At 41.0% G+C, this 72,089-nt stretch overlaps 1 protein-coding gene, 1 long non-coding RNA gene and 1 pseudogene across 3 annotated transcripts; 2 read left to right on the plus strand and 1 right to left on the minus strand.

Annotated features, from left to right (window-relative positions):
* Positions 1-2,230: 2,230 nt before the first annotated feature.
* LOC309835238 (receptor-interacting serine/threonine-protein kinase 2-like) lies at positions 2,231-20,267 on the minus strand (annotated as a pseudogene). Its single transcript, XR_014298546.1, has 6 exons — positions 20,065-20,267; positions 15,212-15,365; positions 12,429-12,626; positions 4,406-4,565; positions 3,284-3,333; positions 2,231-2,444 (listed from the first exon to the last, which is right to left on the minus strand). The product of XR_014298546.1 is annotated as a receptor-interacting serine/threonine-protein kinase 2-like (transcript).
* Positions 20,268-20,419: 152 nt separating this feature from the next.
* Positions 20,420-33,468, plus strand: LOC309835137. Its single transcript, XR_014297942.1, has 12 exons — positions 20,420-21,001; positions 21,214-21,260; positions 22,195-22,382; positions 24,695-24,860; positions 27,530-27,814; positions 28,598-28,768; positions 29,068-29,531; positions 29,743-29,972; positions 30,223-30,318; positions 30,593-30,675; positions 31,279-31,374; positions 32,550-33,468. It is a non-coding gene; the product is annotated as an uncharacterized lncRNA (long non-coding RNA).
* A 3,075-nt stretch (positions 33,469-36,543) lies between these two features.
* LOC309835549 (UDP-N-acetylglucosamine--peptide N-acetylglucosaminyltransferase 110 kDa subunit-like) lies at positions 36,544-39,704 on the plus strand (the record flags this gene model as incomplete). The annotated part of the gene is made up of 1 exon (XM_082675107.1): positions 36,544-39,704. One exon carries the CDS (start codon positions 36,544-36,546, stop codon positions 39,685-39,687), a length of 3,144 nt encoding a protein of 1,047 aa, XP_082531233.1. The 3' UTR covers positions 39,688-39,704.
* Between the last annotated feature and the right edge of the window lie 32,385 nt (positions 39,705-72,089).

The following is a 72,089-nucleotide window of genomic DNA, read 5'->3' on the forward strand; positions in this document are numbered from 1 at the left end:
TGGAATCTGTCCCTTTTTAGATCTGTAGCATATGGGCTTAGTAACACTTTGTCCCTTCAGTTGACAGATTTACTCACTCAGCTACAGGCCTCACCTGCTTCCATATGGGGAAGCACAAAATGTGTGCATCCTTTAGACAAGCTTACTTCTAAAAGGAGGAGAAAACTGAGAAGGGACTAGATAAGTACGCTTGCTTTTTCTCTAAAACTAACAAATGAGGAGGAGGAGTGCTGAGGGGCAGATAGGACTAGAAATGTTCCTCCCATGCTTTCCTTCTCAGGGATTGAAATGGAATTTCATCTTCACTTTGGAAACATGAAGTATGGGACTTACGCATCTCCTACAGTAGTACAAGATGATCATCTAGTCTGTAATTCGCAAACTTTTGGGTCTCAGAACTCTTCAAAATTATTAAGAGCTTTTGTATATGTTGGTCATATCTATTGATATTTACTACATTAGATTAAAACAGAAAATTTTAACACATCAGAGTATATGAAAACACATTCCATTATCCGTTGGAGCAATGATATCATCATACTTAATTTAGTCTCTGGAAAGATTTTTCCAGAGGATGAGAGTAAAAAGGGAAAATAATACCTTAATATTTATTATTTTGAAAAGTTTTGATTTTGTGAACCACTTAGAAAAGTCTCAGGAACCAACCCCACCTCCAGAGGTCCCTGCACCACAACTTAAGAACAGGTGATATATGAGAATGGAATAGTAGATGTATTTGAGAAACATAACAGAATTGCTAAGTAGAGTTTAGTGCCTAGTTTTAGCCATTAATTTAAAGAGAAACCAATGAATTCCATTTCTGACCAAGATGAAGAAACAAGGACCAATTCACCCTCCTGCCTTAAGCAACCATTAGCCAGACAAAATGCATGAAACAGTGGTTTTCAAGACACTAGATATCAGGCAACAAAGGACAGTGATCTCTAAGTGATAGGAAACAACTGAGGTCAGCCTTATGACAGCCTGACTACCCAAGCTTACTGCCTTGGGAGAGTTTCCAGCTATACGACAGGGTAGAGAAGTAAGGCGGGGCCCAGAGGAAGCTCAGAGTTGAAGAGACAGGGCTGGGAGTTAGGGTAGACGGAGGCAGATAGAGTTTATAGGACAGAGCACCAAAGAGGAGAAGTACACAGACAGAGAACTCCAGAGATCCGCAGAGCGCTCCTCTCAAATATTCAGCAGCACTGATCAATGCAGGATGTAGAAGTAAGCCAAAAGCCATTGTTCTGCAATGAACAATAGGGAAAAACCAGGAAGTTTGTAGAGAAGTACTGCCTAATGGCATGATCTTCAGAAGAGCTAGAGTCTTTAGGGAATGGAGAAGAAACTATAGTTTGGAAGTGGCACTGGGGACAAAGGAGATATGTATTGGGATGGCCAAAAAGTTCATACAGGTTTTTGTAAGATCTTATAGAAGAAGCCAAACAAACTTTTTGGCCAAGCCAATACATACACACATATATGTACATATATACACATACATACACACACACACACACACACACACACACACACACACACACACCCTATTACATGGTTCTGGGAGATAAGAGATAAGATGTTAATCCATTATTATAGCAACTTTTGATTTTTTTAAAATACAATGCTGATGAGCACTAGACATAAGTTTTGAATGGAAAATAGATTTGGTTTTCTTTTTTTAGTTGGAAAGATGATTCCCAGTCTACAGCTTGTCTTTTCATTTTCTATAGCATCTTCTGAAGTATAAAATTTTTCAATTTTTTTGAAGTTCAATTATCAAAGAATTTTTTAAATAGGGCTTGTTTCTGATGTCATATATAAGAGCTCTTTGCTTAACCCAAGATCATGAAGATTTTCTTCTATGTTTACATTTAGGTGATGATTCATTCTACTTCTGAAATAAATCTTAATTCTATCTGATTTTTTGATCTCCAGGATTGGTCTGGAAATTCTACTCTTGCCCTTCTCCAATCAATTTTATACATAGTAGTGAGTGATATCTCCTAAACTTAAATTTAATCATGTTATTTCCCTGAAAACTCACTTTAATGGCTTTCCATTGTACTTGGAATAAATTTCTAACCTTTTTATGATGATAGTCAACAGCCTCTCCTTACCACTTCAATCTCATCTCATAAAATAAAAACAACTTTGAATTAGAAAAAAAAAAACTTTGAGCTTGTCAGCTAACTTTCGTAGTTGTTCAAGGAATATTTTATTTACAGCGTTATTTGTTATTTTTGTAATTCAAAAGGCCCAGATTAAAACTGTACACTAACTTAAGAAAGACCGTCTTTCATCTGGATTTTGTGCCCATCCACTTTCTATTAGAGAGATCATAAGTGCTCGATGAGGTATATCAAATGGCAAACTTTCTTCATTAGTGTCAGGTCGATGTCCTTGTGACACACTATACATAATCTGCAAAGGATTGGTGACTTCTGTCAAAACAAATATATTTCATTCATTAGAAATATATTATGATTTAATATATTAAATACATTCTAAAGCCAACCAAATGAACATGAGGGAATCTTAAAATCTTAGGAATAATTCATTACTTCCCTTTCTGTCAAAGGAATATTTAGATCCCAGCTATTGCCAGACTTGCTGCCTCTTGTGGGAGGAGTTTATATCTTCACCTCTTTAATTCTGGGCTTGGCCATGTGATTTGATTTGGCCAATGGAGTATGAAGAGAGCAGAGTAAAACAGAGCTCAGCAGAGCTGAGCAGAACCTAGCAGAGCCAAGAAGGGCCACAGCAACTAATAACCCAATGTGAATGAAAAATAAATGTTTAGTTTGTAAACTACTGAGATTCTGAGGTTGTTACACAGCAAACTGACCTAAATGAACCTCAAAATAAAGAAAGAGACAATATTATCAGAAAATTTTAAAAGTATTCTTCAGTATTTGCTGGTCTTTAGAAGAAGCACTAGTTAAATTTTCATACAAACGATTTTACAGCTGGAATGAATCTTAGAAATAAGAATTCAAAATTCTTATTTTGCAGATAAAAAAATGAGGACTTAAGAGATTTAGTGGCTTATAATAGAGTTAATTACTATCAGAACAAGAAGAATCTACACATTTTTCTGATCCTTAATCCAGTACTTTCCATCATACAGTGGATTCACAATGACAAATTGTTGTTTTTCTAGTGTGTTTTCCACAAAATGACTGTTAGGCAGATTTAAAATAAGTGATCTTTATTCAGATAGTTCTGAGTATGACTTACCAATATGATGTCACCTAGAATAAGGAAGTCAAAGTACACTTACCTTCAAAAGGCTGTTTTCTAGATAAGACTTCCCATGTGATAACTGCATAGCTCTTTAAGATAAAAATATACATATAGTACTTTATAAACTATTCATAATAAACTAAAATGGTACTGATTTTAAAAGCTGACTGTGAGATACCATTTTTTAAAGTAATAATGTAGTGAAATGCTGCTTAAAGAATCACTATATAGAACCAAGATGATGAATATTCATATACAGTTTTGTTTTGAAAGGGAATTAATTCAATTTGAAAAATTAGGAAATTACTGTAATAAGAACTTGAAGTTATAGGCAAGGATAACTTGTGGATGATTCTTTAACACCTAGATAAGCTATGCCCTTTAATTACATGATTCTATTATTCACACAAAATAAAGAGCAATAAAAAGGGCTGTCTCATGTAGCCCTATTCTATTGACTCTTTTTCTGGTGTAAGTACTGTCTCTTTTGGTAGTGTTAAATGTTAACTGCACTGTTTCCCTCCACCTATCAAGGTCACATATGATAAAAACCCTTGAATATTATAAATTGATAGGACAACAAGATATGCTTTAATAATTTTTAAGGATGTAAAAGTAGCTTAAGGCGAGGCATCAGGACTTCCCTGGTGGCGCAGTGGTTAAGACTCCATGCTCCCAATGCAGGGGGTCCGAGTTTGATCCCTGGTCAGAGAACCAGATCCCACATGCATTCTGCAACTAAGGAGCCTGCATGCTGCAACCCAGGAGCCCATGTGCCGCAACTAAGGAGCCCACCGCCGCAACCAAATAAATAAGTAAATAAATATTAAAAAAAAAAGTAAGGCATCTTTATTTTCACATTTTTAATTTTTAATTTTTTTTTTTGGCTGCACCACACAGCTTGTGGGATCTCAGTTCCCTGACCAGGGACTGAACCTGGGCCATGGCAGTGAAAACCGGGATCCTAATCACTAGGCCACCAGGGAACTCCCAAAGCAAGGCATCTTTAATATGAAAAACATTAACCACTGTCTCTATTTTCACCACACTTATGAGAGAAGCATAAAAATCATACTTTTAAAATGTAGCTTCAAAATTCGGATTGATTAATCTTGTTTTTTAGACAAGGTTAACTCTGAGCAAAAGTAACATGCTGTACCTGTATATATCATGCTTGATATAGTAGCCCTTGATTTTTGTCCAGGTTCATAGTTTTCAGGTGGCATATAGATAATTGTCCCTCCTTCTGGTGCAGATTTACTACTTCGTGATTGTGAGAGGGACATCATGCGCCATTTTGATAAGCCAAGATCTGCAATCTGGAAGGGAAAAGAGTAATTGAATTTTTAAATTTTCTCTTTAAAAAAGTTCAAGAATTGTTTTTGTTTATATTTATTATATTTAGACATGAGATCAGAGTAAATGCTACATATATTAATATTTTATTTCTATAATAGTCTATTAGTTTCTTAACAAATTGGATTCCATAGTGCTGAACCCAACAACTCTAAAAGCAATATAAACTGACTTGAAGTTCAGCATAATATTACAAATTTTAAAAGAGACTAAGTTTTGAAAACTTAAACAGGAGTATTTTTGCCTTTTATTCTGAATGAGTATATACACTTCACTTTTTGTGACAAGTAGCTTTATATCATGTGCTTTCAAAATTTCCTATACCTCACAAAACTGCTCAACTAGTCATATCTAATACGATTGTCACTGGGTATTGTTTACAACTCAGGTTTCTATGTTCTTATTTATAATGTGCTAAAAATAGTATCCTTAAAGTTTGAAATAAGTAAAATTCCAATATAGTGTAACTCATTATTATATGATTTATGCCTACCACTAAAAGAATATCTGTTAACAATAGTATAATTAGCATATAAAACATATTTATGTCCATGACAAGGAGTGCCTAAAGCATTATCACTGACAAACATTCTGTACTTTTGATATGTCCTTTACAGTTTTACTTCACTTGTAAATTTTGTGCAGATACTATCAATACACAATATCTTATAACTAAGTATCTAAAACGTTCCAATTTTTTTTTTAAAAGGGAGACAAAAATGTAAGAACAGAAACAATATTTAGTGAACAAAAGAGTATAGGAAAACTCTGAAGACATTTAATTTAAATCACTTAGACCTTCACACGGCACAATTTAGGAGTCAACAGAGTGGAATGAGCTCTATCCAGCACACCATTTGTGGTTCAATCATTTAACTCTTAAAATGTTCACTAGCTTTAAGAGAAGAAATAAGTTATTTAGTGTTTAGATGAATTTGAGATTAAAAAAAATTATGGCCCCACTCCAAAAAGGGAGGGGGTAGCCTATATGAATCTTTCATACAGTATCATAATAAAAGGGTAAGTCTAAGAAAAATAATTAGAAAAGACCAAGAGGAAACATGGTGCCACTACATGAAGATAAGCTGGATTGATTTCTAAAGGCAATATAATATGTGTTCTGGAACATGGGTTCTAGAGCCTTGATTACTTAGATTTACATTCCACTTCTACCCCTTAATTAGCTGTGCAACCTTGGACAAGTTTTCTAATTTCTCTGTGCCTCAGATTACCCATCTTTAAACTGGGGATAATAACATAACACAGGGTTGTACTGAGGATATTAAACTAGTTATTCTAAGTGAAGCACTCAGAACAGTATCTGACACATAGTAAATGACCCCTGTGTGTTAGTATTATTAATGTCTTGTACATTGGGAATAAGCCTCTAAAGATTGCTCTTATTCATACAATACTAATAAGCACAGTACATAGTTTCAGGGCCTTTAATACACTTTGAGGTGGTATTAAGACTCTGGGGAAGCGAATATCCTACTTACTTCTACTTGCCACTACAAACTCTTATTCCTCCCACTCATTCTCTAAAAGCAAAAAAAGTACTCCAGCTGCACATCTGCTAGGATAATAAGCATTACTATGAGAAGCAAAGTTTACTTCTGTGCCACAGTGAGAAATGTTAAAAAAAAAACAAAAACTGGGATGTGGTCCATCTTATACCTGACCCACAAATTGCAAACTACTGGGCTAAATACTGGTTTGAATACAGTGCTGGAGAAAATGTATTCTGAGCTTGCTTCCTTATGTGCTCCTTTCACTTCACCTAAGGTCTTCATCTATGTTCTTAAATCTCACCTAGAAAACTTAATCAGAATTCCCTTTATCAGCTAATTTAGTTTGGCTTTCACATGGAACCATATTTGTCCCCCTTCTCTATTGCAAACACCATATACCAAAGACACGATTCATTAAATCTGGATCTTCCAGAGAAGAAAAAAAAGTGAAGAATATGATGAGAGGAATACAAGTTCCATGATTTCTTGAGGGTCTTGGTATCATTCAGCAATGAAGACAGAGGATAGGAACTTTTCTATTCTATACAAGATCTTAACATGCATTTCAAAGGTAAAGGTTCTTTTTAGCTAAAAAAGATGATAAAAGCAACAAGAATTTACTGTATTAGCACAGGAAACTATATTTAGTATCTCAAAATAACCTATAAAGGAAAATAATCTGAAAAATATATAAAACTGAATCACTTTGCTGTACACCTGAAACTAACATAATATTGTAAATCAACTATACTTCAATTTAAAAAAAGATTAAAAAACTAGAGGAAATTAAAACACACTATTCATAAAAATCATCCATAATCTTATTACCCTACCAGAATAGCTATTTTCATTTATATAATACTATCCATGTCTGTAAATTTATAAAGTTATCAGTAAGAAGCTATGAGGAATAACTTTAAGTATTCTTAGAAGTTCCACACATGATGGACAGAATAGCTGAGAAATCAAACGTGGTACATATAAACATTTATTTCAAATAAGCCTACCACAGGTTCATTTGTATTTAAGGTGCACTAATTGATACTGACCAGCAGATAAACAAATTGAATGTATTCTTTTTAAAGTAGAAAAGTCCTGGTTGATCTTAATTGGTAGTATATGTTTTTCTTTTAGATACTATGTTTCTGGTTAGCATTCCAGTATAAAAATTTACTTCAAAAAACTGTAGCAAGGTGTGTTTCCATTTAATTTCATTAAGTATTTTAAAAGATTTTTTGCACTTCATTTAAAGGCCCTTCCAAGAAGATAGGTAGATCAGGTAACTGTTATTTTTTCATGAGTCACTGATAAACTTTGACTTTTAAGGGACATTTATAAAATAAAAAGTAGAGACACACAGGATGCATATAAAAGAGTATCATAATTTATAAGAATAGTATTAGAAAGGTCACAGTTTTGTATGTGTTAAAGCTAATAAAAGTTAAAAAAAACACACAAAGCCAAACTATTTTAAATTCTATTTATTTCAAAGAAAGACCATGGCTACCCTACTGATCAATGAAAAAGAGAAAGTAGGGATCATCATCACCTATTACTTTGCTTCTGTTTTCTGTATCAAGAATAGTTTCTGGACTGAGATGAAGAAAATAAAGTCCAAGGAGGTTGAAAAGTTTATAAAGGACAAATCTCAGGTCATTTTACATATACTTCAGGTTTAGTTAGAATACTCGCGAATACCTCCATGGTGATGGAGAGGTATTACAGGATACGAGAAAAGCAAATGTCATTCTGATTTTTAAGAAGGGAAAATAATATTGATTTTGCAAATCTATATATTGGCAGAGACTACCCTTAATCCCAGGTTTAAAAATGTAATGAAAGGGTTACTTTATGAGTAATTGATAAAAGAGCCAGAAAGAACTAATGAAAAATTATATTAGCCCAGTGATCAATTTCAGACCTCATGCGACATATCCCAAGTACTTGGGATGTCTAGCACAACACTGTTGCTCCACAAATACTTAATAAAGGAATGACAGACTTCATTTCCTTTTTTGTCAGTAGGACTACTGTCAAAGAGTAAACGTTAAAACAGTTTGTATATTATAAAACAGTCTGAGGTACTTTAATAATATCCTTGACTATTAAATTATCAGACCTATCGGGTATATATAGAAGATCTGGAATTCATTCATTTGTTCATTCAACAACTACTTATTGAATGCTTCTATACGGCATATGCTAAGCAGGTGGCAGTGAATAAAACAGACTACATTTTAGTCTTTGTGAAGCTTATTATATTATAATTGGGGAAGACGGTCAATAAACATATTAATAAAAAATGTTTTGTAAGATGGTGAAAAATACTATGGAGAAGCATTAATCAAGGTATGAGGATACAGAGGAACTAGGCGGGTTGTCAGGGAAAGCCACTCTGATAATGAGGAAGAAAAGGAAAGGGAGTAAGTCATGAGTATGTAACAAGGAAGAATAAATCTGACTCCATATTGGATCTGTTTCTTTTACTGTAACCTTCGTATTCTATTGCTTTTGCTACAAGTTAAGAATGTTGCCTATAGCCTGAAATATACAAGACAGCCCATTCTCAAGGCTCTGACCTTTAAGGGTATAACACTTTTCTATTCATACAGAGATAAAAAGTTACAGAACAGACAATTACATTTGTCTTGTTGGACGTTTACAGGAACATCAAGATCTCACCTACATGGACTGCTGCAAGAACAAAGGAGTCCAAGAAATTTGCAACAAGCAACCACACCCTCTCCCCTTTTAGTCTGAATTCTAGCTGGGGTAAGGTGGTTCTTTGGGACACTAGTCCACCATCTTCTTGGTCTACCGGCTTTCTGAATAAAGTTGCTATTCCTTGCCCCAACACCTCATCTGTTGATTTACTGGCCCTGTCCTACAGTGAGCAGTATGAACTTGGACTTGGTAACAAGGACACCTGGGAAAGCAGTCAAGCAAGGACTTTTGTAATATTCTAATGGAAAAAAATGGAGAAATATGGGCTGTATAACAGCTCTTTTAGGAGTATTCCAAACAAAATGAATGCTTATTCTCCAAAAGCCCTAATTAATAAAAGGATTGATATTGACTTGAAAGGAGGTTTTCAGACCATGTTGTGTAGCTCTGATTTGAGCTCTGTACTGCTTAATAGTTAATCATGACTTGAAGATACAAAAAAGCAGCTAATTAAATTTGAAGATGACACAAAGCTGGAGGACAAAGTTAAAAATCCTTGGGCTACAGAAAAAACATTCAAAAAGGTCTTAAGAGCTGAAGTTATCACCCAAATCTAACAAGATAAACTTTGATGATGTCCAGAAAATATCCTGTGAAGTACATGACAAGGAGACATGACTTAAGTAACAATACATTAAAAAAAAAGAAAGAAAGAAAACCTCTCAGTGTTTTTTGTTGACACTGAGCCCAACTTGAATGTTGTTATAGGACTGCCCCCCAAAAGACGAATTAGTAAGGAACTATGAATACGAAGTAAAGTATTTAAGGACGATTCTACATTTATCACACCACATCAGGGGTGTAAATGACCAGGACCCTATGAGGCCTTCCTGGGACAGACCTCCCTCCACATATCTACTGCTTTAGCTCCTCTCTAAAGTACCTAGATAATAGTATCTGATGCATATTTCCTGAGTTTTTCAGATGCTAAAACCACCAACAAATGGAAGAAATTAACTACTTGATGATCATGGGCACGTAATCCCCAGACCTTCTAGCACCTAAGGATTGACCACCATCAACCAATCAGAGAATTTGTGCAAGAGCTGACCACATACCCAAGGTGTGTCCCTTCCTCACCTTGCCTTTAAAAATGCTTTGCTGAAACCCTTTGGGTAGTTAGGGTTTTTTCAGCATGAGCTACCTCTTCTCCTTGCTTGGCCCTGCAATAAACCTTTCTCTGCTCCAAACTCTGACATTTTGGTTTGTTTGACCTCACTAATGTATTGGCCACACAAACTTGTGTTAGGTATATATGGGTATTTGGATTAGTTTTGAGGATCAAAATTTAAGAGAGATTTAAACACAGATGCATCTAGATAGCACCTGGGATTAAAACCTATGTAATAAGGAAATTGGCTGAAGAAACTAAAGATGTGTATAAGGGAAAAGTGTACGTGAGAAGTAAGGGGATTATAGCTAACTTCAAATCTCAGAAGCACTGTCAGGTGGAAATAAAATTGGACTTTGAACTCACTTTATCACTAGGACCGATGAGTGGAAGCAACAGAGAAGGAGTTTTGACTGATCGTATAAAAAAATGTCACAGTCATTCAGTTACGGAGCTTAAACACTCTCTTGTCACAGGGTAACTGCCTTGGGAGATGAGGGATTGTTGTAGTGAGGATTCAGAGGACCAGCTGATTAGGGGACTAGAATAGGTCACTTCTACCTGTATGGTTCTATAACTGATGGAATAGATTTGTCTCTTTTTTTTAAGTAGTATTGAGGCAGCAGCTTGCTTCTCTCTTCCTTTTCCTTCCATTTTATTCTAGGCAGAGGGAGTGCCTTCAATAAAGGTTTATTTTTTCACTTAACTTTTCTCACACTTTTTATATTTATTTTTCTATTGTTCCAACTTCCTTATTACTTATTTGAACATTTTTGGATACTTATAATAATCTTCAATTATGTATATTATTTGAAGTGTAGCAAAATACTATGTAAAAATAAAGTGAGTTACATTTAATATTAATTTCTCAGCAACTACCTTTTATTTGCTGTCATCAGTTACATATAGGGTAACTGAAATCACTACTGCTCTGGTGCCTTTAGGTATCTAAATCTTATGCTTTATGCAAAAAATGAATTCAAAACAGATCACAGATTTAAATGTAAAACATAAATCTATGGAACTTTTAGAAGATAACATAGAAGTAAATCTGCAATACCTGTGGCTTCGTGAAGAGTGCTTAGACATGACAGCAAAAGCATGATCATAAAAGAAATAGATTACAACTTCTGCTCTGTGAAAGACCCTGTTAAAAGGATGAAAAGAACAAACTTTGGATTGGCAGAAAATTTTTGCAAACTACATATCTGATTAAGGACTTATATCTAAAAAATATACAGAACTCTTAAAACCCAATAGTATAAAAGCAAAGAATCCAAGTAGAAAATGGTCTTAAGATATGAAGAGATGTTTCACTGAAAAGGATATAGAGATGGCAAATAAATAAATAACAATATTCAACATTATAGGAAAATGAAAATTAAGACCATGGTGCTATATCACTATACATCTATTAGAATGCTAGAATAAAAAACTATGATAATACCAAATGCTGGTGAGGGTGCAGAAAAGCTGGGTCTTTCATACATTGCTGGTGGAATATACGACGGTACAGCCACTGTGGAAAGGAGCTAGGTAGTTTCTTAAAAAGCTAAACATATGCTTACCATATGACCAAGCAGTTACACTCTTGGGCATTCATCTAGGAGGAATGAAAACTTACGTTTGTTCAAAAAGTTGCACAGGACTGTTCATAGGAGCTTTATTGTAATTGCCAAAGACTAAAAATATCTCTCAAAATATCTCTCAACAGCTGAATGGTTAAACAACTTTTGTACACCCATACCATGGAATACTATTCACCAATGAAAAAGGAACCAACTGTTGACACAAGCAACAACTTAAATGGATCTCAAAGGTATTATGCTAAGTGAACAAAGCAGTCTCACAATATCACACACTGTATGATTCCATTCATATAGTATTCTCGAAATGACAAAATTATAGAGATGGAAGACAGGTTAGTGGTTGACAGTAGTTAGGTATGATAGAGGGGAGAAGGTATGACTATAAAAGGGTAGCATAAGTGATATCTTTCTTGTGACGGAGTAGTGCTATATCTTGATTGCTGTGGTGGTTACACAAATTTACACATGATAAAGTGATACAGAACTATATACATGCATTGTACCAATGCCAAATTCCTGGTCCTGAAATAGTACTATAATTATATGTGATGTAACCACTGGCAGAAATTGGGTGAAGGGTACATGGGACTCCTTTGTATTATCTTTGCAACCATCTATGAATCTATAATAATTTCAAAATGAAAAGTTAACAAAGGTATAATCGACAATTTAAATTAAGAACAGAATGACTGTATTTTGAACCATAATTTTACCAATGTCTGTAGTCTAGGAATAACTAACTCACTGCAGCAGGAAGAAGTGGCACTGAATTAGGGGCTATGGAAAAGGCAGAGATATTAAATTGGTAAGATAGAAGAAATAACTAAAAAGTCTTTAAAACTATTAAACACAAGGATGCAGATAAGCTTTTTTTTAAAAAAAAGTAACTACCTTAACGTGAAATTCATTATCCAATAAGATATTCTGAGTCTTCAGGTCATGATGAAGTAGAGGAGGATTCATATTGTGCAGGTAATTTACACCTAGTGCAATTTCATGCAGAATACGAAATCTTAATGGCCAAGGAACATCAGGATATTCATTTTTCCTCATATATGTGGAAAGAAACAAAACTAAAATCAGTGGCCAAATTTATTTCCACTTAGAAAATGAAATATTCCATGAGGAAATATAGTATTAAACTAAATATCTGTATAACTAAATTCAGGGCAAAAAATACTCATTTTGTTATATTATCAATTTGACGTTATTTAACATCCTTGTATCTTACTTTCCTCAATTATTAGAGAAAATAATGACTTTACAGTACTGATATTTCCTTTTAGTTTATACTGGTAATGCAACTACATGGTATGGGGGCTTTCTTCAGTTGAGACAGTTTTAAATTATTTTTTATCTGTATAATACCCAGACATGTATTTATACTCATACCCATCTTCCCATTCTATGGCTTCTTATCAAATAACTTGTGCCCATGAATGTGTACACACACACACACACACACACACACACACACAATTTGTTTCTATTCAAAATTTATATTTTAAATTTCCTATTAATATAAAACCATACTTGATTACGATGATAACCACTGCATCAATTAAAATTATGACCATAATACATTTACTTACTAAGCATTAATACTTCATATTTTTAAATCATATATTTACTTGCATTTCAGCTTGAAAAATTAGCATTTGGGAGTTTTGCTTTTGTGAAGGAGACAAAAATCATCTTCATTTCTAAGTATATATAACATAGAAACATTAAAAATGTAATGTTTTCTATTTCCTGGTACTTACAAGTGACAGTCATCTGAACTTTCTTAAATGTTTTCTGAACATAAAAGTTAATACAGCTTCCCAGGAGAATGAACATACTCAGAAAAATTAGATAATTTGGGAATATCCAACTATGAATCATCAGGGACCATGCCACTGGGTACATTTTACTAAATAATATGAAAAAGTATGCTTCCACTGAGCTCAAAACTGTTCTTAAGAATTTTTTTTCTGCAGATGGGTCAGCTTATAGTTCATTGATTAACTAACTTGGCAGGGGAGTGGCTCAAAATACTTGTCTTTACATAGTATTTTGATTTTTTTCATCAATCTTTTGTGAGGTTGGGGGAACGTGCTTCAAGATAAATCCTGACCCAATAATACAGGACACCAAAAGAAACACAAAACACAAATGTTCAACATTACTTCCTCTTGTATACACAGACTCCCATCCCCTTGAGTAACTGAATCTTTTAATCTTTAAAAAGGTAACTTTTTCTGAAAATTATATAGTTTAAAGAAGTAACAAGGCCTCTCTGCAGTATAGTGCTATATGGAAGCTTTTGATCATGGAGAGGAAGGTAGATGAGTGCTCACTATGTATTTTATGATTCCTTCCAGGAGTCAGCAATCCCCCTGTAGGAGGCTCTAGAATTTCTAATGGGCTCCAAATTTGGGTACCAGAGCATCTACTGTGGTGCTGGGGTATGGGAAGACAACAGTAGAATTTATGCTTATACTCATTTAACAAAAGGAAACTGTGTTTAATTAGTATTTGTATCTTACTTGCTGTGTTGGTTACACAAATCTTATACACTGACACTAGTTACTTTACTCTGCCTTTGTTTCAGATGGTCCTGTCACAAACAGAATGTGTTGTATCCCGAAATAAAGAGGAAGTCACTCCATGAGTGGTGACAGTGGCACCCATTCTCTCTTGTTTGCTTATAGATCACTGTGATGTATCAGAATTTAGGAGTGTTCAGTGACTAGATTTTACAGATTATGTTACTACTCAGTTTTAACTAAAGCACCCCTCACAAAAGAGACCGAGTTCTTTAAAAATATTTCTTGACAGAAACTGCAGGCTAGAGATAATCTTAGTAATATGAGAGCAAGCAAACAACAATAGATGGATACACATATTTTGAGAATGAGGACACCCCCCACAACCGGGCCATATTTGTTTACTGATGGGCTTCACAATTAAAGCCAGATAACTGATACCTTAGGAAAAAGGTACATGGCTCATGCCATTGTCTATTATTGGAAAAGCTCATGTATTTGATACTCAGATTTATTTGGTCTATTAATTCAGAACTTTATGAACTGGTATTATTAACATTTAATTTGAACCCTACATTGTCTTTAACATAAAATGAAATCTGGCTTAAACTAACAATAAATTGTATGGTGTGCAGAGTTTATCTTTTCTCTCTCCTGTTCCTCTCTTACATATATATACATGTGGATATTCGAATTCAATGTAAGCCTCAGGAACAGTAACCTAAGCAAAATAATCTAGGTCACTTAGAATGCAGGGTCTGACTCCACAGTTTTTTTGTGTTTTTTTTTGCGGTACCCGGGCCTTTCACCGTTGCGGCCTCTCCCGTTGCGGAGCACAGGCTCCAGACGCGCAGGCTCAGCGGCCATGGCTCACGGGCCCAGCCGCTCCGCGGCATGTGGGATCCTCCCGGACCGGGGCACGAACCCATGTCCCCTGCATCCGCAGGCGGACTCTCAACCACTGTGCCACCAGGGAAGCCCCACAGTAGTTTTAACAACACAAAAGAAGCCATAAATGGTGAAGTTTTTCATTATTCTTATTTTGATTCATCTATATATCCCTAAATAATCTGATCATTTGTAAAACGAAAGTACTATATAGGTTGAATAACAGAATTATAATGACTGAAAATGTATAATACTTACCCTATGTAGGAGTTCATTTAATGACCCATTTGGCATGTATTCAGTAACTATTCCCCAAAATTCAGGCTCATTGCAAACTCCCAAAATTGGAAGACTGTAACTAAATCTAGCTTTGTGTAAAATTTCAGCTTCTCTTAAGACATCATTTCTTTCACTAAAGAAAGAAAACGTATAATTATTTCAAAGTAAGGAAAAATACACAATTATCAAGCCCATAAATATTAATTAATCCTGGATTTTTTCATTCATTAGCTTTTGACCTCATGTAAATTATGCAGCTTCTCTTAGTTTCTTCGTGTTTAAAGTTGGGATAATATCTACCCTATATATTCCATAGGTCTGTTTAGAGACCAAAATACCTGTATAAGCCACTGACAGAAAAAAGTGCTATATACAGATTATTATTGTACTCTTCTCAGGAAAGGGAAAGAATACCATGTTTAAGTTTATAAAGTCTATATTAGAATGATAGGTGTTGAACTAATTACATTAAGTTTATGTTGTATTAAAATGATCAAATTTGATTAGACTATTATATTAAATTTTATGGTTGCATACCATGTAAAAATTTTCTAAATATCCTGAATATTAAAACACTTAAATGTTGTAGATTTTAATGACTAGATGATAATAGTTGCATAAGGGTCAATAATGCTTAGAAATTATATACTGGAACACAGGAAAAGGACACTGAGAACAGGTAAATGCTTAGAATGGATCCCTGGGCTAACTCTGGATCCTAGGTTCATTTGATTTTTCATTCATAAAACAAATAAATATTGAACATTTATTATGAATAAAGAACTGTGCTCAGTATTATGGAGACTAGTAAGTTTAAAAAAACCAAAAAACAAAACACATAGTCTGTGACCTCAAACTGTCCAGAAATCGTTTTAAGAAAAATAAGTACTCACTGTGGTCTTGATTTACACTTCTCCAATGATTAGTGATGTTGAGCACCTTTTCATATACCTATTGGTCACTTGTATGTCTTTGGATGTGTTAATTATATTGATATTGGTAATTATTCCATGATGATGTATATGTATAGCAAATAATCATGTTTTGCACTTTAAATATATACGATTATATTTGTCATTATTCCTCAATAAAGTTAAAAAATAAGAAAAGCAAAAAAAGAAAACCAAATACTTAAAATATAAGGCAGAATATGATAAGCGCCATCAAAAACAAGTAAATAAGCACGCAAATAAATAAATAAATATAGGGAGCTCAGAGAACTAGTAAATCTGGGCTAAGGGAGTTGCTACAGCCTTTAGAGAGAGATGTCAACAGTACCTTAAGGATGGATAGAATTTCAACCACTGGAAAAAGGGCATCCAAGATATGTGGTCCCTCCCCAAGACGGGAGAGATTTTGCCTTTCTTTTTCATCTGTGTCTCCCCAGGATCTGGAACAGTACCTGGCACACAGAATTTGTCTAATAGATGTGTATCAAATGAACTCAAGGAAGTTAAAGTACAGGCTATATCTGGAAAATGACAAATTGTTTAATATGAATCAGGATGTGTAACAGCGTGTGTAAAGGGAGTGAAGGTGAATAGGGTAGGGTAGGGCCTCATCTCAGAGCCTTAAAGCCAGGTGAGAGCATTTACACTTGATTTGGTAGTCACTGAGTTGTGACTACAGGTTATTGAGCACAGGAGTGACAGGAGTGGAACAAACTTTTAGGATGATTAACTTGGCAGCAAGGTGTAGGATCAGCAGAAGGAGGTAGAGTTTGAAAGCCAGGTATTAGAAGATTATAATACTAGTTAAGATGTGAAGCAATGAGAGTCTGAAACTATAAAGGTTGCAGTGTAAATAGAAAGAAAAACACTAGCTGAATAGAATACCCAGGCTCTGGTGGCTGACTGATTGACCTGATTGACTAAGGGAGGTATATACATATATATATGTGTATATGTGTGTGTATGTATGTGTGTGTGTACGTATGTGTGTGTGTACATATATATGAAGGGAACTGCATTTGTCACCAATTTTTTTCCATGGACGATTTGGTATTGGTAGCAGCAGTAATAGAAAGAGAACTGTCTCTAGGAGAAGCTTATTAGGTAAACAATGATGATTAGTTGGTGCTTAAACCACCCAAACTCTTGATGAATGGCTGCCGAAATAAGAAAAGCAACAGACATTCCAGACCAGACTATGAAGCCTCCTTTAAAAACAAACAATAAGCAAAATAAAGCAAAAACATCTTAGTCATCTATGTTTTGAAGAGGTAATATACTTACATGTTTCAAAATTCAAGAATTACAAGAATGCATAAAAGAGTTTCTCTTCTTCTCCCTGCTCTTCAGCCACTTAATATCCCAACTGTGAGGCAACCCATTTTACCAGTTTGTGAGACCTGCTTTAATTAAATTTATATTTCCTAAGCTGAAACAGGTCTGTATTTGCCTCATGAAATGTAGGTCAACAAGACAGTTATTGAGTAGCACCTTTGCTGGGAAGGTTCCTGGAGAAACCTTCCCTGAGAAAGAATTATAGAGAGGGCATGCTAGGGGATATCTTACTGATACTTAATGTACTAATTCCCCCTCCCATGAAGAGTATGATGCATTCTTCCTTCTCTTGTGATCCTATTATTTGTTGGCCACTTTACTACAGTTGGTTTCATTATCCCTACTTTATATATGAGAGCACGAAGGCTCACATAAATTAATAATTTCTACTGGTCATGCCAACAATAAGTGGCAGATTTGGAGTCAGATTTGAATTGCAATTGTGGGACGCTAAAGCCTTTGTTTTTTCCACTCACTGCTTAATCAGAGAAGGAAAATTCTTGAAGTCAGATTTCAGGAAGAATGAGTGGGAAAACAGAAAAAGCCAACACAGTTTAAAACTAGGTTTTTATATTAAAAAAATAAAAATGTAAAACAGCTTTTACAGACATATTACCAAAATTACCCATAACAAATTTCAGTTACAAAACAGTTACACTGTTTACACAAGGTATTTGAACAACCTATCAGACTCACCTATTCATAAGGCGTTGGGAGATTGCTGGGGAAGGTCCTCTCATGGGCAGAAGTCAGGTTACAGAGAATAATTCACCAATCACTAAAATAAGAACATGTTACAGCACATAAACTTAGTTTTCTTTTGTGATCTCAAAGAACAATGCAAACATTATCCACACCAGAGCCCAAGAAGTACATGTATCTGTTATTCCCACTTCATAAGTGAGGACATAAGACACCCTGTGAGTCAACTGCAGAGCCCAGTCCTATGCTCAGACTACATAAATACAGCTAATGTTAACATTCTAGGAAACAAGTGGAAGAAAAAATGTGATGCAGTAATGCCAGAGTGTTGCACTGGTCCTTATGGCGTCTTTGACGGCAGAATTAATTTCCTACCCGATTTAGTGAAGAATTTTAGATTATGAAATTGTTAATGAGCATGAGAGGGAACTCCCTTCATTTCTTGGCCCCAAATGGCACAAAACTTAGATAAATTAAAATCTTGAGAAGCAGCATCCAAAATGGGAGGATCAATCTCCTTTAAAATACCTAAGGAGTCCATCAGTGCTAGATTTCCACATATTTTAATAGTTGATTCTAAAATACATCTACCCTCTCTAATCAACCACCACCCTTCAAAGTTGACTACATACACATAATTTCCCAGTAATCGCTCCACAGAATTCAAGACCCAGGGTAAATATACCCTGTATATCACTAAATCAGGATTATGGTACACAAGAAGCGGGAACAATTTCTAGAGGTGTCTCAAACTTACTGTGAGATCTAGCCCATCCAAGCCTGATAGCAAGAGAGCAAGTAAAAGCCACAGGCAGATGAAAGTCAATACCATTAGCAGGGCTGAAGCTGAGGAATTTATCTGCTGTTGGATACTGACAGCCTCTAGCTAATCAGGCATCTAGCATGATGTATTTTCACTTTAGATATAGGGGGAGGAGAGGAGAATGTTGCAATCATGGATGTTAACTCACTAAGAATTGAATGCAGGGCCTAGTTAAATTCCTATTGGAAGGAAAATACACAAGACTAGTGACTAGACTCACTGATTAATATATACGGTTGAAAGGTTTTTCTGGAAACAGGAACTAATCTAGCCTTCCCTTGAAATCTGGACATTGCACTAAACTTGGTCCAGGATGGGAGAGACATTCAAAAGTTTGGGTCATTTAACAGCTTTCTGATTTCAGTTTATTGTTAGCAAAAATAATACAAGTTTCCTCTAGAGACAGGCTTCCTTCCCTGTGACGGTAAGAGGAGAAACTAAATTGAGTTTGATATCTAAACTTTCATGCCTACATGTGTAAACCAAAAACAACAAAAAGCCCAAACCAAAACGTCCCAGACTCTACAGCAGTGCTGTTCAATAAAAATATAATGTGAACCACATATACAATTTGAAATTTTCTAATAGCCACTTTTAAAAAAGGTTAATAGCCACCTATGGCTAAGAGCTACCTATTGGGCAGTGCAGCCCTAGAATTCGACTTCAAAAAAGAAAAAAAAAAGGGAAAAACAAAGCAAACAGAACCCAACTTCAATAAAGAGGACGTTTAGAGTTGGGCTGTGATTGCTGATTTTTGGTGTCTGGAGAAAGGAGGCCCAGGAGTAAGAAAAAAAAGGGAGGGCAGTGAAAAGAAGCGTGATTGCTGCATCTCCAGAGAAGCCTGCTCTCCCCACCATGTTAGCCCAAGCGTTGAACGGCTGCCTAGAGGTGACGAGGTGTGCGGCCGATCCCAAGTGGTCACCGTCGCTTGGGCTTCAGAGCCCGCTTGCCGGGGGTTAGAGCCAGTGGGGTGGGGAACGCAGATTTCGGGGCTCCGCGGTGGAGCCGCCAGGGCGCCCTACCTGTCGAGCAGCGGGCTGTGAATGTGCAGGTGTTTCACGGCCACCCGAACGCGCCAGTCTGCGTGGCGGGCAGAAGACACGGTGCCGGACGCGCCGCGGCTCAGGTAGCGCAAGTCGGCGAGCTTGTGGTACGGGATGGTGGGCGGGACGCTGCAGATGGCCTCCTCGTTCATGGTAGCGGGTGGCGCGGGCACTCAAGCAGCCGATCGATTCCGGAAGTGCCAGCCGCTCCCGCGGCTCCACCCCCTGCGCGAGCCGGCTCGGCAGGCACTACAGCCTGCCGGACATGAGGTCACGAGGCCGTCCATTCTCCGCGCAGCGCACGCCAAGCCGCTGCTTATCCGGAGCCGGAGCGGACTCTTCTCTTCTAGAGACTGGTCAACTCTGCGGCGGCGGGGCGCACAGGGGAGGAGCTTCCTCTCTCCGACCTGGCCCTCCCAGGCGCTGCCAGCCACCCGAGCCCGCCTTTCGGAGCTCCTCCCTCCCCAGACTTCTCACGCGACGTCAGCGGCGGATGCCGAGGCGGGGATGAGGGCCACTGGCCCGCGATCCTCCCAGCAAGGCTCCGGCCTCGGCCTCAGGCCCGAGATCTCCGCCTTGTGGCGACCAGACGACGTGTGCCACACCGGCGGGGCTCGGGCGGGGGCTTGGGAGTGGGGAAGTGAGCCAGGGGCGCTCAATTTGTCTTCTCTCCCCGCAACCCACAAGGTTGGAAAGGTTTTCTTGTGGGGAAATTTCCTCTCCGCAGCTTCACACTCAGTCAGCGGACCCTCCCACCCAGGAGGAATCTCCCCTGGTCCCATCGGCGCGTCTTCCGGGAGTCGCCAAACACCAGACAGAGGTAGCGGGGTGGGTGTGGCAGCTGCCATTTCCTGCGCGGAAAGCCCTTTGAGGACGTGCGGTGGTGACTTACTAGGGCTCCGCGCTTCTCAGCCCGGTGAGTCAGGTAGGGGTGTAGATTCACTTGCTTATCTGGACTCCAGTCTAACCTCACTTGCAACTACTTCAGTCGTGTGGGGGTGGCTGATAAGCCCTGTCAGAGTTTAATCCTGTCTAAACGTTCAGATGTTTAGCTCCTGTTGAGTGCTTCTCTACTAGGGACCTATTTTTCTGACTTTTTTTTTTCTCTCCTGACGTCCATAATTACAGACAGAGATTGAAAAGTAACCTTGAGAGAGTCCCTCCCTTGATTCCAGGTAAGACTGCAAACATTTCTTTCTTATAGATCTGGAAAGAATGCGGTGTTTAATGCCAACCAAAAAAGACTGCAAAGATCTTTTTACTTTAAACAAACACTTTTCTACACCTGAAATGGCTATTTTGCAAAGTGTGGTGCAAATACTATACACAATACCAAGTCCATGCTAGGCATTTAATGAATTCTAAAGCAAAAGTAATAGGGAATGCCTGACTTCAATCAGGGATTTCTGCCTACAGAAAATCAGTGCTTCCTGTATTTTTGTATTGCCTGAAATGAGAGTAGCAGTGTTACATTTTACAATAAATGGAAGCTGTAATGAAAGAGTGTGTTTTAAAATTTGATAACTTAAAATAAAATACTTAGCTTTAAAGATATGGTCTGATAATCTGTGGTTCATTCCTTAATAAGCTTTTTGCTACAAAGAGTGCTCAGAAAACTTTTCCCATTCATTCATTCATTCATCCAGTCAGTTTACAAACAGAATTCTAGAGAAAGAGAACAAAAATTAAGAAGGGAGGAAATGATCAAAATAATAATTCAAGAATTTCTTCCAGGACCAAAAGACAAAGATGTTCATATTTAAAGGACCCACCAGCTACCCACAGTGACTGAAAAAGGACCTATGTTAAAGCACACCATTAAAAAGATCAGAACACTAAGAATAAAGAGAAGATTCTAAAAGTTTTCAGATGGAAGGAGCAGGAATAAACGGATGAGAATTAGAATGGCATTGGGTTTCTCAACAATAACACTTTTATGCTAAAACACTACAGTGAAATTTCAAGTTTTGTAAGACAATAACTTCCAACCTAGAATCCTATAGTCAAACTATCCATCAAGAGTAAGAGTAGAATAAAAACATTTTCACATATACAAGGATGAAAACATTTATTTTCCATCCATCCATCCACCTTTTTTTTTTTTTTAAGAGAAAGTTACTAGAGGATGTGCTCCAACGAAACATGAGAGCAAGACAAGAAAGAGAAAGATGTGGGATCCAGAAAAAAGGACGAGGAGAATGTGACGGGAAATTCCAGGGTGAAAGATATGTGGCAGAATTAGAGAGCAGTCGTTTTCACCAGAGAAGGAAGATGGCAGACTCCAAGAAGAAAGACTGGTTAGTGTAATTGAATTTATTTAGATTACTAATTTTGACTATTTGGGTAGTTATATTGATAGATGTTTGATAGATCTAATGAAATACGTGATAAAATTCGAGAGAGAACTTAAAAATATAAGCAAGTAGAAAAAGGAAGCAATTATTAATTCCATGAAAGCTAAAAATTAGACAAGAATGGAAACAGCGTTTCTCCGACTGTTCTGTGGTGAAAATTTTAAGACTTTTTAGAGCTTCTGAAATACTAGTATATTATAAATCTCGAAGGAGAGAACATGCAGCATAGAGCACTATAAAATTTATGTATATTTTTAATTACATTACTTTAAAATTTTTAAAAATTAGTATTCACACGGTTCAAAATTTAAAAGTGTAACAGACAGATAATTCAATAGAAAATTAGGCAAAACACCTAGATACTTCACACAAGGGTATATCTAAATAGCAAATAGTAAATGCATGTGAAAAGGTGCTCGACCTCATCAGTCATTAGAGAACTGCAAGTTAAAACCACAGTGCAATATCACTACACAAATACAAGAATAATTAAAATTAAAAAGACAGAATATAGCAAGTGTGGGTGAGGTTTTGTAACAATTGGAGCTCTTGCACATTGCTGGTGGGAGTGTCAATTGGTACAATCAATTTTGCAAACTGTATGGCAGTACTATTAAAATTGCAGATATGCAGATCCTCAGCAATTCCTTGCCTAGGTATATGGACATGCATATGCATATACTAGAAAGTTCATAGTAGTGCTATTTATAATAGCTTCAAACTGGAAATTACCCAAATATCCATAAATAGTGGAATGGGTAAATGATTTGTGGCCCATTTTTTTACACAGTGGGATACTAAACAGCAATGATATTGAGCAGTGTGCAATATTGATGAATTGCACAAATACAATACTGAATGAAAAAGCTAGACACAGAAGAGTATACATTTTATGAGTCAATTCCTATTAAGTACAAAAACAAGCAAAACTAGCCTATGCTTTTAGAAATCAGGGTAATGTCTACTCTTGTAGAGTGGTCATAGTGACTAGAAGGGACAGGATGAGGCCTCTGGGGTGATAGAAATGTTCTGTTTCTTGATCTAGGACCTAGACTCTTGGTGCCAGTTGCACGGGTATGTTCAGTTATGAAAATTCTTTGAGGTTACACAATGTGCACTTTTCTGTATATATATATGTTACACTTCAATAAAAGGTTAATAGGTTTAAATACAAAATAAATAATACATGTGGGTGTATATTATGTCTCTTACTTTTATTTAATTAGTATTACAGTATATACCTGTTCACCTTGCTTGTCTTTCACTTAGTAATCTATTTCAGATATCTTTCCATACAAATGCATAAAAAGCTTTCTCAACTTTTTTTTTTTAAATGATGGATATGCCATAATTTACCCCTCATTGGTGGACACTTAGCTGGTTTCCACATATTTACTGTTACAAATTATGCTGCAATAAGTAATCATTACATATGTCATTTCATACATGTGTAAGTGTATCCATATATATGCCCTAGAAGCTGAACTGCTGGACAAAAGAGTTATGTTCATTTGTAATTTTGGTTTGTATTGTTGAATTGACCTTCACTGAGGTTGTTCCAGTTTTCTTTTTCTGCAGACAAATGAGAGTGCTGTTTTTCCACACACCTTCTTTCATTTCTTTTCGAGATAGATAGTATAATATTGATCTGCTGATTCCTGTATTTCAGTGCTTCTAAACTCATTTAAATGCTAAGATTCTTTTTATTGCAGACCTTCTAAATATCTGGCTTCAATTTTTTATCACAACCTCAAACTTTAGCTTTCATGATAGTTTCACCATTATACAGCTTAAAAAATATGTATTCTTAGTGATATGTACAGTGTTTAATTAATGCCCATAATGAATGGCTGATGACAGGAAACCTAAAGAATACTGATACTAAACTACATCAACTAAATGAGAAACAAAAAACATGAGAATAATTATGCAAATTAGGCTAAAAAACAAGCCTCACACCTATATGTTGAATTCATCTATTCAAAATTCTGTAGAATCATATTAAGTCATATTTTCCATTTACTGAGAATAAAGGTTATTTATATCTGCATGTGCTATTTTAGGGACATGGTAGCTTGAAATGGCATGCTTGAAATCTCTCATAGTCTGTTTTTTTGTTTTGCTTGTTTTTTTAACTTCAATGCCTTTTATTCCTGTAAGTTCTTTTTATTTATTTATTTTTCTAATTTTTTAAAAAATTAATTTTTATTGGAGTATAGTTGCTTTACAGTGTTGTGTTAATTTCTACTGTACAGCAAAGTGAATCAGCTATATGTATACATATAACGTCCATGGACAGAGGAATGGATAAAACAGATGTGGTATATATATACAATGGAATGTTATTCAGCCATAAAAAGGAATGAAATTGGGTCATTTGTAGAGACGTGGATGGAGCCAGAGACTGTCATAAAGAGTGAAGTAAGTCAGAAAGAGAAAAACAGATATCATATATTAATGTTTATATGTGGAATCTAGAAAAATGGTATAGATGATCTTATTTGCAAAGCAGAAATAGAGACACAGATGTAGAGGACAAACGTATTGACACCAAGGGAGGAAGTGGGGGAGGTGGGATGAATTGGGAGATTGGGATCGACATATATACACTATTGCTACTATGTATAAAATAGATAACTAATGAGAACCTACTGTATATAGCTCAAGGAACTCTACTCAATGCTCTGTGGTGACCTAAATGGGAAGGAAATCCAAAAAAAGAGGGGATATATCTCATAGTCTTTTAAATTAGAAACAAGACAGAAAAGTTGAAAAATAAACCACTTAAAAAAGTACAAATGCAAGAATTTAAAACATCTCATATTCTAATTTTTTCTATTCTTTGGTCTGAAAGCGTCTGGTAACCATTGGGGGAAAATGGGTGAAGGATATGTGGGACCTCTCTATTATTTTTACAACTTCCTGTGAGTCTATTATTATCTCCAAATAAAAAGTTTTAAAAAGTTGTACCTGGGTGTATTAGTTTCCAGGGACTGCCATATCAAAGAACCACAAGAATTATAAAAAGGTATGTAAATGAGAAGTAAGGCTTCCTGATTCTTCAGATCTCCAGTTCACCTTCCCTAAGACAACAAATAAATTTAACAAATATTATGTGCCATAATGCTAGGTGCTGGAAATAGAGGGATAACAAAAGACACATGGTCTCTGTCCTTAAAATGCTTTTAGTGTTCTAAGGGAGAGAGAACCTAAGCATACAATTACAGTACACACTACATGTGTAACACTGGGTAGGCCCCTTAACCTCTTGGTTTTTTGAAGTCCTCAGTTGTAAAAATGTGAGGGTGCTATGAATTTATATTTGGGGCACGACAAGGTCGAGAAGAGTGTGTCTTTTCCTTTATTCTTCCAAACTGGAATGTCTTCCCTCTCTTGCGCATGGGTCCAAATCTCACTTGTCCTTCAGGCCGACTGCCAAGGAGCCTTCCCTGATTCCCCAGGCCACACAAATCTCTGCCTCTTAGGGTCAGTGCCATACAACCTAGCTGTCTCTTACGTTAATCTTGTCTCTCAAGCCAAACTCAGGATATGGGTCTCTCTTGCCCTCCTGTGGCCCCTGCGGCTGTGCCAGCCCACCGGCACACCCCACGTGGGGTGTCTACTACACTAGGGCATGGGTGGGGAGGCCCAGGGGTGAGGGGCGAGGCAGAGTACCTTTGCCTCTACCCTGTTCTCCTCCACAAAACTGCCCCTCCTCCTCAAGCCTGCCCCTCAAGTCAAAGGTTCCATATATGACCTCACTGGGTAGTGATGCCCTCACAGGCATTCTCAGAGTTTCCATGGCAGCATAACTGTGCAAACGGGCTGCACTCAGAGAAACTTCTCTACCAGTTCTCCACCAGATACCAATCTTTTTGGCTGTCTGTGTGAGAATGTGTGACCGGATAGTGTATGTGTACTCTAACCTGTGCTCTGTTCCCTGGGTGGGCAGTGCAGCAGGTACACCCAGACAGGGCAACTCTACAGGAGGTGTGATACACACACAACCTCACCTGGCTGGCACATGTTCCTGTGGGGGTTGCCAACTACGTACAGCTGAGCACTTTCCCAGATGTAAGTAATACCGGTGACCTGGGCCGCCTTCAGGGAAGCACAGTTCTCACTGCTGAGGACAAGTGAAAGGTCATCCCTGGACAAGTGTGCAGGACGGTTCTGAGCTTTATAAATGTAGCCTTACCCTTTGGGCTACAGGATGCTTCCATTCAGACCCTTTCCTGATTGGCCTCTTAACAAAAGACAAGTGCATTTTTGTTGGCAAATTGTAAATGGAGCGGTTTGAGGAACCGGACCACTCTTGAACCGCACCTCCAAACCCAGGCACCACTGTGCTATCATGGAGACATCTATATCGGTCCCCTCAGACACATCCCTTACTGAGTTGCTGAGTACTAGGGGAGAGGGTGTTGCCATATTGATGGGAAGACCGTAAGAACGAAGGGGGAGGTGATGAAGTGCTAATGAGACTGGAGGGCTGAGGAGATGGTGTCCCAGGAGGCTGGGTTGATGTGAGCCTAGACTTGTACCCAGAACCCGGTTCTGAGTCTCCTGATCACTCTGCCTCAGTATTTGTCCTTGTTCTAATCGACATAAAAGTATTAGACAGCTAGAGTTCAGTGTGGTTGAAATAGGCAGTATAAATGGGGCCAAGAAGGGTTGCCAAGGGGGCAGGGTTCTTAACAAATTTATATTAGATTATTTTTTTCCAAAACTTGAAAGACATTTCCATGAAAGCCTCAGAAGTGACAGACTGCAAGAAATGTTTTCTCTGTTGTGGAAGGGAGAGATGGAGAGGATCATGATTGCAATTACTTTCGGGTTCTACTGTTTTCCCTGGGAACGGTGAAGAGACTTCCTCATGTGCTGCAGCCCTAGGCTCTAGGGATTGCTTTTGCAGCCAGTGTCCCTTCTCTAGGGACTCATAGAGATGATGGGCCAAGGCTGTGTTTTGGACGTCAAGTAGATTAAAAGGTCTTCAGCCAGAAACTGGGAGAGACATGAGAGAGGGAGATTCTGGCAGGAGACTGTGCACAGCAGAAGTGACTGATCAGTTCTGATTTTCTTTGCAGCAGCAGTGCCTCCCGTTTCTCGTCCTACACCTGGTCACTACCATGTCCTGTACCGCGGGTGTGGAGAAACGCAGTTGGGCTGGCACGGGGAGACATACTGCCTGGTTGGTGGCTACCGGCTCTACGGGGATGTTCCTTTGGCCACGCCAGCTAAGGTAGACGCAGAGAAGCCAGTCCCCAGACGTGCTCCGAAGAGAAAGCACTCTCTGGAATGGTCGGACGAAGACCTGGGTTGCCCCAGACCCAAAATCCGGCGATTGGAGCTTTCAAGCAGCACAGGAATACAAGGTGCTTTGATTGTCAAGCAGGGTGGCCCAACCTCTGGGCACATCGCCTCTGCAAGAGCCACAGTAAACGAATGTCCCATATTTGCTCTTTCAAGGTCGGCAGCAGGGAGTCCCCTCCTAAAGAAGGTTCTCTCTCATTGCCACACTATCCAAGGTTGCCACAAATGTTCCTTCCTGTGGGCCTCATCAGGCTAAGGGCAGAGTTGTCTCTTTGCTTCTCTGAGTCGCACCATATAGTCTTAGTAACACCTCTTCACCCTGTTGACCATGTTTTTCACGGGGGCTGCTGCTGAGGCTTTATCTCATCCTTTCATGGTAGAGAGAGAGAGGATTCTAATGAATTTTACTTCCACGGGAGAGGGGAGTGTTATGATTATGTTGTCATTTTCTATGATGTCCTTTTGTCATGAATTTCTTTTCAATTTCATGTTAAAATGGGCCCACCATTCCCACTTTGTGAGGTCATTCAGCACCCTCGTTTTGCACCTTTAACATCTCTCTCAGTATCACTTGGAAATGTTTGAAATGGCATGAGCTTGTCTTCACATTCCTATCAGCTGTAAATCCGGAGCCCCAACATGAACCTAACCATTGAACAGAACACCTCTCCACTACCTGTGTAACACTGGGTAGGCCCCTTAACCTCTTGGTCTTTTTAAGTCCATAGTTGTAAAAATGTGAAGGTGCTATGAATTTATATTTGGGGCAGGACAAGGTAGAGAAGAGTGTGTCTTTGCTTCTATTCTTCCAAACTGGAATGTCTTCCCTCTCTTCCCCTTGGAAGATGCTCCTTTGGCCACGCCAGCCAAGGTGGAAGCAGAGAAGCCAGTCCCCAGACGTGCTCCGAAGAGAAAGCACTCTCCGGAAATGCCGGACGAAGACCTGGGTTGCTCCAGACCCAAAATCCGGCAATTGTAGCATGGTGCCAGGAGGCGGACCCCACAGAATCTTGCAGGTGAGCCATCCTGAAGAGAAGGCAATGGTTTAAATGCCTAAGGCAGGGAATGCCTCTTCCTGCACTGACACCACCACCTCCCCCCCCCCCCCCCCCCCCCCCGCCCACTGCCCACTGCCACAGATTAGAACCTGCATCTTTTTGTCTGAGCCTTCCCCAGCCAGGAGCCTCCTTCTATACTAAATGGCCATAAGCCAGGAGCCTCAGAAACTGAGGTTTGTAATGAGAGTCTGCCCTGAACATCCCAGGGCTGAAGCTGGCCTGGAAGAAACCTTGACGTTCCTCTGCTTAATCCTCAGGGGCCCCTTTGTGAGCTGAAGAAAGAAAAGTCTAGAAAAAACGGATAGCTGGGAGGGGAAGATGGCAGAAGAGTAAGACACGGAGATCACCTTCCTCCCCACAGATACACCAGAAATACATCTACACGTGGAACAACTCCTACAGAACACCTACTGAATGCTGGCAGAAGACCTCAGACCTCCCAAAAGGCAAGAAACTCCCCACATACCTGGGTAGGGCAAAAGAAAAAAAGAAAAAACAGAGACAAAAGAATAGGGACGGGACCTGCACCAGTGGGAGGGAGCTGTGAAGGAGAAGAGGTTTCCACACACTAGGAAGCCCCTTCGCGGGAGGAGAGTGCGCGTGGCGGAGGGGGGAAGCTTTGGAGCCGTGGAGGAGAGCACAGCCACAGGGGTGCGGAGGGCAAAGCGGAGAGATTCCCGCACAGAGGATAGGTGCCAACTGGCACTCACCAGCCCGAGAGGTTTGTCTGCTCAGCTGCGGGGGTGGGCGGGGCTGCAAGCTGAGGCTCGGGCTTTAGTCAGAGCGCAGGGGGAGGACTGGGGTTGGTGGAGTGAACATAGCCTGAAGGGGTTAGTGCACCACGGCTAGCCGGGAGGGAGTCCGGGAAAAGATCTGGAGCTGCCGAAGAGGCAAGAGACTTTTACTTCCCTCTTTGTTTCCTGCTGCGCGAGGAGAGGGGATTAAGAGCGCTGCTTAAAGGAGCTCCAGAGACGGGCGCGAGTCGTGGCTAAAAGCGCGGACCCCAGAGACGGGCATGAGACGCTAAGGCTGCTGCTGCCGCCACCAAGAAGCCTGTGTGCGAGCACAGGTCACTATCCACACCCTGCTTCCGGGGAGCCTGTGCAGCCCGCCACAGCCAGGTTCCCGGGATCCAGGGACAACTTCCCCGGGAGAACGCATGGTGAGCCTCAGGCTGGTGCAAAGTCACGCCAGCCTCTGGCGCCGCAGGCTCGCCCCGCACTCCGTGCCCCTCCCTCCCCCCGGCCTGAGTGAGCCAGAGCCCCCGAATCAGCTCCTCCTTTAACCCCGTCCTGTCTGAGTGAAAAACAGACGCCCTCCAGCGACCTACACGCAGAGGCGGGGCCAAATCCAAACCTGAGCCCCTGGGAGCTGTGAGAACAAAGAAGAAAAAGGGATATCTCTCCCAGCAGCCTCAGAAGCAGCGGATTAAAGCTCCACAATCAACTTGATGTACCCTGCATCTGTGGAATACATGAATAGACAACGAATCATCCCAAATTGAGGAGGTGGACTTTGAGAGCAAGATTTATCATTTTTTCCCCTTTACCTCTTTTTCTGAGTGTGTATGTGTATGCTTCTCTGTGAGATTTTGCCTGTATAGCTTTGCTTCCACCATTTGTCCTAGGGTTCTGTCTTTTTTTTTTTAATTTTTTTCTTAATAATTATTTTTATTTTAATAACTTTATTTTATATTACTTTATCTTCTTTCTTTCTTTCTTTCTTTTCTTTCTTTCTTTCTTTCCTTCCTTCCTTCCTTCCTTCTTTCCTTCCCTCATTTAGACAAAGAATCATCCCAAATTGAGGAGGTGGACTTTGAGAGCAAGATTTATGATTTTTTCCCCTCTTCCTCTTTTTGTGAGTTTGTAAGTGTATGCTTCTGTATGAGATTTTGTCTGTATAGCTCTGCTTCCACCATTTATCCAAAGGTTCTATCCGTTCGTTTTTTTCTTAATAAGTAGTTTTTAATTTAATAACTTTATTATATTTTACTTTATTTTATTTTACTTTATCTTCTTTCTTTCTTTCCTTCTTCCTTCCCTCCTCCCTTCCTTCCTTCCTTCCTCCCACCATCCCTCCCTCCCTCCATTCTTTCTTTCTTTCTTTCTTTCCTTCTTTTCTTCTTTCTTTCTTCCTTCCTTAAATTAAATTCAATATAGATATTTAAATTTAAGGTAAAATTAAATTTGAAATTATATGTGGAGTTTTATTTCCTAAAGAATATTTTGGAAATTTCAACTCCTATTTTAACTTATATTTTCAGAGAAGGTATTTGGTCCAAATGAAGAATATCTTCAATTATAGTTCTTCTATTGCAAGCAAAAAAGGATTTATACTTCTTTTCATGAAATATGGTTGTTTGACAACAGAAGGATAAATATTTTATATTTTTAGAAACAACAGTCAGGCTACTGATATTCTTAATGAGTTTTAATAAATCTGAATGCTTCTTATCATCTACTCTTTAGCTGGTACCTGAGGAGTTGTATACCTCCAGGAAGATATGTGCTCCAGACCCGTAAATATGCAGTTCAGAGAGCCCACCACCAGAGGACAATAATGAAGTAAAATCTTGAAACCATGTAGTGAAAATAGTGGGAGTTTAAATAAAAGCAACATTTCACAGTATGCTTTTCTGACCAATGTTATATCTAATACCCTAATGGATTATATGTACACGGATTCTGAAAAGTCAGCAGCACACTTCACTGGTCAATTTCTATGATAAGGGGAATGGAATTTGAGTGTAGAAAAACAGTATACTTACATCTTAAAATTCCACGCCTACAGAATCTACTCACTATTGAAAACTGGTAAGAATAATAGCTTTCTGTGTCTCAGTGACCAGTTAACATTTTCAAGAGTAGAATTTATCTTCCTATGATGCTCAAATACACAGGAAAAATGCATATCTAGGACAATGGATAAACTCTATATGACATGAGAAAATAGTTATTCAAATGGAAAAAGTATAAGATCTACAAGGCACAGTTTTATATGCATTAGTGTGGATATATACATAAAGAAGCTCTAAGAAACATAAAAATCACTTCCAGGAAGCAATTTTAGGTAGAAGAGAATTAACATGGATGAGGAAGAAAAGAGAGTTGGTTTTAAAATAGTTTCATTGACTTGTTTTTTTTTTTTGTTTATTTATTTGTTTTATTTATTTGGTCTTTGGAATATAAGAAAACAGTGGCTTTCAGATCAGTATCCCAGTGGAACAAAGGGACTGAGGTCTATCCTGGAGCCCAGCCATTGTTTGACTATCTTGTAATAATACTGGTGAAATACAACCAAACCATTTGAAATATAAGCATCCTCTCTGACAATAAACTTAAGACACCAACATTATATATTAAAGAAAGTAAAGAGAGAATACTGTTTTCTTTAGAGAGAAAATACAGATCCTGGACCAAATCAATAATGTCAGCAAACCTCATGGGTATAAAATATTCTGCTGCCTATCATTTAGAACATGCCTCTAGAAGAGGGAAACTGGGCGATAATTTCCCCAGATTTTATATTTAATTCAAATATTTTAGATAAGAGGCATCTCTAGTAAAACATTGTATTATTGATTCTTTCCAATATGATAGCTCAGAGGAGTTCCTCTTTCCTTCTCAAATACATATGGGGAAATGGAGGTGGGTGTGGGTTATAGGAAGTATCTAAATAGAGCATAAGAATCAACAGTTTTTTTTTTAAAAATAGAAATTTCTATTCAAATTGTTTCCAGAGACAGAAACACACAGAGACAATTCCATGTGACAACAGTGAAAGAGACCAGAGTGATGCAGCTGCAAATCAAACAACTGCCAACACCAGTGATTGATGGCCACCACCAGAATCTGGTTAAGACAAAGAAGGATCCTCCCCTTGAGGCGTCAGAAAGAACATGGCCCTCTCAACACTTTGAGTTTGAACTTCTGGCCTCTAGAGCTGTGATAAAATAAATTTCTGTTCTTTTAAGCTAACAAGTTTGTGGTATCTTGTTATGGTAGCCCTAGAGATGACAGTATTTGATTCCTGAGCTGGCAACTGTATTTTGACTATGTAATGACTATTCCAAGAAAATCAACAGACACAAAGATAAAGGCAAAACTGAGACTAAGCCCAGTTCTTTTTATTCCCAGAATAATAAATGATTTTTTAATTAATTTAGATCTCTTTGTCTAACCCCTCTGCTTTTCAGAAGAGTATGTGGGACGAATCAAGTATTCATATGTTATACTTTCATTTTAATTCATCTCAAATTATTTCTAATTCCCCTTATGAGTTCTTACTTGACCCATGAATTATTTAGGAATATATTCTTTAATTTCCATTTGTGATTTTCAACAAATTTCTTTCTGTTAACGATTTCTTATTGCATTCTGTTGTCATCTGAGAGCACTCTTTGTATTGTTTATGTCCTTTAAAATGTACTGAAATTTGTTTTATGGCCTAGCATATAGTATATCCATGTGCATTTGAAAAGAATGTATATTCTGATGCTGTTGGGTGGAATGTTTTATAGATGGCTGTTACGTCTACTTGATTGATAATGCTGTTCAAGGTTTTTATTTTCTTGTTGATTTTCTGTTGTTCTGCTACTGAAAGAAGGGTATTAAAGTATCCAACTATTATTGTAGAACTGTCTGTTTCTCTTTTCTGTTGTGCCGATTTTGCTTCATTGTATTTTGAAGTCCTGTTGTTAGGTGCATATAAGTTTATAATTATTATGCATTCTAGATGGAATAATCATTGTATCATTTTAAAATGTCTTTGTCGCTAGTAAAAATTTTCGTCTTAAAATGTAATTTTTTTCTGATATTTTCTTAGCCACTCCAGTTTTGTTGTTGTTGTTTTGTTTTGTTTTTACTGTTATGGTATATCTATTCCAACCCTTTTACACTTCACCTATATATTTTCTTGTGTTTTTTGGTTTTGTAACATATTTATTGGGGTATAATTGCTTTACAAAGGTGTGTTAGTTTCCGCTTTATAACAAAGTGAATCAGTTACACACACACACATATGTTCCCATATCTCTTCCCGCTTGCATCTCCCTCCCTCCCACCCTCCCTATCCCACCCTCCAGGCGGTCACAAAGCACCGAGCTGATATCCCTGTGCTACGCGGCTGCTTCCCAATAGTTATCTACCTTACGTTTGTTAGTGTATATATGTCTATGCCTCTCTCCCACTTTGTCACAGATGACCCTTCCCCCTCCCCATATCCTCAAGTCCGTTTTTGATTGAATGCTGGCTATTTTATTTGGCTTTTTTTGTTTTTCTCAGTGGAAACGTTGTTTTGCTTCAAAATATTTTATTCTACCTGGAAGTAGCAAATCTTCAAATTACAATTTTTTAAATGCTTTCAAATATCAATACTATAGGTGTCACAAAATCTAGAAAAATGACATTTAAAAATTAACTACTGCCAGATGTGTCTCTATAAAACTTTTCCCCCACTCTTTTAGCTATATATTCTTTAACTGCCTCCTCATACGACAGTTTATGTATTTTCGAAATAAAATTTTAAGAAATAAACTTTGTAGTTTTTAGACATAGATTTCTTGTAGCATGGTTGATTAGAATTTGCTTCTATTTATTAATAGTTTAGAAAAGTTTATTTCAGCTTCACAATTTATTATTGATAATGTCACATTAATTTTCATTGTTAACTTTGAGAAAACCTCTATGCATTACTTCGTCATAAGTATTTACTATTATAAATGCATTACTGATTTCAGTACTGCTATAGGTTTGTGCATTACAGGGATTCTGATAAAATACTCATTCACACCATTCCATTACACACATTGTTGACGGAGTATATTCATTTATTTATTTATTTATTTATTTATTTATTTATTTATTTATTTATTTATTTATTTATTTTTGGCTGTGTTGGGTCTTCGTTGCTGTGCGCAGGCTTTCTCTACTTGCAGGGAGTGGGGGCTACTCTTCGTTGCGGTGCACAGGCTTCTCATTGCGGTGGCTTCTCTTGTTGCAGAGCACGGGCGCTAGACACGGAGGCTTCAGTAGTTGTGGCTCGCAGGCTCAATAGTCGTGGCTCACGGGCTCTAGAGCGCAGGTTCCGTAGTTGTGGCACACTGGCTTAGTTGCTCCGTGACATGTGGGATCTTCCCGGACCAGGACTCGAACCCTTGTCCCCTGCATTGGCAGGTGGCTTCTCAACCACTGCGCCATCAGGGAAGCCCCTGAGGTATATTCTTGACAGAAGAAAATTTCCGTTTTGACTAAGCATTGATGAGAACTGAATCTTTGACTTATCTTTAACATGCCTGATGATTGAAATAATTTTCCACAGAATAGCTTCTGGTTTTGTACTTTTCAGTTCTTTTTTTCTTCTTCAAACGCACATGCTTTGAGAGCTGTGAAGTGCAAGACATGGCTATATTGTAAGGTGGTGTTTGTCCTTATGCTTCTGTGTCTTGTGCTAGTTAAGTCAGTAGAGTAGTCAGTATGAGTACTGGAAGTTATTCCTGTAATGGGATAGTATATAGTCAATTACATATGGCGGTGTCTGAAAATCACATAATAGCCTCACTTAAAACATCTCCCTAGGGCTTCCCTGGTGGCGCAGTGGTTGAGAGTCCACCTGCCAACGCAGGGGACACGGGTTCGTGTCCCGGTCCGGGAAGATCCCACATGCCGCGGAGCGGCTAGGCCCGTGAGCCATGGCCGCTGAGCCTGTGCGTCCAGAGCCTGTGCTCCACAACGGGAGAGGCCACAACAGTGAGAGGCCCGCGTACCACAGAAAAAAGAAAATCTCCTTAGCCAGATTTCAAAAAAGCCTGTGGCCATTCCAATATGATCCAACATAGCGGAGTATGATAGAAGGAAAATTGGCAAAGAAAGAGACGCTGGTCTTAACTGATGGAAGTTAAAATATCTCACTTTTGACAATTTTTGCAAAAACCTATAATTCCACGAACTAATTTCTAGGGTTCTTCATAGGACCTAAAAAGGAACCCATAGAGTTGTGGAACAACAATAGAAGCTGCTGTGATGGAAGCCCAGGCACCCCAACAAAGAGTAGCCCCCGCTTGCCGCAACTAGAGAAAGTCTGCACGTAGCACTGAAGACCCAACGCAGCCAAAATAAAAATAAATAAATAAAGATAAATAAATTTATTTTTAAAAAAGTAATACTCAGGTTTGAGGCATGAGAAGTATGATGAGGAGAAATTAGCTAATCCTTTCAGAACTTTTAAAATATCAAACTCAGTCTCTAAGATTTTAGCATTATATGCAACATCGGTTACTTATTAGTGGTTTGGGAAGGCCAATTTAAAATTTTCTGATCTTACTGTATTGAAATTCACGGCCCTAATGTTTTCCACATTGACTACATGAATGATGAAGTAAAGTCAATCATGTATTTCCTTCCCAACTGGACAGAAAACAAAATTTTAAACAGTGTTTGGACTACTGACTTTTGATTTCTTCTAAGGCAAGTGTATAGGTAATTTTTATTCCCTGATTAGGAGAAAAATGGTGGAAGAGGGCAGGGTTAAGAATTAAGATTTCAAGAGCATGAGAGGTAGATGGCCAACCAGAGTTCCTAAGGTTCGGTGCCTGTAACTGTTGCCGCCGCTTAAGCCTACCAAAGCAGTGGTATGGCTGCTGCCCTCGTATTTGCTACCTCTAGAAACATTCTTGCCAGTAGTGGCAGCAGCGGGACTCAATTACCCGCTTTTCTCACTCTCTCCAGAAGCTCCAGATGGCGTCTTCTGTGGGCAACGTGGCCGACAGCACAGAACCAACGAAACGTATGCTTTCCTTCCAAGGGTTAGCTGAGTTGGCACATCGAGAGTATCAGGCAGGAGATTTTGAGGCAGCTGAGAGACACTGCATGCAGCTGTGGAGACAAGAGCCAGACAATACTGGAGTACTTTTATTACTTTCATCTCTACACTTCCAGTGTCAAAGGCTGGACAGATCTGCCCACTTTAGTACTCTGGCAATTAAACAGAACCCTCTTCTGGCAGAAGCCTATTCGAATTTGGGGAATGTGTACAAGGAAAGAGGGCAGTTGCAGGAAGCGATTGAGCATTACCGGCATGCATTGCATCTCAAACCAGATTTCATCGATGGTTATATTAACCTGGCAGCCGCTTTGGTAGCAGCAGGTGACATGGAAAGGGCAGTACAAGCTTACGTCTCTGCTCTTCAGTGCAATCCTGATTTGTACTGTGTTCGCAGTGACCTGGGGAACCTGCTCAAAGCCCTGGGTCGCTTGGAAGGAGCCAAGGCATGTTATTTGAAAGCAATGGAGATGCAACCGAACTTTGCAGTAGCTTGGAGTAATCTTGGCTGTGTTTTCAATGCACAAGGGGAGATTTGGCTTGCAATTCATCACTTTGAAAAGGCTGTCACCCTTGACCCCAATTTTCTGGATGCTTATATCAATTTAGGAAATGTCTTGAAAGAGGCACGGATTTTTGACAGAGCTGTGGCAGCTTACCTTTGTGCCCTAAGCTTGAGCCCAAATCATGCAGTGGTACATGCCAACCTGGCTTGTGTATACTATGAGCAAGGCCTGATGGATCTGGCAGTAGACACCTACAGGCGAGCTATTGAATTGCAACCACATTTCCCTGATGCTTACTGCAACCTAGCCAACGCTCTGGAAGAGAAGGGCAGTGTTGCCGAAGCAGAAGAGTGTTATGATACAGCTCTGCGGCTGTGTCCCACCCATGCAGACTCTCTGAATAACCTAGCCAATATCAAAGGAGACCAGGGAAACTTTGAAGAGGCAGTTCGCTTGTATTGTAAAGCATTAGAAGTCTTCCCAGAGTTTGCTGTTGCCCATTCAAATTTAGCAAGTGTATTGCAGCAGCAGGGAAAACTGCAGGAAGCTCTGATGCATTATAAGGAGGCTGTTCGAATCAGTCCTACCTTTGCTGATGCCTACTGTAACATGGGAGACACTCTAAAGGAGATGCAGGATGTTCAGGGAGCCTTGCAGTGTTATACTCGTGCCATTCAGATTAACCCTGCACTTGCGGATGCCCACAGCAATGTGGCTTCCATTCACAAGTATTCAGGGAATATTCCAGAAGCAATTGCTTCTTATCGCACTGCTCTGAAGCTTGAACCTGATTTTCCTGACGCTTATTGTGATTTGGCTCATTGCCTGCAGATTGTCTGTGATTGGACAGACTATGATGAGCGAATGAAGAAGTTGGTCAGCATTGTGGCTGACCAGCTGGAGAAGAATAGGTTGCCTTCTGTGCAGCCTCATCATAGTATGCTCTATCCTCTTTCTCATGGCTTCAGGAAGGTTCTCATGGCTGAGAGCCATGGGAACCTCTGCTTGGATGAGATCAGTGTCCTTCATAAACCACCGTACGAACATCCAAAAGACTTGAAGCTCAGTGATGGTCGACTGCGTGTAGGATACGTGAGTTCTGACTTTGGGAATCATCCTACTTCTCATCTTATGCAGTCTATTCCAGGCATGCACAATCCTGATAAATTTGAGGTATTCTGTTATGCCCTGAGCCCAGATGATGGCACAAACTTCCGAGCGAAGGTGATGGCAGAAGCCCATCATTTCATTGATCTTTCTCAGATTCCATGCAATGGGAAAGCAGCTGATCACATCCATCAAGATGGTATACACATCCTTGTAAATATGAATGGTTATACCAGGGGTGCTCGAAATGAACTCTTTGCTCTCAGGCCAGCTCCTATTCAGGCAATGTGGCTGGGCTACCCTGGGACCAGTGGCGTGCTTTTCATGGATTATATCATCACTGATCAGGAAACTTCACCTGCTGAAGTTGCTGAGCAGTATTCTGAGAAACTGGCTTATATGCCCCATACTTTCTTTATTGGTGATCATGCCAATATGTTCCCTCACCTGAAGAAGAAGGCAGTCATCGATTTTAAGTCCAATGGGCACATTTATGACAATCGGATTGTGCTGAATGGCATCGACCTCAAAGCATTTCTTGATAGTCTCCCAGATGTGCAGATTGTCAAGATGAAATGTCCTGATGGAGGAGACAACGCAGACAGCAGTAATACGGCTCTTAATATGCCTGTCATTCCTATGAATACTATTGCAGAGGCAGTTATTGAAATGATTAACAGAGGACAAATTCAGATAACAATTAATGGATTCAGTCTTAGCAATGGACTGGCAACTACCCAGATCAACATTAAGGCTGCCACTGGAGAGGAGGTTCCCCGTACCATTATTGTAACCACCCGTTCTCAGTACGGGTTACCGGAAGATGCCATTGTGTACTGTAACTTCAATCAGTTATATAAAATTGACCCATCTACTTTGCAGATGTGGGCAAATATTCTGAAGCGTGTTCCCAATAGCGTACTGTGGCTGTTGCGTTTTCCAGCAGTAGGAGAACCTAATATTCAACAGTATGCACAAAATATGGGCCTTCCCCAGAAGCGTATCATTTTTTCACCTGTTGCTCCTAAAGAGGAACATGTTCGGAGAGGCCAGCTGGCTGATGTCTGCTTGGACACTCCACTCTGTAATGGACACACCACAGGGATGGATGTCCTTTGGTCAGGGACACCCGTGGTGACTATGCCAGGAGAGACTCTTGCTTCCCGAGTTGCAGCTTCCCAGCTCACTTGTTTAGACTGTCTTGAGCTTATTGCTCAAAATAGACAAGAATATGAAGACATAGCTGTGAAACTGGGAACTGATCTAGAATACCTGAAGAAAATTCGTGGCAAAGTCTGGAAGCAGAGAACATCTAGCCCTCTGTTCAACACCAAACAATACACAATGGACCTAGAGCGGCTCTGTCTACAGATGTGGGAGCATTATGCAGCTGGCAACAAACCTGATCACATGATTAAGCCTGTTGAAGTCACTGAGTCGGCCTAAATAATGACTGTGTGCACAGGAGAATTACCCTGTACCTGAGCCTCAACCTTCTGGGGGAAAGGGAACTACTTTTTCCTTATCTGTACAATACCATGCTGCAGATGGGTGACAGTCAATGATAAGAAATAGCACAGCCAGACTTGCTTCCTGCATGATCATGATCATGATAGGGAGAGACACAAGAGATGGGAAACTGCTGTTCCACAAGGAGTCTCCATAGAATTTTGCAGCAGCCAGGTGTCTGGAAGGTCTGGAAGGTAAGTCTGGAAGGTCTGATCTCCCTTGGTCTTCCATGGGATGGATGGTTAGTGTGGAAGGGAGATAGAGATTGCCCAGCCGTTTTGTGATTATCATGGATTGATTGAGTCTTCTGAATTAATATTTTTCTTTATATTTTGGGTATTGGAGCTTTTTAAAATGTTTGGTTTCAGGTATTTTTATTCATGTGAAGTGTATATGATTCTCTTGAGATAAGCTTTTAAGCTAAAATATTCCTTGTTTTAGTTTCTGAACTCTACAGATAAATAGGGACTTTGCTGGTGTAGTCTTTTTGTAGGTTTTATAAACCACTTGAGCCTATATCAGTCATTTTAGTTTCTGACATAATGTTTGGAACTATCAGTGCTTTGTTGGTTTATAGATGATGGCTTCAATTCTTCTCCTGGTCCGTTTCCTTCTTCCCTTCCCCCCACTTTAAAAATTCTCCTGTAACTTGGCTAACAAAAAACCAAGTCTGATTCAAAACCTCCCAGAGTGTTTCTCTTAACCGCATCATCTGGTGCCAAATGAAGATTCTTAGGAGTGATTATTAATTCTGAAGGGCACAGTTGTGGTACTGTCACTGATGATAATAATAACGGATTTTTGGCCTAGAGTTTTGACCTATTTCACCAGTGTTTATCATTGACTGCCCCTCTATGCTGCTTCCAAAAGTGATAGTGTGTGTTAAGATTTTTACGTTCACTTCTAAAGTTTGTTTTTTTTTTTTAGTGAGTCCTGTTCTTCCTTTTTCTTTCAGCAGAAATGAAATCCCAGGTAAGTATAAGTATTCAAATATTTGATCAGTAAGTCACAGTTATCTCCAGTACATTAAATAACTTTCATCAAAAAACATGTTATAGGTAAAAAGCTCTGAAGGACCAGCTATGTATATGATAATTATGTTTCAGACCTTCTAGGGTATTATATATAATAACTTGTCTTCTGGACGTGGTCTTGAAGTCTTTATGGATTCAGCCTCAGTAGTAGCGAACTGCACTGCTACTTGGTTTGGAGTACAAATTAGACTTTAGCCCTCCTGGAGGTTGAGTTTTTGGTATTGAATACCATAGGAATGAAATTATTGTATTTCAATAAAGGATTGAGGGCTTGAGGCTTAAACAAGGCAACATATGTGTGGGAAGCAGTCAGCCTTGAGAGCAGGTAAGGACATGCCAGGCATGTGGCCGCTGCTCGAAGGGACTGTCCCTACTTGTTCCCCTCCTTGTTCCATTCCATGGGAGATAAATCACCAGGGCCCAGAGATCAGAAAGAATGTAAAATGAGACAAGCAAAGCTATCTCCCCCCTGCACATGCAGGTTATTTTTGATGCTTCTGGGTTTATGGGTTTCCTCCCAGGGAAGTTAACCTTGAGCCGAGACAGTCTGTAGATAATGTAAACCACCATCTGGCAACCTTCCGATTTCTAGTCTAGATAATCTGCAACTGTAGCATAATAAAATTTGCCTTGCAACCATCAGTTGTCTTGGTCCTTCTGACCCCATCCGTCGGTGCTACTTCAGTTCCTTACCCCTTCCCTTCTGACCCTGGGCGGTGAGATCCTCTTTCTCCGGCTGGTCCGCGGCAAGTGGCACTCGAACAGGGACCTGAAGCGTGAAGGCAATTAAAAGAAAAAGAAAGTGCAGGTAAGAGAACCCTTATGCAAAATATGTGTGGCCACCAGTAAAAGTGAAACGAATAGAGGCATAAGGCAATAGTCAGAAGTGAAATAAGATGGGGCAAACGGGCTCAAAGAGTGTGAATTATTTGCTCAGGTTTTACTTTCGATGCTTAAAGCTCGGGGTAATAAAGTTTCTACCTCACAGTTGACTGAATTTTTACAGCATATCCATGGTGTATCTCCCTGGTTTCCTGATGGCGGCTCTGTTGACATAGAAATCTGGCAGAAAGTTGGAGAAGATTTAAAAAATTATTATGAGTCTCGAGGGCCTACTCATACTCCTGTTGTTACATATAGTTTGTGGACTCTGATAAAAATATGTTTAGATTCTTCTCATGATAGTGTTGATTTGAATGTAGAGTCAGAAAAACATAAGCCTCTGACAGAAGGAGAGACTGTATTATCAACTACTGTGTCGCCACTTCCTAAACCGAAAGAGCTAATTAATTTAAATATTTTAGATGAAGAGGAACATTTTGACTTAACAGATGAGGCTTGTAAACATAAAAGAGAGAAATATCCTGAGGATGATTTTCTAATGGCTGTGATAGATAAGTCAGTGAAAAAGCTGCAGGTTAATAAGGACTGTCTTCCTCAAAAATCCACATCTGTAAAAATGCTGAGTCCCTTGCAGCGCGCTGTACAAGGAGCAATAAAACGAGGAGAAGATCCTATTTTCTGTTGTCCCGTCATAGAAAGACCTGATCCTAATAATCCTCAACAAGCTACTAGGGGGCATCAGGCTCTCCCTTTGAAAGTTTTGAAAGATTGAAAATCTGCCTGTGCTCAATATGGGCCCACTGCTCCTTTTACTACTGCTATGGTTGACAGGAGAAGCTCTTCCCCCCGCTGATTGGAAGTCTATTGCACGAGCTTGTTTAAATGGTGGAGATTATTTAATATGGAAGTTTGATTTTTATGAAGGGGCTGCTGAACAAGCAGAAAAGAATGCTGCCCATAATATTCCAGTTGATTATCATATGCTGATTGGGGAAGGACAGTATCTTTCTTTACAAGATCAATTAACTTATCCCTTTGTTGCTTATTCTCAAATAAATCATTTGGCATTACAAGCCTGGAGGAAATGTCCTTCTACACACAAAACTGAAGATCTTTCAAAACTTAGACAGGGACCTGATGAACCATATGCTGATTTTGTAGATAGGTTGTCACAGGCGGTGGGGAGACTCATTGTGGACGGACTCACTGGTATGATTGTAGTTAAGCAACTTGCTTTTGAAAATGCTAATAATGCGTGTCAGGCTGCGATTCGACCTTGGAGAAAACGGGGAACATTGGAGGATTATATTCACCTTTGTGCAGACATTGGGCCTACTTATATACAGGGTGCTGCTGTGGCTGCAGCATTAACTAAAGTGGGGTTTAAAAACAATCAAAAGAAAACAAAGACTTGTTTTAAATGCAGAAAGGCAGGTCATTTTGCTAGAGAATGTAGATCTTTTAATTCTAACCCTAGTCCTTCCTTCCCTACTCAGAAACCTCCAGATGGTCAGAGAATCCCTGGTTTATGCCCTAAATGCAATAGGGGAAAACATTGGGCACAAGATTGTTGCTCAGTGGCCCACAAGGATGGGCCACCACTGTCGGGAAACTCCTCCCGGGGCCTTCCCCGGCCCCAACAGATAATAAGGGCAATGTCTGTGTATCCTCCTCAAATTATCAATCAGACATTAACCAAAAACAAAAACATACAATATGCTCGCTCTCCAGAGCAACACCAGGAAGCGCAGGACTGGAGCTCAGTACCTCCGCCCGATATGTATTAACTCCTGAAATGGGTCCTCAGGCCCTCTCTACAGGCATCTGTGGACCTTTACGCAAGGGTTTGATGGGACTATTATTGGGAAGAAGTAGTGTCACCATGAAAGGTTTAACTATTATGCCAGGAGTCACAGATTCTGACTACGAAGGAGAAATAAAAGTCATGGCACAAACTATTAAAAATATAATAACTATTTCTCCTGGTGATCAAATTGCACAATTGCTACTTTTGCCCTTTGTACCTCATGGACAAATTTTACAACATCAAAAGAGAGAAACAAAGGCTTTTGGATCGTCTGATGCTGCCTACTGGATTCAGAAGATAGGGAGAGAATGTCCAGAAATGAAATGAACCATTAATGGAAAGGTTTTTTCAGGTTTGTTAGACACTGGAGCTGATGTCTCTGTTATGACGCAGATACACCGGCCTAAACGTTGGCCCATTAGTCCTACTATTACAGAACTTCACGGAATAGGACAAAGTTCTTCTCCTATGCAAAGTAGTCAGTTTTTATTATGGCAAGATAGTGAGGGCCATTCAGGATACTTCCAGCCTTATGTTTTGCCTGGGCTGCCTTTAAACCTCTGGGGCCGAGATATATTAAAAGAAATGGGAGTATTACTTTATAGTCCAAACTCTCAAGTCTCTAATATGATGTTGGATCAAGGATTTCTTCCCACAAAAGGGCTGGGAACAAATCAACAAGGAACTGTCTATCCTATTGATGTGAAAATAAAATATGATAGACAAGGTTTAGGCTTTTCTTAGGGGCCTTGGATTCTCCTCCACTCACTGCTGATCCAATTACTTGGCTGACTGATGACCCTGTATGGGTGGACCAATGGACCCTCACAAAGGAGAAATGAGAAGCTGCAGAACAATTAGTACTGGAGCAATTAGGACATTTAGAAGTTTCCAGTAGTCCTTGGAATACTCCTATTTTTATTATCAAGAAAAAATCTGGAAAATATAGGTTATTACAGGATCTAAGAGCTGTTAATAAAACTATGCTAATAATGGGAGCTCTTCAACCAGGCCTACCCTCTCCAACAGCCATACCACACAACTATCATCTTTAAGTTATAGATTTAAAAGATTGTTTTTTCACTATTCCTTTGTTTCCTGAAGATAGAAAACATTTTGCTTTTAGCTTGCCTGCCTTAAATTTTAAGGAACCCATGAGGAGATTTCAATGGAAAGTATTGCCTCAGGGCATGGCAAATAGTCCTACATTATGTCAAAAATATGTGGCTCAGGCCTTGACTCCTGTGAGAAAAAGGTTTCCATCGTTATATCTCATACATTATATGGATGATATACTTTTAGCCACTGATAATATTTCTTTATTAGAGACTGCTTTTCAATTTTTACAACAGTCCTTACAATCATTTGGCTTGGTCATTGCCTCAAAAAAAATTCAAAGACAATCTCCATTTTTATATTTGGGAAAATATATTGATAACACTACTATTAGGCCTCAAAAACTGCAAATTCGAGTTGATAATTTAAAAACATTAAATGCTTTTCAAAAATTACTTGGCGATATTAATTGGCTAAGGCCTTCCTTAAAACTTACTACTGCTCAATTACAGCCTTTGTTTGATATTCTTAAAGGTGACTCAGATCCTTCTTCTTCACGCTCTATGACTCCAGAAGGATTTCAAGCTTTACAAATAGTCAATAGATCTATCAGTTCTACACAATTAACTAGAATTCATACTCACCTTCCAATTTTCTTAATAATTTGTCCAACTCCTCATGTGCCTACTGCCATCTTATGGCAAACTGTTGGAATTATTGAATAGATTCATATGAAAACTACACCCTCTAAAGTTATTAACCCTTATTATGAACTTATTAGTAATTTAATAATGCAAGGTAGAACTAGATGCTTACAACCTATAAGTATAGAACCTTCTCAAATTATTATCCCTTATTCAGTTAGTCCACAAAATTGGCTTTTTCAACATAGTAATGAATGGGGTCTTGCTCTTGCAGCATTTTCAGGTACCTTGGAATGCCATTACCCTGCTGATAAATTGATCCAATTCAGCAAACTTAACTCATATCTTTCCTTCTATAATTAGGCAACAGCCTGTTCCTCATGTACCTTTGGTTTTTACGGACGGTTCTTCTTCAGGAGTGGCTACTGTAATCATTGACGACGGAACAAACCTCATTAAAGAAACTTCCTTGACTTCACCTCAACGTGTTGAACTGTATGCTGTCATTATGTCTTTTAAACATTTGCCTTCTATACCTTTTAATTTGTTTTCTGATAGTAAATATCTTATTAGCTTATGATTTCTTCTGGAGACTGTGAGCATAGGACATACTAATAACCCTGAATTATCATCCTCTTTTCGTTTGCTTCAACAGCTTATTCGTTCCCATGATGGTCCTGTCGCAGGTCTGTATATCCGTGCTCATTCTAACTTGCCTGGTCCATTGACTAAACTTAATGCGACTGCAGACGTTTTAACTCGATCTAAACGTGATCTTTATCCTGTACATTTTCCTCCCAAGAATAGAGTTGAAGTTACTCCTCCTCCTCAATCTCTTTTCCCTAAAGCAGGACATGTCCCAATTTACCGTACTCCTCCTTTCCGTTCGTCATGCTGTCAAGAATGGCTAATATACTGCATTCATTATCTCCATACTCTTGATACTCATGGTCCATGTCCTGGACACCCTCATATTATGGTAAGTTATGATCAAACTGCTTCACAAGCAGCACAGCAGTTGCACGCTTTACACCGTCAGTCAGCGGTTACATTACACACACAATTTTCCCTTACTCGTGAAGCGGCCCGACAAATTGTTAAGCAATGCCCACAATGCTTACCTCACCTTCCTGTTCCACATTATGTTGTTAATCCTCGTGGATTATTACCTAGACATTTATCGCAAATGGATGTTACTCATATCCCATCTTTTGGGAAATTACAGTTTGTTCATGTCACTATCGACACTTATTCTGGTTTCCTCTGTGCTACAGCACAGACCGGAGAAGCTACTAAACATGTTATCACTCATTTATTACACTGTTTTGCTTCCATGAACATTCCCAAAATTATTAAAACAGATGATGGGCCCGCTGCTTTTGCAACATTTTGTAATTCATTACAAAATTACCCATATTACAGGCATTCCATATACCCCTCAAGGACAAGGTATTATAGAATGTGCAAATAGATCTTTAAAGCTAACTATTGAAAAAATAAAAAGGGGGGAATTGTATAGAACAACGCCACATAACCTTATAAATCATGCTCTGTTTATTTTAAATGTTCTCACTGTTGACAAATTTGGCTGCTCTGCAGGGGGAAGGTTGGTGGCTGAGCCAAGATTGGCCTCTCAATCTCCGGAGGTCCTCTGGAAAGATCCGTTAACCAGCACTTGGCGTGGTCCTGATCCTGTGTTGATTTGGGGACGTGGTCACATGTGTATCTTTCCCAGATCAGCGCCTGGACCTTGCTGGCTTCCTGAGCGCTTAGTCAAGCAAATAGATGGCTCGCCACAGCTCACAACTAGTTCAGAAGATGAAGAAACTCTGCATCTCTCCCGAAAATTTGACAGTGTTGATTCAGAAGAAGAAAAAGAAGAGGAGAGCACTTGCCAGGACAACTCAAAGGAGTGATGTTCCAACTTGGGGACAAATTAAACAACTGGTTTCATGAGCTCAAGAGTCAGTGAAACAACAGAATAATCCTGTTACACCTGTAACTTTATTTTTGGCTATGTTGGCAACTATTTCATGTGTTCCCTCTGTTAATTCAGCAACTTACTGGGCCTATGTACCTGATCCTCCACTATTACAACCCATATCTTGGTCTGAAGCAGAGTTTCCTGTATTTTACAATGATAAGTGTTTATGGGCCTCTTATTGGGAATATAAAACAAATCAATATGTCTGTAAATTATACTAACTGGTTTAGTACCCATCCTGTCTGTCTTAGCCCATTGAATCTGGAAACTGGATGTGTAAAGGCTATTAGTTATGAGCATACAGATGTTTATGAGGGAACGGATCAATCAATTAGTTTGTCAGGCTCTCCAGGCATCCTTCGTTTTACAGGAACCAACATTACTCTTACATGCCAGGCTACCAGCTGACAAGAGTATCTTAAGGATACCATCATTTGGTATAAAATGGGCAACCTATTAATATTAAAGGTCAAATCTCATACACCTCACCACTTAGGGATTCCGCTATTACTATAGCCAAGGTTACAGGTGAAGATTCAGGAAATTATTTCTGTATGAAGTGTTTACTTGGAGGACAAGGGATACTTATAGCTGGACATAAGGTTACTATGCTTAACAGAAAATCAAAAAATCAATTGCCTCCCCTTATGACCGTTAACTTTCCTGGATCCACTTTTGAACATTGCAGTGCATCTTCGAATAATAACCAAATATGGTGTACTATAGATTATACCAAGGTGTCAATTCTTATCTCTTCTATTCCCATCATAGATAGGTTTATCACATTTCAAAAGAACTGGGATATATGGAAACTAGCTCTAACTTATTCCAATACACCTGTTATAACTTGTGTTGCTCCTCCATATACACTTTTGTTTGGTTCTATTAACATTGGTAATTCTTCCAAAGGAGGATATAATATTAGCTGTGTTAATTGTATTTTTAGCAGTTGTATGTTCCCTTCTGCAGGAACGCAATCTGTGCTTATACTAAAGCAACCCATATATGTTATGGTGCCTGTACATCTGAGAGAACCTTGGTATGAAGATACTGGAGTACAGGCATGGGTGGAACTCTCTAAAGCCTTGCAGAGAAGGAGACGCTTTCTTGGGTGGCTAATAGTAAGTTTACTTGCCTCGGCTGCTCTGTCTGCTACCCTGGCTACTGCCGGTCTTGCTCTTTCACAGAGTATTAATCATGCTCACTTTGCTAATCAGTTATCTCAACATACCAGTCTTGCTTTATCTTTACAAAGTCACGTAGATTTACAGATTAATAACAAGTTAGATGAATTTAAAAACGCAATTTTGGGGATTGGAGATCAGATGGCAGCATTAAAATTGAGGATGCATCTAGCTTGTCATGCAAAGTATACATGGATGTGTGTTACTCCTTAAAAGTACAATGACTGTATTTGGGAATGGGAAAAAGTAAAAATGCATCTGCTGAGTGTTTGGTCAGATAATAATATTAGTCTTGATCTTAAGAAATTAAATGCTGAAATTCAGGATATACAAAATGCACATATTGATGATATTTCGCCAGAAGATGTAATTCAAACTTTACTGGATCATTTAAAGTGGTTAAACCCTCAGTCTTGGATTACCGGAAGGTTGTCAGGATTTATTACCCTGGCCATAATTTGCCTATTATTGATATTAATCTTCTCATGTCTGTTTCGTATCCTCATGCAACAGTATACTACTCTCGGCACTAAACTTCATGGAATTATTTTGCAGCAAAAGTTAAAAAATAAAACGGGGACCTGTGGGAAGCAGTCAGCCTTGAGAGCAGGTAAGGACATGCCAGGCATGCCGCCGCTGCTCGAAGGGACTGTCCCTACTTGTTCCCCTCCTTGTTCCATTCCATGGGAGATAAATCACCAGGGCCCAGAGATCAGAAAGAATGTAAAATGAGACAAGCAAAGCTGTCTCCCCCATACACATGCAGGTTATTTTTGATGATTCTGGGTTTATGGGTTTTCTCCCAGGGAAGTTAACCTTGACCCGAGACAGTCTGTAGATAATGTAAACCACCATCTGGCAGCCTTCCTTTTTCTAGTCTAGATAATCTGCAACTGTAGCATAATAAAATTTGCCTTGCAACCATCAGTTGTCTTGGTCCTTCTGACCCCATCCGTCTGTGCTACTTCAGTTCCTTACCCCTTCCCTTCTGACCCTGGGCGGTGAAATCCTCTTTCTCCGGCTGGTCCGCAGCACACATGAATATATGTTTTTGTCTTGCTGTACTGCACCTGTGCTGTCTAGTAACAGATATTTTGTCTGCTAGTAGTGTTCTAGATTATGTCTTTCCAAAGCGCTGAGGCAGTGCACCTATTCTGTAGTTGCAGCTGATGCCTGAATGTAGCCTAGCTGACAAATTATTGATTAATAAGAACTTGAATTTCTCAAAGATTTGTACTGTTAACCAAAATCTGAGCAAGGAGTCTCAAATGTAATTCTTAGCCAGAATTACATGTTAATGAACCATTTAACAGTGTGAATCAAGGAACATCAGTGTAAGGATTTCTTTTAATTTATTTTTTACCTGCTTGAGATATCAGTTAAAGTTTGCCAGCTTGGTTGCAGATGAACGGACGTTTGAAGTTCACCAAACTATTTAATGTGGGATAGGATAATAGACTTCCAGCGCCCTCAAGACTGCGACCTTGCAGCCATTTTACATAGCACATCCTCCTCCTATAGGGATGAACCTTTCCCTGGCCCAAAAAGTAGCAGCTCTGTTGAAGCTTTGCTTATTGTAACAGGCTTTTGTTTCCAGGTTACATGTCTGTGGAAGACTTAATTCTAATAGAGATATAGATATTACTGGAAACTAATTGTTTTTTCTATTACACTCTGATTTATCAAAAAAGTAAAACATTTAAACTGTGCTACAGAAATTCAGAAGTTGTCTTGCAATCTTTAAACAATAAATGAATGAGTTGCCCTTAAAAAAAAAAAGAATTAAGCAGTTAGGCTTTGTGGGACATATACAGTTTCTGTAACTTCTCCTACCCTTTTATCTTCAACAACCTTTCTAGACGTGAGACATTATTAGCTCACAGTCCCACAGATCCAGGATGAGAGCCTGATTTGATTTGTGGTCATTATTTGCCGATTCCTGCTCTGCGTCCTTACTGAGGAGGGGGACCATGTTTGAGTAATCACTTCTTTGAATCAACTGTTGGTCTTCTGGGGCTTGTCCTTACTCTCCTACAGTCTCTAATCAACATGGCATCCAGAGAAATCTTGTTAAAACATAAGTGAGATCATGTCACTTAAGTCTCTTCAATGGCTCCTTCACAGGAAAAGCAAAGTTCTCAAAGTGCGTCCACAGCCCTAGAAATGTGGGCCTCTTTTTCCTGTCTGACTGTTTCCTTCTCTCCACTTTGCTCCCTCTGTTTTCCACATACTGACATCCTTTCTGCTCCTTGGATACTCCAAGCCCACTCTTGCCTCATTGCCTTTCCATCTGACTGTTCCCTCTGCTTGTACTATTCACTTCCCAGATATGCACCTTGCTCCCTCTCACAACCTTAAGTTCCCTCTTATATTTTATCTTCCCCAGAAAGCCCTCATCGATCACTTAGTTTCAGATCGCAGCCTCCTCCTACCAGCTAACATTCTCCATCTCCCTTCCCCGCTTGTTGGTTTTCTCCAACACTTACCTGATATACTATTCTATCCATTTAATTTTTATTTACATATTTATAACTATGATTTTTTTTTTTTCGGTACGCAGGCCTCTCACTGTTGTGGCTCTCCAATTGTGGAGCACAGGCTCCGGACGCACAGGCTCAGCGGCCATGGCTTACGGGGCTAGCCGCTCCGCGACATGTGGGATATACCCGGACCGGGGCACGAACCCGTGTCCCCTGCATCGGCAGGGGGACTTTCAACCACTGTGCCACCAGGGAAGCCCTATACTTATGATTTTATATTTGCTTATTTACTTTTGTCTCCCCCCTCAGCTCAAGAGAGACTATATTCATCTGTGTTAATCACTGCTGTGTTTCCTGAACATGCCTATACATCATACTGAAGAATGGTGCCAGAAATTTGGTAAGGGATCAATCAATTTTCTTGGCTGGATGAAGAAATGTGTTCATAAATTAATGAACAGATCTTCGGGGCTTCTGACTTGAGGACTAATGGGAAGAGGATGGCAAACGGTTGGGACAACGTACTGCAAGAAGTAGTATTTGGAGTACTCTGATAGCTATCCTAACAGATAAGATTGTGTTCATTTAAGTAGTTCTAATGAGAGAGCTGGGAACTAGGGACACACAGCATTAAGGTTTTTATAATGCATTCTGTAGAGTTCTTTTTAAGCCTGTACAAATATCATTGAAAATATATGCATACAAATACACCTCTGTTACTTTACTCAGCGCTTTACGAGAGCCCCTCAAGGAAGGGGTAGTAGCAACTCTCAGTATCCTTCCTTTATGATGAGCTTAATTTATTCAAAGTTACATCATAATTTATTTGTAACTGTGAAACTAGACTTAGTTATTGAATAGACCCTCCCTAGAAACGTATGACATTAATAAAACCAACAAAACTTTGTTCAGTTTCCAATGATAGACACACTACAGACTCAATTATGGGCCATCCAGTTTAATGAAGGGAAGAAGTGATTGAACAAATATAGAGCAAACAGAATATGAAGTTTTATCCTCCATTAATATTAGTAACAGATAGTGTGGGCTCCAATGCCTTCAAGATAGCTTGAGACCATCATCTCTGTGTCATGGGCAGGGGGATGTTCAGCCAGGATGTCTTTCACTGTCACTGAGAAAAATTTCCATAATATATAATGATACCTACTGAAACTGATATGGGGCATTTGGGTAATAAGGAATCCATTAGCATATTTTTCCGGAAGCCTTGACTACAAAATGAAGACAGTAGATTTGGACACTTTCAGCCATGAAGAAGTTGTTTGGATATTCATCTTTATGCCTAATGAAATAAGCTTATTTCATCTCTGCAGCTTCCCATATACCATTTTCCCACCTCTGTTTTATGTTTAGAAAGACTTTTAGAAATTGAAAGTCAAGTTAAATGGGGAGGGTGGGAGGGAGGGAGACGCAAGAGGGAGGACATATGGGAACATATGTTTATGTATGACTGATTCGCTTTGTTATGGGGCAGAAACTAACACACCATTGTAGAGCAATTATACCCCAATAAAGATGTTAAATAAATAAATAAATAAATAAATAAATAAATAAATAAAAAGTCAAGTTAAAAAGTGAGTGACAACTTAAATGATATATGGATATTTTGCTGACTTACAAGAGCATGCAGAATTAAATATGACCCAGTTCAAATGTTTATTTTAACGTGTATGTTGAGGTGGCGTTTTCAAGGTGCCAGAAAATGAGAATTCACCTTCCAGTGTGTGTTACCAGTTCTGTTCATTGCACAGAATCATCTTCATAAAACATACTGTTTTCTATGTACCTGGTATATATCTCAATTAGTTTGAAGAATTTCTCAGATACCTCTTAATATGTAGTGCTCCAATTCCAATCTTGCCGTGTCCTGTACCAGTGACACAGCACACAGGAGTTTTATTTCTCTTTATTTCTCTGGGTTGTTCAGAACCCAATGAAAGAACAATGGAATGGGATCCAAGAGATCAGGGTTCTTGTCCCAGATTTACCGTAAAATAATTGTGTCCTCTTGGGAAAATCATAGCCATTCTAGGTCCCTTTTCTTTACTTTGACAGAGCTGCACTAGATGACCCCAAATAATATAGCACCCTTTCAGTAGTAGCTTAGATGTTATTGGTATTCTGAAACAAATGAAGACAATGACACATGGAGCTGTGCAACATCTCTGTAACTCTGTTGTCTTAGAGTTGCCTCCATTTTACAGATGATAAGGTGACTGTGCATAGAAGTAGATGTTTGGAACCAGCGGTTCCAAAGTAAGTGGAGGTAAACCGCAAATTTCCTTCCTTCCTGAAGCTCACTTAGCCAAAACATAGGCTTCTGAATATTAAGCTGTAAAGCATATTATCAGTACATTTTAAAAGAAGTTATTCTTCTAGGATTTCCAATTAATAGCAGGAGGTATTGAAATTCTTAAAAGATCATCTAATTTTGTGAGATTTACAGCTCTCTTTTCCTGTCAAACAAGTTGTATTAGTGCCAGACAATCATCTGAGCTTCTGGATGCTTCTCTGAACCTCTTGAAGTTTTCTTCTTGCTATCTGAAATTCATGCCAGATAAGCCTTTTTCTAGAGCGTATGTACAGACTTGTGTATTTTTATATAGGAAAGCGAGGCAGTGAGTCAAGTCGGGGGTTAAACCCTCATTCTCAGAGTGGTATTGAGCTCCTGGTGAAATATAATCATCATTTCCTCGGAATCGAAAAGCAGTTATCTCAGGTGTATAATCCCATTAACTATTTATACATTTACATATGATACATGGATTTATTGTACCTACGAGGTGTGTTCTCTTTGGGAAGTACAAAGCTCTTAGAGACATAGGTTGTTCATTTTTTTTGTTTTCCCACAAATACTGTGACCCTTTGAGCAGAAAGGTCTATATTTTACTAACATCTAGAACCAGCAGTTAACACGGTGTCTAAGATGTAGTCAATAAATATGAAATAGATAAATGAACACATTTTTATGTAAGGGCCAGGACATGGACAAATAGAAATTTTTCGTTTTCAGTCACAAAGCAACAACAGACATAAAGATGATACAACAAGTGCTACGGTCATTCAAAGAAGGCATAGAATAGATAGAAGGATCTCCTCTATGGCACAGGGAACTATACTCAATATTTTGTAATAACATCTGTATGGGGCACCTGCTCCACACCAGGCCCTATGACAGGTGCTTTCATACTTTCCCTCTCCCCCATTCTATGGGGAAAGTACCTCTGCTATAGATTTAACATTTGCCTCCCCCATTAATAACTCTTTTAAACCTTATTCACATTGCATCAAAGGGATGCTTTGATGCACTGCTGAGGTCTTCTCAGCAAAGCTCATGGGAATTTGGTATATGAGGATCCACAATAGCGATCCATTTCATCGGTGTCAATCTTTCTGGACAGTTTGGGTGGGAAGGACAATTTCTGAAGGTGCGATACCTTCACCGCATGTACTAGCATTGGGTCTTGCTTGTGTGTGTGTCACCGACTTCAGCCTTGCTGTAGCAATAATAGCTAAGATACTGTAGAGCTGAGAGGCTATTTAAGTATTTATAGATATATACATAAGATAAAAGCACCTAACTTTTTTCTACCTATTGCTTACTTTCCACAGCAGTGTACACACCACACTTTAGGAAACAGTGATGTAGTCCAATTTGTCTTCTCATTTGAAGATGAGAAATGAAGGTCTGGAGACCTTTCATTGCTCAAGGTCATTTGAGTGTTTAAGGGCAGGATGCTGGGGTTCCTGACTTCCAGGGAACCTAACTTTTCTCTGAAATTATACTGCCCCTTAATCTCTTAGCAGTACATAAAACAAATATTGGTGACCTCGTGACATGCCAGCCCTTGGGTGAAATGGAGATCTGTGACTGGTTCTCAAACTTTTAAGAAATAGGAGTCTAGAAAAAAAAACCCAAAACAGTCATGCAAAGACTCACTGGGCTGGAAGGGGAGCCCGTGGTCGTCTAGCTCAGTGCTGGGCTGAATCCTGGATCGTCCAAGGAGGGTCTTGGAGGCCTCTCTGGAGGCCAAGTAGTCAAGGCATAAGGGGGAATCAGGCAGGTTTGCTTCTGTTTCTTCATGTTATTTTCATGTAAGATAGCACTGAAAACTTCAAAAGTAACACTGGAAATGTGCTGTGCTTGTCCATTTTCATCTTATAGGTAATGACATGAAGGCTCAAAGGGGGATCATGTTTTTCTAGTTAATAACAGACAACATTCCTCATCCAGCATTCCTATAGCTTAAAAAAGCAATAGAGGCAAGTGGGTCCATGAACGTGGGTTTTGTGGTCACGCAGATTTGAACTTGCATCCCAGCAGGGCTTGAATGGAGTTTTTCTCTCCAAATTAGGCAAATTCCTTCTCCAAGGCTCATGGGGTGGTCAGTGTTGTTATAGGGGAGTGAGGTAAAAGCATTTTCTTCACCATATCCTGCCCCAGACATGTTATCTGAAAGGAAGGAAGGAAAAATGGGAGGGATATATGGAGAAAGAGGGAGGAAACTAAGGTGGCAGAGAACATTCCTAAAAGTCCTCCATGTTACTTCTGCTGTGCTTCCACACGCTCCTTGGGACCTCGCTTGCCAACAGAAATGTTGATTAAGCACTCTGGTTCTTATGTACTTTCTGCATTGGGAACATTTATAGTTAGGTTTCAGGGCTCTGAACTCCCCAAACTGGGGAACTTGTCATTAAAAGGTCCTTTTAAAAAGCACAAGTGCCCCAAAGTTTAATGGCATTAGATTTTGGCAATGATTTCTTGAATATGACACCGAAGGCACAGGTAACAAAAGGAAAATAGAGAAATTGACCTCATGAAAATTTTTAAAACTCTGTGCATCAAGACCCTATCAACAGAGGAAAAGGGCAATCACAGAATGAGAGGAGATGTTTGGAAATCATATATCTGATAAGGGATTAATATCTAGAGTGTACAGAGAACTCCTAAAACTCAACCACAAAGCAAACAACCTGGCTAAAAAATGGGCAAAGGACTTGATTAGACATTTCTGCTAAGAAGATACATAAATGGCCCATAAACACATCAAAAGATGCTCAGCATCACTGAACATTAGGAAAATGCAAGTCAAGACTACAGTGAGACACCACCTTACACACATTAGGGTGGCTACTATGAAACAAAAAATAACAAGGGTTGATGAGGATGTAGGAAATTGGAACCCTGTGCACTACTGGTGAGGATGTAAAATGGTACAGCCATTGTGCAAAATATCATGGTGGTTCCTCAAAATTAAAAGTAGAATTACCATATGGTCCAGTTCCACTTCTGGGTATATACCCAACATAACTGAAAGCAGGTTTTCCAAGATACTTTGTATACCTATGCTCATAGCAGCATTGTTCACAATAACTAATCTGTGGAAGCAACCCAACTGCCCGCTGACAGATGAATAGATAAGCAAAACGGGGTGTATACACAGCAGAATATTATTGAGCCTTAAAGAGGAAGTTCTGACACAGGCTCCAACATGGATGAATCTTGAGGACATCATGCTAACCTACCAGTCACAGAAAGACAAATGCTCTCGATTCCACTTGTATGAGGCACCTAGAGTGGTCAAGTTCATACAGACAGAAAGTCGAATGGTGGGTGCCAGGGGCTGGGGGTAGCGGTTGCTGGAGGGCAGAGAGTTCCAGTTTTTCCAGAAGAAAAGAGTTCTGGACATTGGCTGCCGCACAACGTGAATCTCCTGAACGTTTCTAAACTCTACACTCATAAGTGATACAATGATACAATTTTATGTGCATTTCACTACAATTAAAAACCAAACGTGGACTTCCCTGGTGGCGCAGTGGTTAAGAATCCGCCTGCCAATGCAGGAGACACGGGTTCGAGCCCTGGTCCGGGAAGATCCCACATGCCGCGGAACAACTAAGCCCGTGCACCACAACTACTGAGCCTGCACTCTAGAGCCTGCGAGCCACAGCTACTGAAGCCCGTGTGCCACAACTACTGAAGTGCATGCACCTAGAGCCCGTGCTCTGCAACAAGAGAAGCCACCACAATGAGAAGCCCACACACCGCAACGAGGAGTAGCCCCCGCTCGCTGCAACTAGAGAAAACCCGCGCACAGCAACGAAGACCCAACGCAGCCAAAAATAAATAAATTAATTAATTTAAAAATTAATTTAAAAAACTATTAAAAAAATAAAACACCAAACACAAGTGGCCCTCGGAGACACAGTAAATATTTTTGTCGTTCACAGTTTAGAGCTGCCTCATTGTCAGGGTGCTAGTCTTCAGTCAACTAGCTGAGAACTGGTACGGAGGGGATGGGAACTTCCATGAAAGAGCTTCTGAAGCTAAGTAGCCTGGTCCATTTCCTAATTTCTTCAACGAATATCTGAGTGCTTGCTGGAGCCAGTCACTGTACTTGGTCCTCGAGATAGACAGCTGGGAAAACATTATACAGAGAGCCTTGCAATCTGGGAGTGAGTGGTGGGGTAGGGAAGGACCCGCAAATGAAAGCATGGAAGTTTTTAGCATGTTACCAGATGATGCAGGTTACGGGAACAATAAAGCATCAAAGGGAAAGAGGGCTACCCTAATTAGAAGGGGACATGTGGACAGACCGGAGAGAGCAGCCCCTGTAGATACGGAGAGAAAGAACATTCTAGGCAGAGAGAATAGTAAGTGCAGGAGGCTATGGGGAGGGAGCTGCTAGGAACAGCCAGGGACAGCGTGCCAGTGTGTCTGGAAGGGCTTGAGGGAAGGGGAGGGACGGTGTGTGTGTGTGTGTGTGTGTGCGCGCGCGCGCGCGTGCATGTGTGTGTGTGTGTGAGAGAGACAGACAGACAGACAGAGACAGAGACAGAGTGGGGGGATGGGGAGGGGGAGAGAGGGAGAAGACTGCTTTTATTCGAATCTAGATGGGAGCCTCTGAAGGATTTTGAGCTCCGAGCAACACGATCTGACTTAGGACGTACCAGGATCACCGTGACCACTGTACCTAGAACGGATTGAATGGGAGGGGGCAAAGCAGAAAAACGCATTTGAAAGGGGTGCACAGAAGGGGAGAGCAGGGCTGGTGGGACCTGAGGGGAGAGGTTTTCTGTCTCTTGCAGGGTGCCGGCTAGGGTTTAGTCTGGGAGTGGCCGCCCCGCTCCCCGTCTGCAGCACTCTGCCCTCCTCACCTCCTGTAAACGGAGGCTAAGTGCATCCTTGAGGCTCTCCCAGAGAGTTGATGGCCTGCCTGGGACAGTCCTGAGTCACAGCCCCTTGGCTGTCACCAGCTCCAGGGATGCTCCTGTCCTGAGCATTAACCTCCCTCAGGGGGAGTCCTCATTCTCCAGGGAGGAAATGGATATCTCACTGCTTCGGGCTCTTAACTCCTGTAAAGCTGCAGGACAAATGACTTCGCTGAACATGCTTCATGCAGGGAAGAATGGGTAATCTCAGAGAAGGGAATAAAACTTCTCAAAACTCCGAACCGGGGGATTGCAGAGAAGCTCGCTGTTTTCTCTCTTGGGTGCGTGTGTGTGAATCGGGGAAGGAGAGGGCGGGCACCGACTTGGGTCTCCGTTCGCCCCCGCGGACCATTCTTCTAGGGCAAGTTTTTCTTAGCGTCACTCGATTTCCTGAAGTGGGAGAATGAATACCCAGTGTAGAAAAGGGGGAAGAAAAGCGTGTTAGTTAGCATGAAATATGGTCATCTGATGACTTGTCCATTATGTATTTGAGGAAGCGAAGATTCTGAAGACCTTCACCTACTCAAGGAGAGGAAATTGCTTCTGTCTACACCAGAACCTCTTACTTTTGCCACTGGTGACATTTTGTGTCCGATAATTCTTTGCTGTGGGCTGTCCTGGGCATTGTGGGATACTCCTACAGTATCCCTGGCCTCTGCCCAGCGGACGCCAGCAGTCCTTCCCCAGCTGTGACAGCAGAGATGGCTCCTGAACTTGTCAATTGTCCGGGGGGCGGGGAGCTGGGGGGAGGGGGGCAGAGTTGCTCTGGGTTGAGAGCCCCTGACCCAGGCTCAGCAGGCACATGGGTGAAGTCAGGACTGTGTATGTCATGTCCTCTCTGGCTAACAATAATTGATGGAGTTAAAACTAATAGTGGCTTCTGCTTGGTCACTGGGACAGCAGAGCATTCACTGTTCTGCCTTGAGAGAACAATTTTCCTGTGTTTTAACTAATAAGGCCCTTGTGATGGCTGGATTCTGGGCACCCCAACTAATAAGCGTGCCTATAAGGCAAAGAAACCAAAACCAACATCCTCCCTGATTGCCAGGGAGGGGGCATGTTTTCTTTCCCCTCCCTCTCCTGGATCCATGCAGTAATTAGCCAAAGTAAAATGAATATTAGCTCATGCTTAATTGCCTTTACAGCGTACTCGCCAGCACGGATGCAGTAGTGCTAAACTAATTTTTAAAATAAATTTTAAAAAATTTATTTATTTTTAGTTTTGCCTGCCTTAGGTCTTTGTTGCTGCGCGCGGGCTTTCTCTAGTTGCGGTGAGCAGGGGCTACTCTTCGTTGCGGTTCGCGGGCTTCTCGTTGGGTGGCTTCTCTTGTTGCACAGCACGGGCTTTAGGCGCGTGGGCTTCAGTAGTTGTGGCACGCAGGCTCCGTAGTTGTGGCACACGGGCTTAGTTGCTCCGTGGCATGTGGGATCTTCCCGGACCAGGGCTCGAACCCATGTCCCCTGCACTGGCAGGTGGATTCTTAACCACTGCACCACCAGGGGAGTCCCTAAACCAATTATTTTTTTAACTTTATGGCTATAAATAATCCTTGGCTCTGAAATTCCCTGTACCCCTCAGCTACGTAACCACAGGCCCCTCTGCACTAAATCCTTTTCTTATACTTTTGTAGCTTTTTAAGCAAGGCCCCTCTTTAGGAAGACATAATCCCTTCTCTGTAGAAAACATGAAAGACCTGAACAAATCAAGATTTCTCCATGGAGAATTCAGCTAGTCCTGTGCTTAGCTCCAAACAAGGAAATCCATCTCTCTACCAAGGATGCCATTACCCAGACTAATGCCTGACTTGAATAACAAGCAAATTGTTGTGCTTTTAATTGTACCCTGCTGGGTCACAAAGCTTGTGAGAGAGGAATGTGCCCAGCTTCTGCAGGAGAAACAGGTCAGGTCTCTAATCCTCCTTTTCTGTCACCTTCCCCTCCCCCTTTCCAACCCTTTCTCTTCCCAGCAGAGCAGAGGGAAAAAAAAGAGACAGCTAAATTATGTTTAAAATGGAAGAGTCTAAAAGAAGAAAAACGGTGGTCAGTACTGACTTGGGAGAGGATGCATTATCTATCCACAGCCTCTGCAGTGTGGCCCATTTGAGGACAATCAGTGTTCTCACCGGCTTGCTGGAGGCGATATCTGCGAGCCTAAACCAGGCTTTCTCAGCCTCAGCACGACTGCTGGGTGGGGTTGGATGCTTCTTTGCTGTGGGCCTGTCCTGTGATGGAAGGACATTTAGCCTCGCGTAACTGTGACCATCCAAAGTGTCCCAAGACACTTTCAAATGTCTCCTGGGTGCAAAATTGCCCCTGGTGGAGAACCACGGCCCCAAGCCCTTCCATATTGGGATGTATTTGCTCTCTCTCTCAATCTCTCCCCACCCCCAGTACACAAAACCCAAGAAAATCATGGTTCCTGTGTTAAAACTGGGGAGATCAACGTGCTCTTCATGTAGGTAGAATGAGTGGAAAGGAAAAAGACGCTGACTTGTGTGTAGGCAGGGGACAGAGTGGGAACGCCCTCAACACCAAGACTGAAGAGTCTTAGGATGTGGGTGTGTTTCTGGCTCCCTCTGGGAAGTGGCAATGCCCCTGGTTGAACAAGCCAACTTTCGAACGCCTCTACCCTGTGCACTTTGGAATAGGGCTTGCTGTGGGCGAGATGAGGAGTGATGGCGAGGCTGCAGAGATGAAGGCGCCTCTGAAGGTGCTGACTGTCTCCTCCCACACTACTCGGGACAGGGGAGAACTACCCAGCTTCACAGAGATACCCATTGCTCAGACAATGACAATCCTGTCTTGGACCTAAACATCGGGATGAAAGAGGGCTACTGACAAGACAGACGTTGTGCAAGCATGGGGTTGCACTTTCATTACAGACATTGAGGCAAACATTTCACTCCTGGTGATATAAGACCTCCCCTATTTTTAGGAACTTACAAGAAGCAGTATTGCTTGTTCTTACCGGCCAGAAGGAAAGGCGGGAGAACGAGCACACTGCAGTGAGCCCCCATATCGACTAGATGGCGGTGTACATCTTCCTCAGCAGCCAGGCGGGCAGCGCTCCGGGCAGCTCGTTGGCCTGAGCAAGACAAGGGCCACTTTTCTTTCCGGAGACAGGCGTCTCCTCTCATTGTCGGCACAAACAGCCCCAAACAATTGCACTGACCACACAGCTCTAAGCCACGTTCCAGGGCACTGCCGTCTGTTCAGGAGTGAATGCTGGGAAAATGAACCACGCTGCTAATTTGCTTGATTGGGGGCAAAAATAAGATCTCAAGTGACAGTGGGTGTGATTTATTTTTCCAACAAGAATAGGGGCAAAGCCATTTCATCCACCCCCCCACAACTGCTACCATAAATGAAAGCAATCACCTAATTAGTCCTGAATTACTAACTGGCAGGGTAAAGATCTGCTGGAAGTCAAGCTGAAGTGGGGAGTCTGGAGAAAGGGATGTGATTTCTGCAGGGGAAGAGGGGAGGGGTAGGGCGGGGTGGGAGGGGCGGGAGGGGAGGGGAAGGCCTGAAGCCCATTGTGAGGTCCTGCGCCCCTGTGGTCTGGGGGCCGTGCTGGCCCTGACCCTGGGAGAAAAAGAGGCTCAGTGATGTCTTCAGGCCGTTCATTTTGTGCAGGAGAATGACTTTATAAAGTGAAGGAAAAAGAACCTGTTGGAGAAAACCTATCCGAGAGTTTCTCTGAAAATGCTACAGATGGAGATGAACTGGCTTGGGAAGGAGAGCACAGCCCTGTGGCGCCTGGCCACCCCGCTGCTGGTGGACCCCCCCCCCCCCAGGAAGGTTCTGTCACGGAAACGACAGGCAGATCTGAAACCAAGTTGGGCTTTACGTCATTAAGAAATCCCCCAAAGGAATGGAATAAAGGCCTCCTTTCACACTTTGGGTTTTGCATGTGTCCTGAGCAAGCGCCTCTTCCCCAGCTGAGACAGCGCGCTGTCCCCGCGACCCAGTGAGCGGCCCTCGTCCTGCGGGGAAAGCAAAACAGCAGCGGGGTGGGGGCGCGCCCAGAGCTGTCCCTCTCGCAATTGATTTGTTCAGGGGTGACTTATGGCGTTCTATTTAGATGTGACTTTAATCGAAGTGCTTTCCTAAGGCGATTTATCACAACTGTGAACGGTCAGTTTGCACAGCTGCTGCTCTTTTAGGGAAACGCACAGGCTCGGGAGGCGGAGGGGCCGGCGCGGGCTCCCCTCTTTCCCACGGACCGGCCCGCGTGCCCCTCGCCCACCAGAAATATGTGCACCGCGTCTTTAGAGGCCGCCGCTTCTGTGCTCGGGCTCTTCTGCTGTTTCTGGCTGCTGAACAGCCATCTCCTCTCTCCTGGGAGGGGCAGCTGGTTTCCTTTTGGGGCGCTCTCCTTCTCCCCGTCTCAGCTCCTGGAGCGGAGACGAGGCTGCCCCTCTCTCCCTGCACGCTGTGGGCTGGGTGTGCAAGCCGGCTCGGGCCACAGTCCCCCCCCTCCCCCCCTTCCCCGTCCCCGCCGACCCCGCTCGGTGCCCACCACAGTCGGCAAAGCCCACACGGGGCGCTCAGTTAAAGCTGAACCTTAGGTGAAAACCACGATTTTTTAGGGTGTCTTCAACATTGCATGCAACATACTTCTACTAAAAATTTACTGTTTATCTAAAGTTCAGCTTTAACGAGGCGGGCATCCTGTATTTTGTCTGGCAGCCTTCTAGGTTCTAAAGAAAATGTTTGTCCAGAGCAGATCAAATTGGAATCAGCCTAGGACTTTTAACTGGAGCTTTGGGGAACAAATACTTAAAAGTTATCTGTTGGGACTGCTAGGCTGGTAGGATTCATGCTTGCAACTGCTGGGAGCCAGCTTTGCTATCATGTGGGGAGAGCTGCTTGAACTAGAAGCCAACACCACAGAGAGCAGACCTGTTTCATTTGAACAGGTGGATCCAGCTGTTCTTGAAGCTGGCCCGGTGGGTGGTAGAGGTCAGGGTGCTGATGGCCAGGAGGGATAATAATTTCCTACCCCTCAAATCTGGGAAGTGAAAACAGCAGGGCTGAATGTGCCCACGGGGCATGGCTTCTGTTCAACTGGAAGAGTGGTGAATGGCTATTGGGTGACAAAAACAGTCGGTCTACTATATTCTTACTTTGTTTGCTAATTGTTTTGCTGCATGTAAACTCTTTGTTGCATTAGCTCTTGTTCATGACATCATGTCTGGAGACAGGGTCTGATAGACTTACATGTGGAATTGGAGACTTCAATTTCAAATCTGCCTCTGCCTGGTTGAGTGGCTTTAGGGTCCTCGTAACCTCTACAAAGTTGAGTTTCTGGGTCTGAAACCTAAGGACAGAGGTGATCGTAATCCATTTGGGCTGCTATAACAAAATACTAGAGTCTGGGTAGCTTATGGAAAACAGAAATTTATTTCTTATAGTTCTGGAGGTTGGAAGTCTAAGATCAGGGTGCGAGCAGATTCACAGTCCGGTGAGTATCCTCTTCCTGGCGTGTTTTCTCTGTAACCTCCCATGGCAGAAAGGTCGAGGGACCTCTGCGGGGTCTCTTTTATGAGGGCACTAATTTTGTTCATGAGGGCTCTACCCTCATGACCTTATCACCTCCCAAATGCCACACCTCCTGATACCATCACTTTGGGGGTTAGGATTTCAACATATGAATTTTGGGGGAGGCAAATGTTAAATCTATAGCAGAGGTACTTTCCCCATAGGATGGGGGAGAGGGAAATTATGTAAGCACCTGTCATAGGGCCTGGTGTGGAGCAGGTGCCCCATACAGATGTTATTACAAAATATTGAGTATAGTTCCCTGTGCCATAGAGGAGATCCTTCTATCTATTCTATGCCTTCTTTGAATGACCGTAGCACTTGTTGTATCATCTTTATGTCTGTTGTTGCTTTGTGACTGAAAACGAAAAATTTCTATTTGTCCATGTCCTGGCCCTTACATAAAAATGTGTTCATTTATCTATTTCATATTTATTGACTACATCTTAGACACCGTGTTAACTGCTGGTTCTAGATGTTAGTAAAATATAGACCTTTCTGCTCAAAGGGTCACAGTATTTGTGGGAAAACAAAAAAAATGAACAACCTATGTCTCTAAGAGCTTTGTACTTCCCAAAGAGAACACACCTCGTAGGTACAATAAATCCATGTATCATATGTAAATGTATAAATAGTTAATGGGATTATACACCTGAGATAACTGCTTTTCGATTCTGAGGAAATGATGATTATATTTCACCAGGAGCTCAATACCACTCTGAGAATGAGGGCTTAACCCCCGACTTAACTCACTGCATCGCTTTCCTATATAAAAATACACAAGTCTGTACATACACTCTAGAAAAAGGCTTATCTGGCATGAATTTCAGATAGCAAGAAGAAAACTTCAAGAGGTTCAGAGAAGCATCCAGAAGCTCAGATGACTCTCTGGCACGAATACAACGTGCCTGACAGGAAAATAGAACTGTAAATCTCACAAAATTAGATGATCTTTTAAGAATTTCAATACCTCCTGCTATTAATTGGAAATCCTAGAAGAATAGCTTCTTTTAAAATGTACTGATAATATGCTTTACAGCTTAATATTCAGAAGCCTATGTTTTGGCTAAGTGAGTTTCAGGAAGGAAGGAAATTTGCGGTTTACCTCCACTTACTTTGGAACCGCTGGTTCCAAACATCTACTTCTATGCACAGTCACCTTATCATCTGTAAAATGGAGGCAACTCTAAGACAACAGAGTTACAGAGATGTTGCACAGCTCCATGTGTCATTGTCTTCATTTGTTTCAGAATACCAATAACATCTAAGCGACTACTGAAAGAGCGCTATATTATTTGGGGTCATCTAGTGCAGCTCTGTCAAAGTAAAGAAAAGGGACCTAGAATGAGTATAATTTTCCCAAGAGGACACAATTATTTTACGGTAAATCTGGGAGAAGAACCCTGATCTCTTGGATCCCATTCCATTGTTCTTTCATTGGGTTCTGAACAACCCAGAGAAATAAAGAGAAATAAAACTCCTGTGTGCTGTGTCACTGGTACAGGACACGGCAAGATTGGAATTGGAGCACTACATATTAAGAGGTATCTGAGAAATTCTTCAAACTAATTGAGATATATACCAGGTACATAGAAAACAGTATGTTTTATGAAGATGATTCTGTGCAATGAACAGAACTGGTAACAAACACTGGAAGGTGAATTCTCATTTTCTGGCACCTTGAAAATGCCACCTCAACATACACGTTAAAATAAACATTTGAACTGGGTCATATTTAATTCTGCATGCTCTTGTAAGTCAGCAAAATATTCCATATATCATTTAAGTTGTCACTCACTTTTTAACTTGACTTTCAATTTCTAAAAGTCTTTCCAAACATAAAACAGAAGTGGGAAAATGGTATATGGGAAGCTGCAGAGATGAAATAAGCTTATTTCATTAGGCATAAGGATGAATATCCAAACAACTTCTTCATGGCTGAAAGTGTCCAAATCTACTGTCTTCATTTTGTAGTCAAGGCTTCCGGAAAAATATGCTAATGGATTCCTTATTACCCGAATGCCCCATATCAGTTTCAGTAGGTATCATTATATATTATGGAAATTTTTCTCAGTGACAGTGAAAGACATCCTGGCTGAACATCCCCCTGCCCATGACACAGAGATGATGGTCTCAAGCTATCTTGAAGGCATTGGAGCCCACACTATCCGTTACTAATATTAATGGAGGATAAAACTTCATATTCTGTTTGCTCTATATTTGTTCAATCACTTCTTCCCTTCATTAAACTGGATGGCCCATAATTGAGTCTGTAGTGTGTCTATCATTGGAAACTGAACAAAGTATTGTTGGTTTTATTAATGTCATACGTTTCTAGGGAGGGTCTATTCAATAACTAAGTCTAGTTTCACAGTTACAAATAAATTATGATGTAACTTTGAATAAATTAAGCTCATCATAAAGGAAGGATACTGAGAGTTGCTACTACCCCTTCCTTGAGGGGCTCTCGTAAAGCGCTGAGTAAAGTAACAGAGGTGTATATGTATGCATATATTTTCAATGATATTTGTACAGACTTAAAAAGAACTCTACAGAATGCATTATAAAAATCTTAATGCTGTGTGTCCCTAGTTCCCAGCTCTCTCATTAGAGCTACTTAAATGAACACAATCTTATCTGTTAGGATAGCTATCAGAGTACTCCAAATACTACTTCTTGCAGTACGCTGTCCCAACCGTTTGCCATCCTCTTCCCATTAGTCCTCAAGTCAGAAGCCCCGAAGATCTGTTCATTAATTTATGAACACATTTCTTCATCCAGCCAAGAAAATTGATTGATCTCTTACCAAATTTCAGGCACCATTCTTCAGTATGATGTATAGGCATGTTCAGGAAACACAGCAGTGATCAACACAGATGAATATAGTCTCGAGCTGAGGGGGGAGACAAAAGTAAATAAGCAAATATAAAATCATAAGTATAGGGCTCCCCTGGTGGCGCAGTGGTTGAAAGTCCCCCTGCCGATGCAGGGGACACGGGTTCGTGCCCCAGTCCGGGAAGATGCCACATGCCGCAGAGCGGCTGGGCCCGTGAGCCATGGCCGCTGAGCCTGCGCGTACGGAGCCTGTGTTCCGCATTGGGCGGAGGCCACAACAGTGAGAGGCCCGCGTACCGCCAAAACAAAAAAAGCTATGAAAACAAAACCTATGGATGGAGACCTACATGAAAGATGGAAGAGTATAATAATGGCCAGAGTACATTACTGTGGCAGAAGCAGCAGCCCTTAAGGAGGACAACTTTATAAATTACAAATTGGATTTAAATAGACAGGGAATTGAAAGTGGAGACATTATTTTCTGCAGAAGATGATGGAGAGGGGAGAACAAAGAAAATAAAACGGAGATTGTTAGCAAAATACAATGCTAAGCATGTAAGTTAGGACTGAGTCCTTAACTTTCATTTTTATTAATGAGTGGGTGAGTATAGATAACTGACTACACAGAACCAAGCCTGGAAACACATTTTATATTTATGATCTTTGTGCCTAAAACTAGATTCTCCTGCAATTTAATATGACACTAGGACAATGACAGGCCAAGTTTTAGATTAATCACCCTTACACAAAGATTTTTCATTCATATAATCTCAAACAAATACTGCGTCACCAATTAAGTTCCAGATCCTATGCACTCTGGCTGAAGATATAAACATCTTGCAAGCCCAGCGTCACTTTCCTCTTTCTCTGGTAACAAATCACACTTTCTATTATGACAATGGCCCCAGTTATCGGCCCAGGAATAAACACTTGACTCAGGAGGAGCCAATTAAAGCCCTCCTTTAGAGTTGATCGAGAGCTTTAAGGTTAGAGTATTTCAATCTTACGAAATTTTTGTAAAACAAAGTTATTTCAAAATCTACTAATTATTCTTTAAGTTCTAGAAACTGCATTCTGCGACTAAGAGGACAATTTATTTGCCGTCGTTTCTGCTCTGCCCACTTTATGTTTCTGTTATTGTGAGATAAAGGCAGTGGGGAATGGCAAACCAATTCTGATTCATTCAACACATGAGTGCTTCTTAGGTACAAAACACCATTCTGAACATTGTCCGAGGTAAAAAGATAAATAATACCTAGCCCCTTATAGTACCTAGCCCCTTACCCTCAAGGATCTTCCAGCTTAGCAAGGGAAATAAAACATGCACACAGATGACTGCAACAAAAAGAAGATAATGATTGCTGCCAGATGTTTGGGGAGAATAAGGAGAGCAAAGAGAGAACACAGAATAAGGCAACATTCAACAGTCAGCCAAGAACTATTTGTTGAGCAATTGCAAGCTGTGACCTGGAAATGGAAGAGGAGAACATAGATCTTCACATGGGCAGGTGAAAAATCAAGTGTTATTACTTGTAACACAGCTCTTCAAATATATTTTTTGGCACCAAGTGCCTACTAAATAGCTTTAAATTAAAAACTAAATAAGGATACAGTCTCTATCAAATATAGCCTGAGGTACTGATGCCTAAATACTAGGATCACAGTATTTGTGTTCCCAAGGATGCCTTTCTATTGCTTTGCTTCTTTCCCCCTTTCCAAATTAGCTAATGCTGCCTTAACAGGATATCTATTTCACTTGTTCCAGCCTTTTTGATCCAATGTATTGAAGAGCAGAATAGGTGAGTTACAAGAGGATATTTTGACTTCAAACAACAGAGATAAAATACTATATAATTGAAAAAAAAGAGGCAATCTTTCAGGCACATGTGGATCCAGGAGTTCACATGTTCTAACCAGGTCCCTTTCTCTCTTCCCCACCCCTTCTTCTCTCTGCCTTTTCTCCTCTCTGGTATTTCTCATTATGGGATCCAAATATTTCCCTGTTTATGTGGGAGCTTCTGGCACAGCTGCGGGCTTATACGCTCGCAGCTCCAGGGCTGGCTGGAAGGGGCGGGTGCATCACAGCATAAGGTTGCACAAGGTGTGCACTTATATAGCAGGGCATCACATTTATGAGTGACGGATGATCACATTGTATACAGGGGTAGCTTCTCATAGTTTTTACATCACTTTTCTTGAAGATGGCAGTAAAATGGTATGTTTTTACAAAATCAAATAGTGTAACATTGTCCAAAAGATATACATAAAGCATTTAGAGGAAGGAGGCTCCTTTTTCTTTTAACTCCGGCACGGATTGTCTATTGGACAGTGGTAACCCTATGTGATCAACCTCGTTACTCCAGCAGAAGTCCAGGCATTAGCCCTGCATAACTCTTGTTAGCCTCTATTCCCTTCCTTGAACACTGTAGCCAGAAGGTTTTTTTCCTCCTCAAACCTTAAGTATTGAAACCTGGAGGAGGGGCATGTCTGAAAAGAAAATGATGGACTGGACTCTCCCTAGAAGGAAGATAAATGGGTGGTCAACAAGAAAAAAAATAAAATCCTCTGTACCAGGAAATGTTTGAAGTGTTGTTTGGGTATCAAAAAACGGGTGCCCTACACATAAAGCAACAGAGGATATTGGTCTAAAAAGAACACCATGGCCAAAGGTGCATGACCTATTTCAACAGAGGATTTGAAAGCTAAAAGTTAACGTGTAAAATATTCAATTCAATGTCATCATTTTACAGATGGGCAAAGTAAAACTCAGACACAGGAACAGAAGTGCCAAGGTCAGACAGGTGGTTGGTGGAAGAGACAACCAACTTCCCAACTTCTGACTTTTTAGGTGTGTGTGTGTGTGTTGTTTTGTTTGTGTGCAAGGACATTTTTCTTTAGTACACTAACATTACAACAGAAAGTATAGTCTTGTTTTGGTTTTCTCTGCGCCCTCAATTCTGTATAAGACAGTTTCGCTGCACTCCAACAGAAAGGCTCAGCAAGAGTAGAGACCACCATAAGCAGTACACGTGGGCACCAAGGGCAGATACATTGCCCTTCCTTGTGTAGGAACTAGGGCCACTTGTTGCTTTAATGGGCCAAGTTTGGGCTGGACCTGCAGGAGGGGACACCTTTGAAAAACAGCTTCCTAACTGCACTACAACCTGCTCTGGCATCCTGATTCCACTCCCCAAACCCCCCAAATCTTCAGCCAGAAAAAAAAAAAAGAAGAATGGATCACTGGATCACTGGATCGATGGGGAGATTTCTGTCTGCTCCTCCTACTGCCACCTCTTTCTTGCTATTTCCTGCCCGAGGAAACCTGACATCAGCCCAAAAGCATCTCTGGAAATGGGTAGGAGGGAGCCTTACACCTGTCAGCGCCAGAGAAGAAAGTGCGCTCTGCAGAGTTCTCAGTTGTTCCATCTCTTACGATGAAAGGAAGAAAAGGAGCGAATCCGCCACAGATTTACTGGAGACCAGGGTTACTTCATCCGGCTCCGGCCACAGTAACCCCTGAAGACCAAAGATGCATTTCCATTCCCAGCATTTCTTGTTGGCGTCTTTCCCTACAGGCTAGCCCAGTGCCTGGCCCCGGAGAAGTCTCTGCCTAAAGGTTCTTTAGGTCATCAATCAGCCTCCTGTGTGTATGTGTGTTTTTCTTAGGAAAAACTGGCACAGACGAATTAGCAGTACAGACTGGGGTCTCCCTACTACCCTTCATGCTTGGCGGCATCACCTTCGACTACCTCGCATTCTCCCGGCGCTGACAGTCCCGGCTCCGGACCTCAGGGTTGGAAGCAGTCAGCCCCAGCTAGAACCGCCCTGTCCGGGGCTGATGCCACCCTGTGCCTAGAATGTGCATGTGGGTGCAGGCGGGCGAGCGAGCGGCTTCTACAGTGAGACCGAAGCAGGAGCTCAGCCTTCGCCTGCGACCTGCAATCCCCAGATTCCCTGGCGACCTCGAAACTCCGAATCGGAGGTACTCCCCCCCCACAGCCGCCCACCCATTCCCTCCCCCCTTACCTCAGCACGCAGCCCCTCCCTGCGTGATGATGCAAAACCGTGGGGAGGGTGGGCGCTGGGAAGGGTGGGGAGAGCCCCAGAGCGAGCGAGGGTGGGAGGGAGTGGGCGGAGGAGGAGAGGGAGCCGAACGCGCATTTAAAGCGATAGCCATCCTCGCTCTCTCCCCAGTGCTGGGCTGTTGGAGAGCTCGAGCTGCAAGCCACCGAGCGCGAGCTCGAGCGCGGTGCGCTGGCCGGGGAACCCAAGAGCGCACGGCGCCCCAAGCTGACAGGCGCCGCGGGACCCCCCACCCTCGCCGGCTGCCCTTCCCCGGGCGCCCCTACCCTCCTCGCCCGCAGGAGACCCTGGGCTTCCCCGGAGGAGCTCACCCCAAGGGGCCAGGACTCCGGCGAGCCCGCCACCGTCCCCTCGAGTGCCGCCGCCACCACCGCAGCCGCGGGAGCAGCATGGTCCAGCTGGGGAAGCTGCTCCGCGCCCTGACTTTGATGAAGTTTCCCTGCTGCGTGCTGGAGGTGCTTCTGTGCGCGCTGGCGGCGGCGGCGCGCGGCCAGGAGATGTACGCCCCGCACTCCATTCGGATCGAGGGGGACGTCACCCTCGGGGGGCTGTTCCCGGTGCACGCGAAGGGTCCCAGCGGAGTGCCCTGCGGCGACATCAAGAGGGAGAACGGGATCCACAGGCTGGAAGCGATGCTCTACGCCCTGGACCAGATCAACAGCGATCCCAACCTGCTGCCCAACGTGACGCTGGGAGCGCGGATCCTGGACACTTGTTCCAGGGACACTTAGGCGCTCGAACAGTCGCTCACTTTCGTCCAGGCGCTCATCCAGAAGGACACCTCCGAAGTGCGCTGCACCAACGGCGAGCCTCCGGTTTTCGTCAAGCCCGAGAAAGTAGTTGGAGTGATTGGGGCTTCGGGGAGTTCGGTCTCCATCATGGTAGCCAACATCCTGAGGCTTTTCCAGGTAGGGGGTCGCTCCCTCCGGGGCAGAGCGCGCCGTAGCTCCCCGCGCTCTTTATCCTGAAGGCTGGCTTGGACTCCAGGGGTGCGGGGTCTGGTCAGCCTTCGCTCATTTCCACCCTGGAGATCCTGCCGAATCCCTCCCACCTCACCCGAGGAGGTACTTGCCCTGCTTGATTCCTTTCCCTTCCATCTCTCCCCTGTCCGCGCTCCACTCCATCCGGCTTGACATTCTGGATTTATGGCCCCATTGACAAGAAACAGTCTCCGAAAAACAAGGCGATGATTTAAATGGGTTTGCATTCGAGTGAAATATGGTTCCAAAACAGGCTTGTAAAAGTGCCGGGCTCCTGTGAGAGCCACTTAGGCGCAAGGAATATGAAAGATGAGAAGACGCCTAGAAACTAGGCATTTCTCAACTCCCCAGCTTCCCTGCCCCAAGCCGCCCGACAAGCTGCAGCTGCCTTGGAAAATTTCGAGAAGAGCTTAGGGAGGCAGTTCTTAAACCGAAGGCTAGGTCTTCACCTACATTTGGACGTGAATTGCCCATTTCGCTCGGGTTGGATTTCCCGACCTGTCACCTATCTCTGCGAGGGCATGGGGCGGAAGGCGTGGGGACTGTCCTCAAGCGGGGAGAAGCCACCCGCAGACATGCCCCCAGGTGATTTGCTCTGGGCAGTTGTTTGCACCGTCTAAACTGCCTTTGCG

This window comes from Grampus griseus (genome assembly GCF_964374135.1).
Source record: "Grampus griseus genome assembly, chromosome: 17".
NCBI lineage: Eukaryota > Metazoa > Chordata > Mammalia > Artiodactyla > Delphinidae > Grampus > Grampus griseus.